Source organism: Cannabis sativa, chromosome 9 (genome assembly GCF_029168945.1).
Source record: "Cannabis sativa cultivar Pink pepper isolate KNU-18-1 chromosome 9, ASM2916894v1, whole genome shotgun sequence".
Classification (NCBI taxonomy): domain Eukaryota; kingdom Viridiplantae; phylum Streptophyta; class Magnoliopsida; order Rosales; family Cannabaceae; genus Cannabis; species Cannabis sativa.
Window position 1 is genome coordinate 4,320,117 of NC_083609.1, and position 71,932 is coordinate 4,392,048.

Here is a 71,932-nt window from a genome sequence, read left to right on the forward strand (position 1 = left end):
GAACCTTTCCTCTTTCTAACTCAGGCAGATCTGCCGGTTCTCGAGGCCGTGGCCGTGGCCGTGGACGTGGAAATCAGGGGCGTATAACATGTCAACTGTGCAGCAAGCCTGGACACTCAGCCAGCAAGTGTTATTATCGTTTCGACATCAGCTTCACACCATCTACAAACAACAACAACAATCAGAGTCAGAACCCTTCTTTCAACACCAGCAACAATCATCACAACATGAACCAGCAGGCCTTTGTTGCTAACTCAACTCAGAACCCTCGGCCAGATGACAATAACTGGTATGTGGATAGTGGAGCCACTAATCACATAACTGATAATGTCAACAACATTCAAGCTTCAACTGAATACAATGGTAAGACTCGCTTGACAGTAGGTAATGGTCAATCTCTTGCTATTTCTCATATGGGCAACTCGGTTATAAAAACCAGCAACAGATCCAAACCAGTCAAATTAAACAATATCTTGTGTGTTCCAAACATTGCTAAAAATCTGCTGAGTGTTTCAAAACTTACAAGAGATAATAATGCTTATGCAAAATTCTATGCTAACTCTTGTGTTTTGAAGGACATGGATTCGAGGAGGGTGCTTCTTCAAGGGAAACTTAACAATGGTCTTTATCAACTCACAACACCAGCATCACAATCTAAAAGTCACAGCAATCACAGCCATCAACCTACACCTAAACCACCTAATATCAGCCCTAGCGTTAAGTCTAATGAGTCTAGTTTTTTAATTTCTGTCAATGAATCAAGTTTGTGGCATCATAGGTTAGGCCATCCTTCCTTTAATGTACTCAAACATGTTTTAAATAATGAAAAAAAATCTTTACCTTCTAACTTGCATTTTTGTCAAAGCTGTCAACTTGGAAAGGCTCATCACAAGCCATATCCTGCTGCTTTAAAAGAATCCAAACAGCCTCTTGAATTGATGCATTCTGATATATGGGGTCCTTCCCCAACTATATCAAGACATGGTTATCGTTACTATATTCATTTTATAGATGACTATAGCCGATATACTTGGATTTTCCCACTCAAGACAAAAGATGAAGCCTTACACACGTTCAAAAACTTTCAATTGCAAGTTGAAAAACAACTAAACACTTCCATTAAAACCATTCAAACCGATTGGGGCGGTGAATACTGCAAGTTTGAACCATACCTTCAATCCATAGGTGTTAAGTTTACACACCCTTGTCCTTACACCCACCAACAAAATGGGAAAGCCGAAAGAAAACACCGACATATAGTCGAAACAGGACTCACTCTCTTAGCTCATTCTAGCATGCCTCAAAGGTTTTGGTGGGAAGCTTTTCAAACAGCCACATTCCTTATTAATCATCTTGTCACACCCGTTCTTCACTACAAATGTCCCATTCAAAAACTATTTGGTCTTTCTCCCAATTACAAATTTTTGAAGGTCTTTGGTTGTGCTTGCTATCCCTATCTTAGACCCTACAACACCAATAAACTTCAGTTTAGGTCCGCCAAGTGTGTGTTCATAGGTTATAGCCCAAGTCACAAAGGTTACTTGTGCCTTCATAATTTAGGTCGTGTCTATGTAGCAAGTAGCTAGTGTTTCATTTGATGAGAATGATTTTCCCTTTGCTAGTGGTTTTACCTATCCTAGTGCACACACAGATCCGCCATTTCAACCTAGTCACTACCCTCAATGGCTGCCTTATATCTCTAATGTGACTTCAGATTATGATGCAGGTGCTCGTGTGAGTAATGAAGATGTTGCCTCTGTTGTCCCAACTGAAAATCCCTCCTTGGATCCTACAGCCGATTCACCACACCAACATAACTCCTCATACCAGACCCCTTCACCAAATAAACACACACCACTCTCCCATACATCAACTTCCTCCTACTCCACCATTCCACTACAGGTGCGTCTTCCCATCTCACCTCTCACTCAGCTCACACAACCGCCTCAAATGACTACCACCACTCAACCCCATACCATTCCACCACCTATGCAACACCAACCTTCTCACCCTATGATCACTCGGGCATTGTGAAGATGGAGAGGTGTTCATGGGACAGTCTGCAATAGAAGCATTGGTCACAAATGAAGTACCTTCAACATGACAAACAATAAAACTTGGATAAGAGACTTGAGAGTCCAAAAATATGGTAAAGTGATATTTGGCAATGACTAAACTTGTCCAATTGAAGGAATTAGAAATGCCATGTTTAGAATGAATGATGGGACAATGCAAGAAACAACGTGCCAGAACTTGCACGAAAATTTGATTTGAGGTGGAAATTATTGAGTCAGCTCATTCCCTTAGCCAATTTTGCCACATGTCCATGCATTCATTTCATTTTTGGGCCCAATTAAAGTTGTTTTTCTTACATTTGACCCATTTGAAAATTGGTTTCTTCACTTGAACTTTTGCTATGTCAAAAAAACAAATTGCCACAAAAATTTTTGGGTATCTACGTTTTGGTACTTGTAATATGTTTAGAAGTATATGTACTCTATTATACAATAATAAATCAAGGGTATAAACATTATTTAAAAAGTGCAAAAAAAATTACATTTTAATTATTCAACGTCACGAAAGCTCTATTGGATAAGGTATTGTACAATTTATAAATAAATTGTTTGACGATATTGCAAGAGTGTCTAAAATAATATTTTCATTATAAAATCTCAAATATATAATTAATCTTTACATTAAATTGTAGCTAAATGATATTATGAATTTATATTGATTGATTTTTATTTATTTTAAAGATTATCTCTCTGTTTTAGTACTCTAATCATCACATTCACAAACATATGGAGATGTTTATAGGGAGATCATACTCATTTATAAATGTATTATTATTATATATAAGGGTACAATACGTTGATTTTTATTATAAAGCACTACAAACATGCATGCATGTGAAGTTGATCTTACTTTAAGAGGAGGAGTATGGAACGTGGAATATTATTTTTATGGTTATAAATTAATAATGTTATAATTAGCTAGCCAGTTAAGATGGCAGCAATACGACCATTAGCTCCATTGGGAAAGAAGCCCCTAGGCCTACGTTCGTTATCAGTTCCATAAACAATTCGAAGTATCTCAGCTGGTGTTCTTCCATACGAAAGTGAGTTAATGTTTGCAGACAACACATTTCCGGTGGAAACCCTGATTCCGCCAACCCCTAAAGATGTTGTTACGTTTATAAGCCCTTCTTCTTTTACGCCACTTCTTCACAATTCCACCCATTTTTTTTGCATTCACGCTTCCAACTATAATTATAGTCGTACTCACGCTTCCTCTTCACAATTCCACCCATTTTTTTGCATTCACATTCTTGTACAAAGAATAATAGTATTGAAAAGCTTCCTCTCCGTTACTAAATTCTGGTTCAATAAAATAAATAGTACCATCAATACCATTAGGATTTCCATTGTTTAATGAAGCTAAATATAATGGATACAAATATTCAAATTCGCGATGATCTTCTTCATTCATTTCTTTTAATCAGTATAAAGTTAACCTTTAAAGTTAATCTTTCTTAGAGAGAATAATCTCAAATTTTACCACTTCACCATTACACAATTGTTCTTGACAGCTTGAAGTGAAGATCGAGGAAGAATACAAGGAAATTTACTTGTAGAATTCCTTACTAGCTCAATATGACCAGTTTAAAGACACTATCATCACCTCGAAGGACACATTAATTCTTGAAGATATTATAAGTGCCATTTACTCGAAGGACATGTCCCTAAAACAGTGAGGAAAGGTTTCAAGAAGCAACTCAGAGGCTTAGTACTCGAGAGGAAGAGATCAACACAAGGGACATCATCCACCCAAAAGAAGAGGAAGAAGTTAGAGCGTCAAGGAAAGAGGAAGGTCTCAATCTAGGGGTCCTAGCTAGAACCATTTGTAAATGATATCACTATGATAAAATATGTCACATAAAAAAAATATTGTTATGAACTAAAGGGAAGGCCTGGAGGGCAAAGAATTGACAATCAAAACAATAAAGAACAAGAAACAACAGCCAATTATGGAGAGCATTGTGAAGATGGAGAGGTGTTCATGGGACAGTCTGCAACAGAACCATTGGTCACAAATGAAGTGCCTCATAAGAATGAGTGGATCATTGATTCAGGATCACCTTCAACATGGCAAACAATAAAACTTAGATAAGAGACCTGAGAGTCCAAAAATATGGCAAAGTGATATTTGGTAATGTCTGAGCTTGTCCAATAGATGGAATTAGAAATGCCATGTTCAGAAGGAATGATGGGACAATGTAAGAAACAACGTGCCAGAACTTGCATGAAAATTTGATCTGAGGTTGAAATTATTGAGTCAGCTCATTCTCTTAGCCAACTTTGCCACATGTTCATGCTACCATAATTGATTTCAGTGTGTTAGTTGTGGATGTAACTGTTTTATTTCTTGTTTCCCTTATTTGGTTTTTTCTGTTAATGTTAGTTAGTTGGTATTACTAGTTTTATATATTTATATTTTTAGGATCATGTTAGTTAGAGATGTGAGTTGTAATTAGAGAGATAAAGAGATACACAAAGAGATAGAGAAAGAGAATTCTCTAAGTGCAAAAAATTACATGTTACTTATTCAACGTCACGAAAGTTCTTTTGGATGAGGTACTATACAATTTATAAGTAAATTGTTTGACGATATTGCAAGAGTGTCTAAAATAATATTTTCATTATAAAATTTCAAATATATAATTAATCTTTAAATTAAATTGTAGCTAAGTGATATTATGAATTTATATTGATTGATTTTTATTTATTTTAAAGATTATCTCTCTGTTTTAGTACTCTAATCATCACATTCACAAACATATGGAGATGTTTATAGGGAGATGTTTTATAAGAGATCATACACATTTATAAATTTATTATTATTATATATAAGGGTACAATACATTGATTGTTATTATTTAAGAGGAGGAGTATATGGAACATGGAATATTATTTTTATGGTTATAAATTAATAATGTTATTATTAGCTAGGCAGATAAGATGGTAGCAATACGACCATTAGCTCCATTGGGAAAGAAGGCCCCAGGCCTACGTTCATTACCAGTTCCATAAACAATTCGAAGTATCTCAGCTGGTGTCCTTCCATACGAAAGTGAGTCAATGTTTGCAGACAACACATTTCCGGTGGAAACCCTAATTCCGCCAACCCCTAAAGATGTTGTGACGTTTATAAGCCCTTCTTCTTTCACACCACCTCGTCCAAGTGTGTTCCTTAGCTCAGAAATTCGATTTGTGAACTCGCCCACTGTTATATTATATGGCTCTACTCTTGTATCTCTACGCTGGTACAACAATGCTCTAATCACACCATCTTGCCCTGCTTTCACACCCAAAAGACCTGCCACAAGCTGCAGTACCAATATACAATTAATTAATTATTGTACAATCACAATAATATACATTACACACTAATTAAATTGCTAATTAATTAATGTACGTACTGCTTTGAAAGTAGATCCACTGAGGTTTGGGTTTGCTTCAACGTAGCCAGTGAGTACTGTATAAGGCATATAATATGATGCTATAAGAAAATTAATGCTATTTCCGTAAGGATTAAAGGGTGGTCTTATGTCTCTCCCAAATGCAATGTCTATTGTTCGTGCAAATACTGCTGAACTTATATCCAATAGTGGCCTTGGGAACCCTCTCACTGTATTTGCAATAGCTCTGCATGCATGCATATATACATATTTGTATCAATATCTATAAATAATTAGTTACAAATTAACTTTATCAATTATTAATAATTAATACAATTACGTATAGACCTGATGTTTCCAACTTGCTGATATCCGAATTGTGTAATGATATCTGCTGTGAGATTATCCAAATTGGCCCTTGTAGCACCAATGGGAGGTGGGCCACCTTTGGCCAGTTGTGGATCAACTCTGTCCAAACCATAACCCAATGATCCGTACAAGAAGAATTCAGCTGCCAAAAACTCAAGATTTAAAGAAAATTCCAAGCGATTCACATCATTATAGCTAATTGGGAGAATATCAATGGTACCAAACACTGGTACAGATTTTGAAAAGAGGAGGACTACTAATGTAAGAGCAACAATTGGAGTGTCCATTATTGATTCTCTATACTTACTTTTATATATTATTAATTAGATTATTTCTTATACAATTTGTTTGGTGATAACACTTTCTACTCTCATATATATATAATTTTTATATGCACTACGTACCTTGCATGAGGGCATGCTAACTGTACGTTTAATTGATTGATATACTTGATGAGTATATAGCTATAGCTAGGTTAGAGGGCATCTATCTATAGCTAGCTAGCTAGGGGTGGCATGGGTAAGCATTTTATTATTATTATTAGAGTCTCCTTCACTTTCTCCTTTAATTAACTTGCATTTCTTATATATACATACTATTTTTGTAATCCTCCAACGTACGTAATATATATAAACTCTAGCTCTATATGATATACCTAGCTACCTACCTAGCAATATGCACATTGGAAAATTATTAAAACTTCCATTATAAGTTTGGTTGAATAGTTACTATAAATTTCAAATGTAATCATTCCATCTATCATCAATAATAATATGGGTACCACATCAATATTACCACCCTCATATATACTTGGTAGAATGGATGATCTTCAAAAATTTTACCACTAGAAGTAGAGGTGACACTTACCTCGTTAAAATTGTGTGAAAGGTAGTATTGGAGGTTAATTAGTTCTTCAGTCACCGGTTGTAGAGGAGAACAATTAGCGTGCAAACTTACTAGGTGACAAAATAGTTTGCTCAAAACCTGCTTAACTTGTGTCAACTCAGCATGTCAGTCTTTCAACATCTTGCAATTTGTTGTCATAGATGCTTGTAACTCAACAATAGTGTCATCTAGGGAACGATTGTATAGATGTTGAGAGTTATGAGACTACCATGAATGTTTCTTTTCACAATTTCACTCATATTATAGATTATAGTCGTACTTAGGCTTCCAAATATAATCATCAGAACTATTGGACCAAACAATCCACTTTTTGGCATTCACATTCTTGTAAAAAGAATTGTATTGGAAAGCTTCCTCACAATTACTAAATTTTACTTCGATAAAATTACTAGTACCTTCAGTAGCAATAGGATTTGATTGTTTAATGAAGCAAGATATAATGAAAACAAATATTCAAATCGGCGATGATCTTCTTCATCATTTTTTTATTTAGTATATAATTCAACTATCTAATAATTAAAGGTTATATACATGAGATATTCTTAGGTCGATTGGGAAGGTTGTCAAGGTACCGCTTCGTCTTACATTTTACTAGAACTTTCGGAGATTGCTAGAAAGTGTAAAGGGTACTGTACCACAAACTTTTTAAAGTCAATCTTTCTTAGATAGAATAATCTTAATTTTTACAACTTTCACCATTGCACAATTATTCTTGACACTATATTTATTTAAAAAGGTAAATGCCAATCTAAAAAGAATAAGAGTCTAATCTTAGATCTAAAAGTTTATTAAAGAAATAATAAAGGAAAAGAAAAACTAACATACCTATAGCTAAAATAAGACTATGATAAATCTAAATAAAGAAAATAATAAATAAATAAACTATAATGAAGTTAATTTAATTGACAATGTTATAAATTTTCTTACTTGTATGATTTTTTTTTTTTTACAATAATAAAAAAAACAGACAAACCATACTAACTTCTTGTAGCGCATAATCTTCCCGGCAACGGCGCCAAAAATTAATATTGCCAATAAATTACACTGCGTTCGCGTTAATAAACGGGCTATGTCGTATCTATAGAGAGATAAATTAAAAGTAAAGATTAGATTAGTAATTATAAAATAATAGAAATGTAAATAACTTAAAAAGAATAAAGATAAGGAGATGAGAAAATTGATCAAACAAATAGCATGGTTAGGTAGAAATCTAGTTCGGCTTGTGCTTCTCACATTTTCTTAATCACTTCAAAAAATTTCATTTGTCCCGGTATGAAAATTAAGATAAAATTAAATATATCAAATTAAAATAATTTTATAATTAAAATCATAAAAATATCTAATCAAATCAATTTTATATTTATGAAATGATAACACTATGAGAGTGAGCTAGAAAATGGCATAGATTGATTCTTAGAAAAATAAAAACAAATCATCAAAAATAACAAAATTATAATTAAAACATACCAAAAATAAAAGAAATGGAAGTGTTATCGGAAGAATGTAGACAACACCAAATAATGCTAGTATTCAAAATAAATTAGAATACTCAATTATAAATATGTGAGTTTTCGCTTAGAATAGCGAGTACTCAGACTACTGGCTACTAAATGGACAAAAATGAAAGTAGAAATAGAGAGAAAATAAGAGAATTATAGTGGTTCAGACAAAGCTCGGTCTGCTTAGTCCTTTGTTGCAAAAATTTTAGCTTAGTTTATTTGATTTAGATCACTCTTTTATATAGAAAGTAAGTGTCATTTAGAATTACATAACTAATCGGTTTAGAACCGTTTTACATTAAATGAAAATATTTAATAAAAGTAAATATTTAAAGAATAAATGAAGAACTGTTTAATCTGTTCTTGTATTAAGTGTAGAAATGTATGCGACTTGATAATCCACGAGTTGCATGTTCATATTCCAACACACGAGCACCCAGGCTCTTTGATATTTTGTATTCGTAGGGTGGCCTTCGGGCCTATCACTTGAATTTATGCGTTTATTCTCAAACGCATAGTCGAACATTCTATGTTTTGACAACATAGAACATGTGAGTCCCTAACGAGGTGTCAAACACATTAGTCATTCAAACTAATCTTATGTAAAGAAGTGATCTTTATTAGTCGCAAGAGAGATATACTTGGTCATCGCATATAATCGATATACGCGACCAGTATTATTAACTTCTCTTGATCTTGCTTATTCATTTGACTATGCGAGGCATAGTATGCGACTAGATCTTGTCCCGGTCGCATCTTCTCGCAAGTTTGTACCAAGAATTACGGTCGGCTCTATGGGAGCTACCTACTAACACATCATCCTTTACATCAGGATTTGATTCCGCGTGTCAGTTTTATACGAGGTTGTACTTGTATTTCTAGTAAAACTTTGCCCTATAATAGAAAGACAGAACCTGATTAGTCTCGGCAAACTAGAGATAAGTCTCCTCAGGTTGGCTTACCAGTTTAATACTTTGTACTATCCAGTATCAATGTGTCTCAAGAATTGAAGCATTAGTTACATTTTCGCGATAAATAAAATGATCATTTTCTAAGTTGTGGAGGAAATATTGTAAATGGCTAAGTGAAAATAATTTTTTAATTTTCTCAACAATACTTTCTATCATATCAGTATGATATTTGTTGACCGAGGTTTTCGGCAACCGATTAAATAATATATAAGAAAGTTGTAGGAAGTTTAGTGCATGAGATTTTTACGTGGTTGGGGCATTAACGAGTCTTAGTCCACGAGTCTTTGTTATTAATGAGAGTATTTATTACAGAGAATGTTCTTGGTGACCTTCACTCGTATTTTCTCTCTTTGATTCCTTTTTCACCCAAAAATCCTCGACCCCTTTCTTAGTATGTTTGTGAGGTATTTATAGTGTTTTTCTGGGGTGATCTCTAGGAATGAATCACTTGTCTTTCTGTGCAGGCTTAATAGGGGCACATATTTCCAGTAGATACAAAATAGGAAATACTGTTGGGTTTTGTGCCCTAAATAAAACTCATTTCAATATAATCAGATTTACTTATTTATAAAGATCAGAAATAACATTTTATGTTGCATGGTTCACATGATTTATTTCATGATTATATGTATATAATGTATGAATTATTTTTAAGTCCTGAACATATGAATTTGTTAAAGATTATAGTGTTGTCAGCACAGTGGAATATAATCTTAAGTATATGTTCAAAATTTTATTTCCTGATTTGTCAGAACACTGGATTTAGACTGACATGGTATAATCAGCGATAGTTATTCTTACACCTTGGAAAAGTGTTATGTCCTTTCCAGGACATTGGCAAAGTTTACTAGTATCGGATGTATGGAGTATACATCGGAAGGGACCGATATTGAACTTTGATTAGATATATTAAAACTTACCGTAATATCTATTCAACTCAATATCACCTGTTGATCCTAGATCAAATGACCTTAATCCTGATATGGTTAGGTTCGATCTCAAGAGTACTATACATGTTCTTTGATTTGTTAGTTAAGCCTACTTTTGGGTCAGGGTGATACGTACATTTTGGGAACATGATAGTATAATTGAGTGGGAGCGCTACCATAAATATGGAATCTATAACTTCTATAGGAATTTAGAAGTGAAACGATGATATCCTTCGAGCTTGGCTAAACAGAGATAAATGGTGGAGATCTCATTTCACTTTGCTGAAATATCATTTATACGGAGCTAAGTGTTTTAAGGATAAAATACATTGAAGGTGTAATGGTAATTTAGTGCCTATTCAATGTAGATCATCTATTAGAGGGTCATTGATCACATTAGGGTTATAACAATGGATAACTAATGACGTATCTATATCATGGAACATATAGAGCGTTCTATATGACTTAGAGTGCAATTCCAAGTTCTAAGTGTGGATTCAACAAGGAATTAATAAGTTAGGGAATTTACTTGGTAAATTCGGTTCGACTTATTGGAAGTTCGGTTATATAGACCCATGGTCCCCGTACTAGTTGAGACCATACTGCTTGTAAGACTCAGTTAATTGATTTTAATTAATCAATTATAATTCTAAAGTTAGACTATGTCTACTTTATGAATTTTCACTAAGCAAGGGCGAAATTGTAAAGAAAAGAGATTCTAGGTTTATTTATTAATTAAGAGACTTTATATGTCTAATTAATAAATATATTAAATGGCAATATTATTTAATAATTATTTTTAAGTTATTAAATAATTAGAATTGGCATTTAAATGGTTAAATTGGAAAATTGGCATTTTTGAGAAAATGGGAATGAAAAATAACAAAATGGTAAAATTGCAAAGTGAGGCCCAATATCCCTTGTTTGGCCGCCCACTATGCACAGCAATTACCATTTATAGTTTCTATTATTTTAATGCCATACAATTCTAACCTAAACCTAGAGGGTTTTCTATAAATAGAAAGTGTTGGCTTCAGGAAACAGAGAACTTACAAACAACTTTGAACATCAGTTTCCTTCAAAAAAGGCCACACGCCACTTTCTCTCTCTCTTTTCTTCTCTATTTCGAAAATTCCTTGAGTGATGAGTAGTGCCCACACACATCAAGTGGTACCTCAATCATAGCATGTAAGACTATAGAAATTCTGCATCAAAGAAGGAGAAAAGAAGATCCAGATTCAGATCTTGATTATGCTCTGCTACAGAAAGGAATCAAGGGCTAGGAATCTGAATTAAAGGAGTCATATTATTCCGCTGCACCCAATGTAAGGTTTTCTAACTTTATATGTGTTTATTTTCATTGTTTTAGAATTCATATTAAGTTGTTAATCCAACATACATGATAGTAAATAGATCCTGGTAAAATAATTTCCAACAAATACATGACCTATGCCATAGGTATCTTAGGGGTTAGGTGGATATAATCCTTTATCCCCTCTTGATTGATGTGATTCCTCATAATGTAGTCGTCACTAGCCTTATTAATCATAGCGTAATAGCTGAAAAAGGGGGAGTTACGCCATCTGTCACATCGTTTATGGTGGTTTCAATACGTCTTCCCCCATGCGGCATTAAATGCAAGGTGATTGTTCAATAGAGTCCAATACCTCCCGGAACTGCCTTAGTATGTCCTGGCCTCCGGGGGCATAAAGATCCGCCTTATGTCTCCTCCGGGAGACACCTTCCCAGAGACATTCCTCTTTTGTCTAAGACTTAGTTGATTTCTTTAAGAGATGGTCCTCTCAGCTCCACGTGTCATCCTTATCCAGGTCCACGTATTTTGGGCAAAATCAAGGACAACAATATTATTTATTTTGATCCATAATTAGGGAAAAATTTGTAGAATGAGAAAGAGTTTCTTTCCAAATAATAGTGGTATCATTCTCTTCTATGAATAATGGGAGTACCTCATCAGTATTATTACCCTCATATGTACTTGGTGGAATGGATTCTTCAAAATTTTCACCACTAGAGATAGAGGTGACACTTACCTCGTCAAAATTGTGAAAGGTGGTATTGGAGGTTCTTCAATCACTGGGTGCAGAGGAAAACCATTAGCATGCAAACTTACCAGGTGACAAGATAATTTCGTCAAAACCTGCTTAACTTGTGTGAGCTCAATAAGTAAGTCTTTCAACATCATGCAATTTGTTGTCAAAGATGCTTGTAACTCAACAATAGTGTCAACAATAGTTGGTTTTCTAGAAATAAGGGATTCCAAACCTCTTTCTTAGTGGTGCAATAATGACTCTATCTATAGGCATCAATGCACCATGGATCTGCCTGATCTGGGCCCAATTGAAGTTGTTTTTCTTACATTTAACCCATTTGAAAATTGGTTTCATCACTCAAACTTTTGCTATGTCATAAAAAAAATTCCCACAAATTTTTTTGGGTATGTACGTTTTGATAGTTGTAATACGTTTAGCAGTATAAGTAGTACTCTATTATACAATAATAAATCAAGGGGCATAACTTTACGGTAACAATATTTTAAAAGTGTAAAAAATTCATTTTAATTATTCAACGTAACGAAAGCTCTATTGGAAGAGGTACTGTACAATTTATAAGTAAATTGTTTGACAATATTCCAAGAGTGTCTAAAATAATATTTTTATTATAAAATCTCAAATACATAATTTTAAATTAAATTGTAGCTAAATGATATTATGAATTTATATTGATTGATTTTTATTTATTTTAAAGATTATCTTTCTGTTTTAGTACTCTAATCATCACATTCACAAACATATGGAAATGTTTATAGGGAGATGTTTTATAAGAGATCATACACATTTATAAATTTATTATTATTATATATAAGGGTACAATACATTGATTGTTATTATTTAAGAGGAGGAGTATATGGAACATGGAATATTATTTTTATGGTTATAAATTAATAATGTTATTATTAGCTAGGCAGATAAGATGGTAGCAATACGACCATTAGCTCCATTGGGAAAGAAGGCCCCAGGCCTACGTTCGTTACCAGTTCCATAAACAATTCGAAGTATCTCAGCTGGCGTCCTTCCATACGAAAGTGAGTCAATGTTTGCAGACAACACATTTCCGGTGGAAACCCTAATTCCGCCAACCCCTAAAGATGTTGTGACGTTTATAAGCCCTTCTTCTTTCACACCACCTCGTCCAAGTGTGTTCCTTAGCTCAGAAATTCGATTTGTGAACTCGCCCACTGTTATATTATATGGCTCTACTCTTGTATCTCTACGCTGGTACAACAATGCTCTAATCACACCATCTTGCCCTGCTTTCACACCCAAAAGACCTGCCACAAGCTGCAGTACCAATATACAATTAATTAATTATTGTACAATCACAATAATATACATTACACACTAATTAAATTGCTAATTAATTAATGTACGTACTGCTTTGAAAGTAGATCCACTGAGGTTTGGGTTTGCTTCAACGTAGCCAGTGAGTACTGTATAAGGCATATAATATGATGCTATAAGAAAATTAATGCTATTTCTGTAAGGATTAAAGGGTGGTCTTAAGTCTCTGCCAAATGCAATGTCTATTGCTCTTGCAAATACTGCTGAACTTATATTCAATAGTGGCCTTGGGAACCCTCTCACTGTATTTGCAATAGCTCTGCATGCATGCATATATACATATTTGTATCAATATCTATAAATAATTAGTTACAAATTAACTTTATCAATTATTAATAATTAATACAATTACGTATAGACCTGATGTTTCCAACTTGTTGATATCCGAATTGTGTAATGATATCTGCTGTGAGATTATCCAAATTGGCCCTTGTAGCACCAATGGGAGGTGGGCCACCTTTGGCCAGTTGTGGATCAACTCTGTCCAAACCATAACCCAATGATCCGTACAAGAAGAATTCAGCTGCCAAAAACTCAAGATTTAAAGAAAATTCCAAGCGATTCACATCATTATAGCTAATTGGGAGAATATCAATGGTACCAAACACTGGTACAGATTTTGAAAAGAGGAGGACTACTAATGTAAGAGCAACAATTGGAGTGTCCATTATTGATTCTCTATACTTACTTTTATATATTATATTTTCTTATACAATTTGTTTGGTGATAACACTTTCTACTCTCATATATATATAATTTTTATATGCACTACGTACCTTGCATGAGGGCATGCTAACTGTACGTTTAATTGATTGATATACTTGATGAGTATATAGCTATAGCTAGGTTAGAGGGCATCTATCTATAGCTAGCTAGCTAGGGGTGGCATGGGTAAGCATTTTATTATTATTATTAGAGTCTCCTTCACTTTCTCCTTTAATTAACTTGCATTTCTTATATATACATACTATTTTTGTAATCCTCCAACGTACGTAATATATATAAACTCTAGCTCTATATGATATACCTAGCTACCTACCTAGCAATATGCACATTGGAAAATTATTAAAACTTCCATTATAAGTTTGGTTGAATAGTTACTATAAATTTCAAATGTAATCATTCTATCTATCATCAAATAGTTTTAAATCAATCAGTTATGGAATGCAAGATAAAATACTAATTTAGTCCCCTTCTTTAATCTCAATACTCATGCACCGCACATATTAAATAACCAAATGGATAATCCGTTTTACAAAATAGATCAAAATGAAAGTTGAAGCCAATTTTGGACAAATATTTTATGGGCTATTTACAAAAATATGGGAAAATGAATATATGTTTTGATATATATGACATAAAAACTTAATTATCCTAAATATGACATTTTTTTAAAAAAACTTACAAATATGGGAAAAAGTAATGAGGAATGCCATAAAAAACTTTAAATTTATGTTTCTTTTTATTTTTTTTTTCTTTTTTTAAAAAATAAAACACTAAAATAAAGAAAAAATGATCTCAACTGTAAATGTTATTTTTTTTTTTACAGAAATTACAGTTGTTTTTTTTTTTATTTAAACTACTGTTTTTTTTTGTTAAAAACTAATTATTTCATTAAAAGCAGCAGAAAAAAAAACCAGTTTCATTAACATCATCCTGAAAAAAAAAAACCAGTTTCATCAACATTGAAAGAAACTAATAATTTCATTAAAAAAATAAAAAAAAAATAGTTTCATTATGTTATTACAAATTTTTTATTTTAAGTTACCTTTTTATTATTTTGTTTCTAGGTTGGAAACTTGCACTTATATTTTGTTTTTAATATTTGTATGCATGGTGTGTTGTTTTGATTATATTTGTGATTAATATTTTTTTTTTTGTATTTTTGTGTGTGTGTATTTTTTTTTATTTGATTGTCTGATGAAACTAATTTCAGTTAACTTTATAATTAATATTTATATTTTGTTATGATTTTTTATAGCGTCAAAACTGGTTTCATAGGTCGAAACTGGTTTCACATGTTTTAACTGTTCTGTAATGGGGTTGCTCCATTTTTATGATATTATTGTATTTTTTTTAGTTTGTATAAAACCAGTTTTATTATTGTATGATATTTGAACAACAATTTTTGTTTTATTTTAAATAATCAGTTTTTGACAAACATATTATTTTATTATTTTCATAACTGGTTTTTTTTTAAGTAACTAGTTTTCATAACTGGTTTTTTTATTGTTGTTGATCATAATTGAGTTTTAAGTTTCAATTTTTTATTTGATTATTTCAAGAAACTGGTTTTTATTTGTTTGTTTTTATTTTGGTTGTTTTACAAATTGGTTTCTTACATTCCGCTGTTTTTTTTTTTTTTGTTATTCTTTTATGGTTTTTATTGCATTTTGTCTCTTTAATTTTCTTTGTTTCTTTTTTTTCTCTTTGATTTTAATTTCTGTTTCTCTTTGCTACATTCGCTACATAACGTATGTTTAAATCACACTACTACAAATTACACTATTCACGTCGGTCAACGCTACTGTTCATAGCGTTGACCGACGTGAATAGTACTGAAATAATTAGCCCGTCTCTTTAAAAATGACACTAATAATATGTAATTTGCGTCTTTTATTAAATGACGCTAAAAAATAAACAGACGAGAATAAAGCAAAAAATTTTAAAATTTACTTTTTATTTTGCGTGTTAGCGAGGTTTTAAAAATGAGGCAAAATACAATAGTGAGACATAGTAACCGACGCAAAAAAAAGTAAAATCTATAAAACCTAATCAGGTGCCTACTGTTCACGACCTCACACTCAACCATCTCTTCGAATTTTCTCTGGCGAAAGAGGCGACTCCTCCGTCCTCTTCGAAGCTCCTCCATCCTCGTTGAAATTGCGCCCTTTTGTTAAGCAAAACCAAACCCTTACCCGATTCGCTAATTTTTTGCCCTGTTTGCAAAAACAAAATTCTAATTTTAAAAGGAAGCCCTAATTCTCAGTAACCTAACTCGATCTCCCAGTCGCCAACAGTGGCATTTCTCTTCTCCTCCTCCCGTCTCCGGTGGTCTCTCTGTTGGTGGTGGTAAGTCACTAAATATATATCTGTACACACATCGAGCATACTTTTGATTTTTTCAGTGGTTCGTATTTGAATATTCTCTTCTTTCTTATCTATACGATTTATTCAACAAGAAAAAAGAATTATCGACTTTCCTTGTCTGCAATTTGTTATGAAAATTCTCTTCGGTATATTTCTTTGATAATAACTATGGACGCTTTCACTTCTTTCTTTGATTCTCAGGCCGGTTCGAGAAACTGGTGGAGTTACGACTTGCTCAAGAATCTGGGTCATATCTCTCCTCATGTCCAATCTCATCTCAAACGGGTAAGTAAACCACAAATTTTACTAAGAAAGTATTTTTTTTACATATTTGTTAATCGAATTGGATTGAATTCATATTTTTATTGAAGGAATTTGGGTAATTAGAGTATAATTGCTGAATTTAGGTTTTATGTTGATATAAAAATGTGGAAAGAGGGAAAATTGTTGATTGTGTGTGATAATCGTTGTTTGATTAGGGGATTTTGCGATTGGGGAAGTTATGGGCTCTCGATGAGTCTTTTTTTGTTTATACTATCTTGATTGTAGGGGCTTCTTCCTTCTTTTGGTAGAAAAGAAAATGGGGCAATTCTTTGTTTTGAGTCAGATTTGTTTATTTTTGTTGCAATTTTTTTATTATTGGATGATGCTAAGGAAATTCTTTTACTTTTCAACTTTTTTGTTTTCCTCTAGCTATTTTTTTTTTTTTGTCAGGAAAAAAAAAATACTAGCTGATGAATTCAAAAATACTGCTTGCAAAATTTATTGTTTATAAAAATATGGTGGAGAGAGCCTAATTGCATAAGTAAAAAATAAGAAAAAGTGAAATTTACTAGTGTAATAAATGGAAGAGTGACACTCAGACTGCGTGAGTATGAGACAAAACCATCAGAGATTGTTGATTGCAGTGACAAAACACATGTAGTAAGTTGGGGGTGGTGTTGGGTTTAGGAATTTTAAGCTTCTTTCTTAATGCAGTCATGGAGGTGAATTTTATTGAGTATTAATATTTGGATTTTCTTTTTTTTTTTTGGTTCAAGAATTTCTGTTGATTTAATATTATTGTTTTGATTTTCTATATTTGTGAAAATTATATGCGCAAGTATACGCAGTCACACAAGTAATAAAGTGATAAGTAAGATCGTCTCCACAGGGATTGCAAACAAAGTTTGATATAAAATCAACTAATTACAACTTAAAATAAAAAGAAATAATATGTAAATGGTTGAGTAATGATTCAAAATTAAAATTGACAAGAATTAAACTTGCTAAAATTAAAACTACTGCTGCTAGAAAACAAATTGGCTGCAAGATAAAAAATATAATATGGCAAAAATGGCTTGAATAACTAATTCCTTCTAGTCAGGTTTTTTTACAGTCAGTACAGCATTGGTTCAGCATTACTTCAGCATTCTGCACAGAGATAACAACAAATTCCTCTAGGCTTGTGAGAATTTTCCAACACTCACAACTTCAATTCTACCATTTAGCTTAATATATTCCTATATCAAACCAGCAAGCAGAACACTAATCAAGCATTAATTTGGTGAGTTATGCAAGGCAAATGAAATATTCCTATCCCACTTACAAAGAAAAGCCTAAGTCTAGGTTTTCACTTGCTTCATTCAAGTTGAACTACTAGATCTAGCCCTTCCGGTACAAGATCTAGCTTAGCAAATTGTTATTCATGGCCAAGAAACAACAATCAATTAAAATGAAACTCACTTGAATGAACAAAGGCAAACAAATACTAAAGTAAGCTTAAAATTTAATCAAACCCAACTTAGAAGTTCATAGTCATTCAAGCCTCAAAAGCTTAACTCATATTCAAATAAAAAGTTAAAATCCAAGCTAAAAATACTACATCCATGGCTGCTGCCCAAACTTACAATCTAAAAAAGTTTTGAATACTAAGTACAAACAACAACAACCAAGAGAAAAATAAAGAAGACTATCAAGAAAGGGTAAAAGAAAATTCAAACACTAGGCTTGGTCCCCTCTTCCTTCTTCTTCGTGTACTTGCTGCTGCAATTAAAAACTCCTCTAGAAAAAATATACAGCTGCTCCAGTACTGTTCAGTCCAAGATGATGAAGATGATAATGGTGTACTTCCCTTTTTTTTTTCTTTTTGATGTTGGGTTTTTAGGGTACCAACCTCCTCACCCAAAATAGAAGCCCAAACTTTTCCACTTTGGCCCACTAGGGTGAGACCTCTTTCTTCCATGTCAGCTAGCTGATGCAATTTGAATAATTGGACCGAAATTGCTGAGGTGGATAAGTGAAATTCGTGTTTCCACGTCACTGCCAGGATGCTGAATTCACTCAGCATTGCTTTAGCATCGCTTCAGCAATCAACCCAGTTCCAGCTTGTACTCATTTTCTTCCTTGCTTCTTTCTCTTTTACCTGTCAATTTAATTCCTCCTTTTTCAACAAAATAAGCACAGTTAATTGGAAAAACACACCCAACAATATCAATATTTACAAAACTTAAAGATTAGATTACTAAATAGAAAATAACACTAAAACTAATTAAAATTAAGCAAAATAAACACATTTTCATTACTCTCCTTACAATACTTTAGTTTAAAAGCATAAAAATTAACTCTATACCATAGAGTTATCACACCCCAAACTTAGAGTATTGCTCGTCCTCGAGTAATGAAAAACAAAAAGAACTAAACAATAAAAACAGAAAATGACAGCGACATTAACATGCTTGCAGCAGGGAAAATCTTGCTCTTTCACACTTGGTCTAGGGACAAAATTTGCTCTCAGAATTAGATGAAATGGAAGTGTAATTGGCAGTAGTGAATATGCCTTGAACTTGTGTGTGTCAACAGAATTTTGTATGCTATTTATGTCTTTAAAACTTATCAAGAGTAATTCAATCAATAAAGTGTGCAAATACTTCCCACCAACACTTTGAATTTCTATCACAACTACCCCTCGATCCTCAAGTTTAAAAGTTTGCTTCCATAAGTTGAACTAGTGTAATCCTCTCCACTAATGTAGCTTAGCTTTACAACTTAGATCAAAAGGACTTGACTAGGCTTGAATGTTAGGCTTGGGTTAGGGTATGGTATAGGATGTATTGAAACTAGCTTAACACCTAACCACTTCACTTGTCAAAAACCGAGCCTCTTCCTTAAAAAATTTTCTCTTGACCCTCTTCCCTAATTCAATACTCACGAGTACTTGATATTAAAATTGACTTCTCTTGCTATGTTTACTCTCTTTTTTTTCTTTTTTTCTTTTTTTTTTTTTTTTCATTGCTGATTTTTTTTTTTTTCATATATTAGAAAGACATTTATTACTATATTATACTTATATAATAAATAGCAAGAGAAGGTTAATTGAAAATTCACACTCATATACTTTGTGAGCTAATTCCCCCACCCCAAACTTACAACCCAACATTGTCCCCAATGTGGCTAAAAGTATAACCTTGAATTAGCTCGCCACAAGTTACACTCATCACACTCACCCCAAACTTAATGTGAAACTTGGCTCTTGACAAGTGAGTAATTAAGTTAGGACATATGTGGAAATGCAAATTAAGATTGGCGTTAGATGTAGGATTGGGTTGCACAACAATAATAGGCTAAATGGCTCAAACTCGGGTGACTAGGGAAAAATTGAATTCATAGGGAAGGTTAGAAAGGCTCAAACGTCCAAAGATGGCCTAAATCATTTCTAAGTTATAAAGCTCGCTAGGATTTCGCCTCAAGGATTACACTAGCTAATTCTAGGCGCTTAAACTCTCTCAAAGCGTTGGCTATTCTAAAAACTCAAGTATGGTGGGATAACACAAGCACACAATAGTTGAAAGCATTCCTCATAGGCTAGCATTTGGACAAAAATAACACTTAAAATTAGCATTTTCAACACACAAACCAAGGCACTCCACAAATGGAGGGAAATAGATATTTTTCATCATCGAGCGCTACCCTAAACCAAGCTGAAAATACAAGCAGTATTTTTCTCATTTGCAAGCTAAAACATAACATCACAAACATGACAAAACAACATGATTAATACACATCTAATCCACATAATATTTATTACTCACACAACTAAAGACGACAATAAAAGTAAACTAAGTAAACAATCAAACACAACCAGCAATAACAATTTAACTAAGGAGAAAAAGAAAACTCCCTCAAGATTTGAACTCTTCCCCACTAGAGTCTCTGCTTCAAAATGCTGAAGCGATGCTGATCCAATGCTGTACTGGGACCTACTGCTTCAACATACAAATTTGCTCACACCATATTGCAGCAGCCCCTTTTTTCTGTCATTCCTTGCTTTGCACCAGCAATAAAGATCACCACACTACAGCAAAATCATTAGTAAATGTAGGAAATTAAAAGTTATATATATATATGTAATTATATAAGTATGTATATACTAATTTTTTTTTCCTTTTTCTTCTTTTCCTCTTTTTTTTTTCTTTTTCTTTTTTTCTTTTTTTTTCTTTCTTTTTCAAGGGGTGGCACACCCCAAACTTAATTGTAAATACATATATATTTTTTTTTAAGGGGTGACACACCCCAAACTTATTACATAGCATATATATAACTAAATATAATCTTGTTCCTCCGCTCTTGGGTTGCCCAAATGTGATTCACTAAAGCCATGACAACCCGAGACCCTTCTTCCTCAAGCCTCTTCCAATGTGATGGAGGTCTTTGCTCGATCAACCTCACCAGTCCCAAACTTCACTCCTTGGCCTTTCACCAAAAATTTTCTTCTTGAAAGTGCATCACGTAGTTCTACCACCCCATCGGGGTACACTCTCACCACCAAGAAAGATCCATCACACCTTGAATCTAGTCGTCCATGAGTAGCCTTCATTAAAGAGTTAGCAAAAATCACTTGTTGCCCAACTTCAAACATTTGAGACCAAAATTTTCTACTAAACTTCTTTTTCTTTCTCTTCTTTTTGGGTGGTTTTTTAGGGTCAAATGATGTTTTGTCTTTGCTTTCTTGCGGCTCGTGATCCTTAGCAATTTCTTTAAGGGGAATCTTCTTTCTCACCTTCTTACTATTTTTGAATTTGGACTCCTCAACCATGTTAGGATCCATATCTCCAATTGCTAAGCATTCTGCTATTGCATCCGGAGCACGCATAGGATGAAAGACCTTGAATGTGGCTTGCTCATCTTGAGCTCTCATGGTAAGCTCTCCCTTTTCAACATCTATCAAAGTTCTTCCCGTGGCAAGAAATGGCCTCCCTAAAATGATTGGAATTTCCCTATCTTCCTCATAGTCAAGAATAATGAAATCGGCGGGAAAAATGAACTTATCCACTTGTACCAACACATCTTCAATTTTCCCTTCCGGATGAGCCATGGAACGATCCGCTAATTGCAAAGTGACGGTGGTTGGCCTTGCTTCTCCAATTCCCAACTTCCTAAAAATAGACATAGGCATGAGATTAATACTAGCTCCCAAGTCACAAAGAGCTCTTCCAACATCTCGACCCCCCTATAGAAATAGGAATTGTAAAGCTGCCCGGATCTTTCAATTTGGGTGGAATTTTACTTTTCAACATAGCACTACATCCCTCCGTCAAAGCGACCGTTTCAAACTCGCCAAGCCTCCTTTTCTTTGTCAAAATATCCTTCAAAAACTTCACATAAGTTGGCATTTGCTCCAAAGCTTCCACTAAAGGTATATTGATGTGGAGCTGCTTTAGAACATCAAGAAATCTCCGGAATTGACCATCGTCTTGTTGCTTCTTGAACCGTTGAGGAAATGGTGGCGGTGGCTTTTGCAAAGACTTTTCTGCAGTAGAATGCTGACTGGATGCTGTAACTACTGGGGGAATTTCAGCAGCTGAAGTTGTTGGTTTTTTCTTCATTTCCCCCTCTTTTTGGATTGAAGAGGGCTCTTTACTGCCTGCTGCAGCCACATTTGACTCAATTATTTTTCCACTTCTCAAGGTTACCGCTTTGCAATGTTCTTTGCAATCTCTTCTTGGGTTTTCGGTGTCACTAGGCAAAGTGCCTTGTGGTCTATTCTTCAAATCATTGGCCAATTGCCCCAATTGAACTTCAAGATTCCGAAGAGATGCTGCTTGGCTTTGAATTACAGCGTCATTCTTGGACATATAATCTCTCATTAAGCTCTCCAAAGAACTAGTTTGAGAGCCTTGAGGTTGGTGAGGTTGTTGAGGTCTTGGTTGTTGAGAAAAACCCGGTGGAAATGATTGCTTTCCTTGTGCTTGTTGTGCTCCACTTGAACTTGCCCCTTGACCTCCCCATGAAAAGTTCGGATGATGCTTCCATGCCGGATTGTAGGAGTTTGAGTATGGATTGTTGTTGCGGTTGAAGTTTTGATTACCCACATAGCAAACTGAAGCTGGATTTGAAGGGCAATTTTCAAAAGTATGCCCATCACCACAATACACACAAGAGAATTCTGCCTTTTGAATGGCAAATGGCGGATTTGTACACTTCCTCCCATATTCATATTCTTCAAAATGTTGGTCATTGAGGCCATTTGAGCGGTTAGAGCGGTCAAAGCATCTACTTCAAGAACACCCGCTACTTTTCGGCTTGTAGGAGCTCTATTAGTTGACCATTGATAGTTGTTGCTAGCTATCCTTTCTAAAATCTCAAAAGCTTCATTGTAAGACTTGGAAAGAATGGCTCCATTAGCGGAAGCATCCAACACCATCCTAGAGGCCGCATTGAGACCATTGTAAAATGTCTCAAGTTGAATACAATGAGGAATACCATGGTGTGGGCACTTCCTTAACAACTCCTTGAATCTTTCCCATGCATCACTAGTAGTCTCGTCTTCCAATTGTTGAAAAGACATGATCTCGCTTCGAAACTTTGCATTTCTTGTTGGAGGAAAGTACTTTCTCAAGAATTTTTCAGCCAAGTCATTCCAATTAGTCACCGAATCGGGAGGAAGAGTGTTAAGCCATGCTCTAGCCCGATCCCTCAAGGAAAATGGGAACAACTTCAATCTTAAAGCCTCTTCACTTACTCCTTGTAGCTTGAAAGAATCACTCACCTCCAAAAATGAGCGAATATGGAGGTGAGGATCTTCCGTTGGCGACCCACCAAATTGACCAACCGTTTGGAGCATTTGAAACATGACGGGCTTGAGCTCAAAGTGAGGTGCTTGGATTTCGGGTCTCACAATACCCGGATTTAGCTCATTGAACATAGGGGCTGCATACTCTCTTATTGCTCGGGCTCTATCATCGGCCAAAGCAATAGGATTGGCTTCATTATGAGCACCTCCAATTTCAAACCCATCGGCCATATTGCAGCGTTTTTTAGCCTTTTGTTCCTTCCTCCTTTTCTAAAAGTGCGTTCAATTTCGGGGTCAATAGGAGCAAGTTCAAGGTCTTCTTCTTGCTCGTTCATACACTAGATTACACCTGAAAAAGAAAAATTCAGCGCACCAAAATAGGATTAAAACTTTAAACCAGAAAATAAATTGCAAAATAGTTGATAATACACAATTTTAGTTTCAATCCCCGGCAACGGCGCCAAAAACTTGTTGTGAAAATTATATGCGCAAGTATACGCAGTCACACAAGTAATAAAGTGATAAGTAAGATCGTCTCCACAGGGATTGCAAACAAAGTTTGATATAAAATCAACTAATTACAACTTAAAATAAAAAGAAATAATATGTAAATGGTTGAGTAATGATTCAAAATTAAAATTGACAAGAATTAAACTTGCTAAAATTAAAACTACTGCTGCTAGAAAACAAATTGGCTGCAAGATAAAAAATATAATATGGCAAAAATGGCTTGAATAACTAATTCCTTCTAGTCAGGTTTTTTTACAGTCAGTACAGCATTGGTTCAGCATTACTTCAGCATTCTGCACAGAGATAACAACAAATTCCTCTAGGCTTGTGAGAATTTTCCAACACTCACAACTTCAATTCTACCATTTAGCTTAATATATTCCTATATCAAACCAGCAAGCAGAACACTAATCAAGCATTAATTTGGTGAGTTATGCAAGGCAAATGAAATATTCCTATCCCACTTACAAAGAAAAGCCTAAGTCTAGGTTTTCACTTGCTTCATTCAAGTTGAACTACTAGATCTAGCCCTTCCGGTACAAGATCTAGCTTAGCAAATTGTTATTCATGGCCAAGAAACAACAATCAATTAAAATGAAACTCACTTGAATGAACAAAGGCAAACAAATACTAAAGTAAGCTTAAAATTTAATCAAACCCAACTTAGAAGTTCATAGTCATTCAAGCCTCAAAAGCTTAACTCATATTCAAATAAAAAGTTAAAATCCAAGCTAAAAATACTACATCCATGGCTGCTGCCCAAACTTACAATCTAAAAAAGTTTTGAATACTAAGTACAAACAACAACAACCAAGAGAAAAATAAAGAAGACTAGCTATCAAGAAAGGGTAAAAGAAAATTCAAACACTAGGCTTGGTCCCCTCTTCCTTCTTCTTCGTGTACTTGCTGCTGCAATTAAAAACTCCTCTAGAAAAAATATACAGCTGCTCCAGTACTGTTCAGTCCAAGATGATGAAGATGATAATGGTGTACTTCCCTTTTTTTTTTTCTTTTTGATGTTGGGTTTTTAGGGTACCAACCTCCTCACCCAAAATAGAAGCCCAAACTTTTCCACTTTGGCCCACTAGGGTGAGACCTCTTTCTTCCATGTCAGCTAGCTGATGCAATTTGAATAATTGGACCGAAATTGCTGAGGTGGATAAGTGAAATTCGTGTTTCCACGTCACTGCCAGGATGCTGAATTCACTCAGCATTGCTTTAGCATCGCTTCAGCAATCAACCCAGTTCCAGCTTGTACTCATTTTCTTCCTTGCTTCTTTCTCTTTTACCTGTCAATTTAATTCCTCCTTTTTCAACAAAATAAGCACAGTTAATTGGAAAAACACACCCAACAATATCAATATTTACAAAACTTAAAGATTAGATTACTAAATAGAAAATAACACTAAAACTAATTAAAATTAAGCAAAATAAACACATTTTCATTACTCTCCTTACAATACTTTAGTTTAAAAGCATAAAAATTAACTCTATACCATAGAGTTATCAGATTAATTTACTATTCTTTATCCAATCAGGTTAGTCTTAGATTGGTTAGGTATGTTTTTTTTATTTGAAAATTCAGAACCCACCAACTCCAAGTTGAATGACTACTTATGTATAAAGGACTATCTTTCTGTTTTAGTTATCTGAAAATCATTATATTGTTGGCAGCAGTTTAGAAATGATCATTTTATGTCCACTTATTGTATGCTATTATCGATTTCTGCTCTCTGCATGTTCTTCAATTTGCTAATTTCCATTTACATATTGTTTTCTCTACAAAATAAGTGCTCATTTAAAAGAAGAATAACTTACAAGCAAAGCTTTGCTGATTCTACAGGATGAGCTGCGCGATGCTGTTCTTCTTTTTTTTGCTAAGAAACAGGATCTTCCAAATGCAATGAATGAAGCTGAGATCACTGATAAGCTTGGTCGTCATTCTCTCAGGCAGTGCCACTGGTAGCCATCTTATCTTCATTAGTTCGTTTAATTACACGATGCTTGACACTACAGAATCTAGTATTATGTTCAATTTTCCAGGTACATCCAGAGCACATGTGCAACCTCAGGAGAGGGATTGTACGAGGGTCTGGATTGGCTCTCCAACAACATTGCCAACAAGGTCAGCCTTTAATCTTATTATCAATTTGTAAAGCTCAAGCAATAATGACCATTGACCAGAATCTTATTTCACCTGCATTTTATATTTTCAAGTAAGCTCAAGCAATGATGACTAATGTTTACTGTGTACTTGTTTTTTTTTTGTGCTAGGATGAAATTATCAATCGGATGGATGTTTTGAATACCCAGGTATGCCATTCATTGTTTATTAAGATAATAAGCTTATGATTATCGTTAAGTATTTATTCAGAGAAGAGATAGTATTCATTGAATCCACAGGTATGCCATTCATTTTTTTCTCTGTGTTATGTTTTGTATATGTGAAGAGAAGAGATAGATCGACTGAAGTTGGACTATCCACGAAGAAAAGAGGAGAATTCGAAGGAAATCATTGGAAATGGCCATTAATAATGACTGCAGCTATTCTTGAAATCTCTAGATGTTCCCCGCCGATTCAAGTTAATGGCTCTTTAACTTTGACACTGCATCCTGCACTGTGTTTGACGCGCTCTTGGATTCAAGCTACACATGCTCGGTGATCTTGGGGTTGGTTTCCTACTGTTTGTAGCTGAAATTTCAGTGAGACTCAACTCAGTGTACCTAATAAGAAAATGACAAAATGATTATTTTGTATACTAACACAATTTTGGTATTATGTGATTAGTTAAAGGAGTCGATTACTAATTTTATATAAGTTTTAAAAATGTTATTATAACTTTTTTTTTTTGTATTATGTATTTACTATTATATAAAATTATTTTAAAATTTGATAATGCAGGTGGGGAAAAGAGCATGAAAATTTACAATTTTTTCTTACTTACATTTGTGCTTCATTTTATAAGTGACGCAATAAGTAAAAAAAAAAGTATTTTGACAATTGATATGACATTTTTGAATTGACGTAATAAGTTTTTTGTGATAGTTTTAATAAGCCATGAAACATTTAGCGTCATTTTTTAATCGACACATAAAATAAAATAGAAAAGTAAATATTTAGCGTCGATTTATAAATGTCGAAAATTGTTTTTTGCGTCGTTTTAAAAATGACGCTAATAAAAAACTATTTGCGACTACGGTATATACGTCGGTTTTATAAACCGACGTAAATTCTTTAAGTGACACTTAAAAACCGACGTGAATTATACTTTTTGTAGTAGTGTCAATTCTATTTTTTGAGCAAGCAAATAAAAATTAAATGCCAAAATAAAGAATAAAGTTAGAAGTTTGGTTATTAGGTATTGATATAAAATTTATATATTCAAAACTGGTTTTTAAATTTAGTATTATTTGTAAAAGTTTAGTTATTAGGCATTGTGTATTTTTCAGTATGTTATTGATGAAACTTTTTTTTTTTTGCCTCTTTTAATGAAATAATTAGTTTTTTTTTTTAATATTGATGAAATTAGTTTTTAAAGTTAGTATCGTTTTTAGATTGTAATTTTTTTTCATTATCTTGTTGATGAAACTATTTTTTAATCTTTTAATGAAATTATTAGTTATTTTCAATGTTGATAAAAGTAGTTTTTAAAGTTTGCATTCTTTTTAGATTATAATTTTTTATATTGTTTTTTTTTTCATGATGATGTTGATGAAACTGGTTTTTTTTTTTTTTGCTGTTTTTAATAAAATAATTAGTTGTTAACAAAAAAAAATAAATAAATAGTAGTTTAAATAGAAAAAAAAACAAGTTTAATTGAGAAGAAAGGGAAAGAGGCAGCTAAGAATGTGGTGGACTTCGGTTTAAGTGAGCGGTAGAAGAGAGTATAGTCGATTGGAGAGAGAGAGAGAGTAGCGTTTGGGTTGGGGAAGAGAGAATTCAGATTCCTTTATCCTTAAATATGGGATTTTAAAGAATCATTTACCTAAATATGACATCCTCAAACCCATATAAAAACCCAAAAAAGAAAAAATGCCATACAAATTGTTCAAACTTAAAACTACCATATTTATCATAAAACATTCAAAAAAGCCATACTGCATGTAATTTCCACATATTTTATTTCTCGAGCTTTTCGAAAATAGATATTAATAAATATTATTAAGGGCTAGAAAATAAAGATACAATAAGAATTTGAAATCAGTATTTTTACATGATTCAGGTATAAATCTTAGTCCACGAATCTCTTTTTATTGAGCTTTGAGCTTTGTGTAACAATATTGGAGAGTTGACAAATTTGAAGAGTTTTGTTATATGTACACAATTAAAGCTTTAAAATATATAATTTTGAGCTTTATTCACAATCCCTAATCAGCTTCTTCCTAGTCGCTAGCAATTCAAGCAAAAAAAAATAAATAAATAATGTCAACATGATATTTTTTAGATAAAAAATTCTAAAATTATGCATGTATTCAAACAAAATATTGTTTACAAGTCAATAAGAGCGCTATACAAATCACTTTGAATAAATCTAGAGTTGTGAGTGTGTGTACCAAAATTGAACTTTCTTACTGCAAAACCTTAGCACATAAAAATTTTCGAAAACTATATTAAGTAAAAGTCTCAATTCTTCACAAGTTATTGAAATATTTATATATGGCAAAAGATTTTACTCATGGTATTAAAAATTGAAAAATGAGCAGTCGAATGGATAGATTAATAGAGACTATTTTAACCCATTTTAAAGTAGACTTTTATATTTTCCTTTTATATGTATTGCAATGTATTTTCCTGGTATTGCAGGTGTAGAAATACAGTAGCTGAATTGTTATTCCTTGACATCCCCTCTCAAACGAAAAGGTGAGTTCCTCACGCCGAGTTTGTCAACAAGGAAGGCAAAACGAGAAGGAGATAGGCCTTTAGTCAAGCAGTCGGCAATTTGATCATGTGAAGGAATGTATCGAATCTCAAGTTGCTTCTGCAGTACTTTATCACGAACATAGTGCGCGTCAATTTTGATGTGTTTGGTTCGAGCACGGAAGACGGGATTCGCTGCAAGTTCAGTGGCACTGAGGTTGTCACACTATGTCACAGATGGACTTGGGAAAGGAAACTGAAGTTCATTCAGCAATGACTCAACCCATGATATTTCAACAGCTACATGAGCTAAAGCACGATATTCTGATTCAGTGCTCGACCTTGAAACAACAGCTTGCTTCTTGGATGACCATGACAAAAGAGTGTCACCCAAATAAACACAATAACCTGCAATAGACCTTTTGTCATTAGGACAGCAAGCCCAGTCGGCATCTGAAAAACCAGTGATGCTAAGTTTGTCGCTACAGCTGATGTGAAGACCTTTTGTTTCGGTACCCTGCAAGTATCGTAGCACGCGTTTTACTCCACTCCAGTGAATGTCAGTTGGAGTTTGCAAGAATTGACTCAATTTGTTCACGGCGTATGCAATGTCAGGCCGTGTGTGACATAGATACTGGAGTGCACCAACCGTACTCCTATAAAGAGTAGCATTTTCCATTGGATTCCCATCAGTGAGCGACAAAGGTTTGCCAACAATCATTGGTGTTGGACAGGTCTTTATCTTGGACATATTAACTCTGCTCAAGATATCTTCTATGTATCTAGTTTGTGTCAAGTAAAGACCTGATGCATCACGGTAAGCCTCAATACCAAGAAAGTATTGCAAAGGTCCAGTATCTTTCAAGGTGAACTTATTGTTTAGTTTAGTAATGAAATTATGCAACTTGCTTTTGTCATTTTCCGTAATAATAATGTCATCGACATAGATTAAGGCAAGTATAATTACCTTTGCATCTTTGTAGAAGAACAATGATGTGCCGGCCTTTGAATTGTGAAAATTCCAAGCTGTCAAAGTCTCTTTCAGTTTGTCAAACCAAGCTCTCGGAGCTTGTTTCAAGCCATAAATTGACTTTTTCAGCTTACAGACAAAGTTTTCCTTCCCTTTCTCTTTAAACCCTTGCGGTTGAACCATGTAAACTTCTTCCTCCAATTCACCGTTTAGAAAGGCGTTGTTGATGTCAAGTTGTCTAATTTCCCATCCACTAGATACCGCAATAGTCAAGATAATTCGCACAGTAGCAGCCTTGATAATGGGGCTGAAAGTCTCACCATAATCGATTCCAGGCCTTTGATGGAATCCCTTTGCAACAAGTCGGGCTTTGAGACGATTTACAGTACCATCAGCATTCAACTTGATTCAATACACCCATTTATTTCCAACTAAGTTGTATGCATCTGAAGGAGGTACAAGAACCCATGTCCCTTTTGATTTTAGAGCATAGAACTCCACATTCATCGCTTTAAACCAGCCTGGATGCTTTATTGCTTCAGCAACACTAACCGGTTCTGTGATGGCAGATTCAGATTGTATTTGACTCACAAATGTTCGAGGCTTGAATATCCCAGCTTTACCTCTGGTAATCATAGGGTGTGAAGGCAATGGAACATTGGGTTCAGCAGGTACACCTTAACCGATTTTCAACACCAGCAGGCTCAAAACAACCCGAAACTGTTTGGTGCAGATCATGTTCATGTTGCAGGTCATGGGCATATAGATCATTGTCTCTGTCAGGACCTGAAACAGAACTAGGGGAGTCAAAATTAGTAGCTGAAGAGTGAGCACGGGGGCTGCTAGAGGATGCTGCAGGAGTGGCTTCAGGTGATATATCAGTGGAAGAAGAGTCGACTGGTGTGGATAATGGAGTGGGGTAATGAGTGGGAAGGGTGGACCAGGAAGTAGAGTGAATTAGGACAGGTTGTGGAGTGGTATAATTGTTCAGAAAACCCATTTTGAAGGGGAATTCCAGTTCGTTAAAAACTACATCTCGAGAGATGTAGATGCGGCCAGTGGGACTAAGGCATTTATAGCCTTTGTAGGAGTCACTATAACCAAGATTGACGCATTTGATAGAGTGGAACTAGAATTTGTGGGATTGGTAAGGACGAAGGCACGGAAAACACGCTGCACCAAACGTTTTCAAAAAAGCATAATCTAGTTTTCGAGCAAATAGTATTTCGTAGGGTGATTTCTAGTGCAGCAAGGGTGTGGGAAGCCTATTGATTAAATAGACTGAGGTGTGAAAAGCATCACACTAATATTTGAGGGGCATACTTGCTTGTGCGAGCAAGGTAAGTCCCATCTCGATAATGTGACGGTGCTTGCGTTTAGCACGTCCATTTTGGGCAGAGGTGTGTGGACAGGGGTGCTGGAACTCAATGCCGTGAGTTTGCACCAGATCAATAAAAGGCTTGTATTCACCCCCAGAGTCTGATCTAAGGCTCTTTATTTTCTTGTCAAATTGGTTCTCAACTAGAGCCTTAAATTGTATGAATGCAGCAAGGGCATCGAACTTTAGTTTGAGAGGATATAGCCAGGTATAACGGCTATAATCATCCACAAAGTGGATGTAATAGTGGTGATTTATGTTAGAAGCAACGGGTGCAGGGCCCCATAGGTCAGTATGGATAAGATCCAACACGGATTTAGCACGAGAATTAGATGAACGAAAAAGGAAGAGCATGTGCTTTACCATATTGACAAGCATCAGAAAAGGTTTTCATTTCATTTTTTGACACACTTACATTAACAGACTCTAGAACATGGTTTAAAACCTTGATTGAGGGATGACCTAATCTCCTATGCCACACATCTACTTGGGAAATTAAAAGACTAGCAGCCTGAGGCTGAGTTACATTTGAGTCGACTGAAATGGTAAAGGCTGAAATAAGGTTGGACTTTTGGTGTGAATGATTTGGTGTGGTGTGAGGTGAGTCCAACTGATACAATCCATCCTTAAGCACTCTGTGAAGCAGCACCCTCTTTGTTACCTTGTCCTTCACCAAACAAAAAGTTGAGTAAAATTCAATCAGCACATTGTTATCAGTGGCAAGTTTAGATACACTAACAAGATTTTTGGCAATTTTAGGAACAAGTAGCATGTCTTTGAGCAGTAAATAGTTGCCAGATTTAGTGTTCAATTTACCATTACCAATGTGTGAGATTTGCAGCTTACTGTCATTGCCAACAACAACAGACTCTTTACCATTGTAATCTTATTTCTGAGTGAGGTTTGAAGGGTCAGATGTTATGTGGTTGCTCGCTCTGCTATCGGCAAACCAAGCATCAGATTCGAGAACTTCAGGAGTGGCAATGAATGCACTGTGATTGTTGTTGTTTTGTCCTGATTTGTTCTGGTTTTGAGAGTTGTTTGGGTCAGATCCCATGTAGATTTCGTCGAACCGATTATAGCAGATGGCAGCTGTGTGACCATACTCACAGACTTGGCAAGTAGGTCTCGAACCAGAACCAGGGCCACATCCTCTTCCTCTAAATCTGCCAGATGTTCCTCGACTGTTGGAGAAACGGACACCATTGTGAGTTCCAGAATTTTGTGACTGAAATCCTCGACCCCGACCATTGTTGTTGGTTTTAGCTGCCATATTAGCTTGTGGCAGAGAACTGGTAGTCTTGCTGTTGAGGGTAAGATTTTGGAGCCTTTCAATCTTACTGTCGAAGCTTAGCAGTAAGTCTTGGAGTTCCTGCCAGGTGGTGTTAGATCTAGCCTCAATCTGCAGAACAATAGAAAGGTATTCAGCGTCAAGTCTGGATAGAACATTTGCAATAAGGTGAGCCTCTGGATACGGATCTCCAGCCAAGGCCAACATGTCCGACCAATTCTTTTTCTGCCTCAGATACTCGCTCATCGGAGTCGACCCTTTCCTAGTTGTTTGGATCAAAGTGCGGGTGTCGTCCATCTTCGATTTTGAGTAGGCACGGTATAGGCTCTTAAGGTTTCTCCATAGATTAGCAACAGAGTGAGACCCCATAACTTATGTGGCGATTCCTTCGGTCATGGAGCTGTAAAGCCATCCCATGAGTAACTGGTCACTTATTATCCAGTTCTCATATTCAGGGTTAGTAACCTGAGTATCTCCAACCATGATGAACTCCAATGGGCACATTGGAGTACCGTTGAGATATCCATGAAGTCTATGACCTCTAACAATGGTGGAGACCATTGTCTTCCATAGTGTAAAATTGTTGCGGTCAAGTTTAAGTGAAAAGGGCTGATTTAGGGTTGGTTGGGCGAAGGCATTTGGGAGCTGAGATGCCTGGTTGGTGTTATTGCTATTATTCGAACCAGCTCCGGCAACACCAGAGTTGGCCGGTGAACTTGCAGCTGATGCTGATTGATTGTCTTGTGGAGTAGACATGGCAGAGGCCAGCAATGGCTCTGATACCAAGTTTGGATTTTAAGGAGAAGGCAAATTATGAATCTCAGCTCATTTGCTGTATGAGCCAGAGAAGTATATTTATAGCAATATTCAGAATACAAAAACAGCCGTTTGGCTGGACACCTGGCAGTGATTACATGAGCAAAGGACTAGAATATTTAGCCTAAATATTCCCCTAATGATTATACAATGACAAGGCATAACAGAATTCATACAAGACAAATTACACAATTAAAAAGGGCACAATTCTGTTACAAACATGGGACCACTGAATTGTATGGCTGCAATGTATTTTCCTGGTATTGCAGGTGTAGAAATACAGTAGGTGAATTGTTATTCCTTGACAGCCACCCCATACAATAACATAGTTCCGCCACTGGCAAGTATGATGTTATTTAGTCCTTGAATGTGGCTCAGTGTAAGAAAAATACTAATTTAATCTCTGTGTTTTATCTTTAAAATTTTCACCATTACAGATAGAGGTTACACTTACCTCGTTAAAAATGTGTGAAAGGTAGTATTGGAGGTTAATTAGTTCTTAAGTCACCGGTTATAGAGGAGAACAATTAGCATGCAAACTTACCAAGTGACAAAATAATTTGCTCAAAACTTGCATAACTTGTGTCAACTCAACATGTAAGTCATTCAACATCTTGCAATTTTTCGCCATAGATACTTATAACTTAACAATATAGTGTCATCTAGGGAACGATTGTATTAATGCTGAGAGTTATGAGAATATCAAGGAGGTTTATCTTCACAATTCCACTCATATATAATAGATTATAGTCGTACTCAGGCTTCCAAATATAATCATCAGAACTATATTGGACCAAACAATCCACTTTTTGGCATTCGCATTCCTGAAAAAAGAACAGTATTGGAAAGCTTCCTCACAATTACTGAATTCTAGTTTGATAAAATTACTAGTACCTTCAATAGCACTAAAATTTTCATTGTTTAATGAAGCAAGATATAATGGAAATACATATTCAAATCGTTCATAATTTTTTTTAATTAGTATAAAAGTCAACTATCTAATAATTAAAGGGTATATACATGAGATATTTTTAAGTAGATTGGGAAGGTTGTCAAGGTACCGCTTCGTCCCGCACTTTATTAGAACTCCCGGAGATTGCTAAAAAGTGTAAAGAGTACTCTACCACAAACTTTTTAAAGTTAATCGTTCTTAGATAGAATAATCTCAATTTTTACAACAATCACCATTGCACAATTATTCTTGACATTATATTTATTTAATAAGGTAAATGCCAATCTAAAAATAATAAGAGTCTAATCTTAGATCTAAAAGTTTATTAAAGAAATAATAAAGGAAAAGAAAAACTAACATACCTATAGCTAAAATAAGACTATGATAAATCTAAATAAAGAAAATAATAAATAAATAAACTATAATGAAGTTAATTTAATTGACAATGTTATAAATTTTCTTACTTGTATGATTTTTTTTTACAATAATAAAAAAAACAGACAAACCATACTAACTTCTTGTAGCGCATAATTTTCTCGGCAACGGCGCCCAAAATTAATATTGCCCAATAAATTACACTGCGTTCGCGTTAATAAACGGGCTATGTCATATCTATAGAGAGATAAATTAAAACTAAAGATTAGATTAGTAATTATAAAATAATAGAAATGTAAATAGCCTAAAAAGAGTAAAAATAAGGAGATGAGAAATTAAGTTGATCAGATAAATAGTATGGTAAGGTAGAAATCTAGTTCGGTTTGGGCTTCTCACATTTTCTTAATCACTTCAAAATTTATCATTTGTCCAAATATGAAAATTAACATAAAATTAAAATAATTTTATAATTAAAATAAAAAAAATAATATAATAAAATTAATTTTATATACATGAAATGAGAACACTATGAGAGTGAGCTAGAAAATAACATGAGATTGATTTTTAGAAAAATAAAAACAAATCATCAAAGTAAAATAATAAAATAATAATTAAAACATACCAAAAATAAAAGAAATGAAAGTGTTGTCGGAGGAATTTAGAAAATACCAAATAATATGAGTATTCAGATATAAATTAGAATGCTCAATTATAAATATGTGAGTATTCGCTTAGAATAGCGAGTACTTAGTCTACTGGCTACTAAATGGACAAAAATGAAAGTAGAAATAGAGAGAAAACAAGAGAATTATAGTGGTTCAGTCAGAGCTCGGTCTGCTTAGTCCTTTATTGCAATGATTTTAGCTTGGTTAATTTGATTTGGATCACTCCTTTATATAGAAAGCAAGTGTCCTTTAGGATTAACTAATCGGTTTAGAACCGTTTTTACATTAAATGACAATATTTAATCAAAGTTAATATTTAAAGAATAAATGAAGAACAATTTAATCTGTTCTTGTATTAAGGGTATTGAAATGTATGCGACTTGATAATCCCCGAGTTGCATGTTCATATTCCAACACACAAACTCGCAGGCTCTATGATATTTTGTATTCGTAGGGTGGCCTTTGGGCCTATCGCTTGAATGTCTGCATTTATTCTCAAATGCATAGTCCGACATTCTATGTGTTGACAACATAGAACATGCGAGTCCCTGACGAATTGTCGAGCACATTAGTCATTCAGACCAATCTTATGTAAAGAAGTGATATTTATTAGTCGCAAGAGAGATATACTTGGTCATCGCATATAATCAATATACACCACCAGTATTAACTTCTCTTGATCCTGATTATTTATTTGACTATGCGAGGCATAGTATGCGACTAGACCCTGTCCCGATTGCATCTTCTCGCAAGTTTGTACCAAGAAGGGTCGGCTCTATGGGAGCTACCTACTAACACATCATCTTTTCAATCAAGAATTGAGTCAGCGTGTCAGTTTTATACGAGGTTGTACTTGTATTTCTAGTAAAACTTTGCCCTATAATAGAAAGACAGAACCTGATTAGTTGGCAAACTAGAGACAAGTCTCCTCAGATCGGCTTACCAATTTAATATTTTGTACTATCCAGTATCAATGTGTCTCAAAAATTGAAGCATTAGTTATATTTTTGGGATAAAGAAAATGATCATTGTCTAAGTAGTAGAGGAAATATATTGTAAATGGCTAAGTGAAAATAAATTTCTAATTTCCTCAACAACATTTTCTATCACGTCAGTACGATATCATTTATTTTCATCCATAATTAGAGGAAGAATGGTAGAATGAAAAAGATTTTCTTTCGGAATAATGGTTGTATCATTCTCCTCTATGAATAATATGGGTACCACATTAATATTATTACCCTCATATGTACTTGGTAGAATGGATTCTTCAAAATTTTCACCACTAGAGGTAGAGGTGACACTTACCTCGTCAAAATTGTGAAATGTGGTATGGGAGGTTCTTCAACCACCGGTTAGAGGAAAGCCATTAGCATGTAAAGTTACCAGGTGACAAGATAATTTGCTCAATTCCTAATTAACTTGTGTCAGCTCAACAAGTTAGTCTTTCAACATCTTGCAATTTGTCACCAAAGATGCTTGTAACTCAACAATATTGTCATTTAGGGAACGGTTGTATATATGTTAAGAGTTATGAGAATACCAAGGATCTTCCTCTTCATAATTTCACGCATAAAATTACAGCCGTACTCACACTTCCAAATATAATTATCATATTTATTGGACCAAACATTCCATTTTTTGGCATTCGCATTCTTGTACAAATAATAATATTGGAAAGCTTTCTCCCCGTTACTGAATTCTGGTTCGATAAAATAAATAGTACGTTCAATAGCACTAGCATTTCCATTGTTGAATGAAGCTATATATAATGGATACAAATATTCAAATCGGCGTTGATCTTCTTCATTCATTTTTTTTAATTAGTATAAAGTTAACCTTTAAAGTCAATTTTTCTTAGACAGAATAATCTCAATTTTTACCACTTTCACCATTACACAATTGTTCTTTACAGCTTGGAAGTGAAGTTTGAGGAAGAAGACAAGGAAATCTACTTGTAGAATTCCTTGCCAGCTCAATAGGACCAGTTCAAAGACACTATCATCCACTCGAAGGGCACATTAATTCTTGAAGAAATTATAGGTGCCATTTACTCGAAGGAACTGTCCCTAAAACATTGAGGAAAGGTTTCAAGAAGCAACTTAGAGGCTATGTACTCGAGAGGAAGAGATCAACACAAGGGACATCATCCACCCAAAGGAAGAGGAAGAAGTCAGAACGTCAAGAAAAGAGGAAGGTCTCAATCTAGGGGTCATAAAAAAAGTAAATGATATCACTGTGACAAAATAGGTCACATCAAAAAAGATTGACATGAACTGAAGGAAAAGCCAAGAGGGCAAAGAATTGACAATCAAAACAATAAAGAACAAGAAACAACAACCAATTATGGAGAGCATTGTGAAGATGGTGAGGTGTTCATGGGAAAGTCTGCAACAGAAGCATTGGTCACAAATGAAGTGCCTTAGAAGAATGAGTGGATCATTGATTCAGGAAGTAACTTCAACATGGAAAACAATAAAACTTGGATAAGAGACCTGAGAGTCCAAAAATATGGCAAAGTGATATTTAGCAATGGCTAAATTAACTTGTCCAATTGAAGGAATTAGAAATGCCATGTTCAGAATGAATGATGGGCAATGCAAGAAACAACGTGCCAGAACTTGCAAGAAATTTGATTTGCGGCGGAAAGTATTGAGTCAGCTCATTCCCTTAGCCAACTTTGCCACATGTTCATGCCACCGTAATTGATTTCATTTTTAGTGTGTTAGCCTTGGTAGTAACTGTTTTATTTCTTTTTTTTTTCCCCTTATTTGGGTTTTTCTGTTAATGTTAGTTAGTTGGTATTACTAGCTATATATTAATATTTTGAGGATCATGTTAGGTAGAAATGTGAGTTGTAATTAAAGAGATAAAGAGACACACAGAGAGAAAGAGATTTATGTTGAGAGAGAGAGTTCTCTGAGTTGTCTTCAGAGAAGAAGATCGAGAAGCCACTGATGAGGCATGCTCTTAGTCAGTAAACACTAGATTGGTTTCATAGTAGATGAACTGAACCCAGTGATCAAAGGGTGTTCAGAAACAAGGGATTAGGCACTTCAACACATTGGTAGAGGATGTTCGAACCTCTTAAAATTGGTTGTGTTCTTCTTTATGCTTTTATGTTCTTGTACTGTTTGATTCCTTGTTCTAGTTAAATATGTGCAGTGCTGTGTTGTGTGTGTCAGTGGTGATTGGTTCGAGATTAGAGTTGGTTTTCTAGAAACCAACATCTTGAAATAGGGTTTTAAACCCCTTTCTTAGTGGTGCAACAATGACTCTATCGATAGACATCAATGCACCATGGGTCTGCCTAATCTGGGCCCAATTGAAGTTGTTTTTCTTACATTTGACCCATTTGAAAATTGGTTTCTTCACTCGAACTTTTGCTATGCCATAAAAAAAATTCCCACAAAATTTTTTGGGCATGTACGTTTTGGTAGTTGTAATACGTTTAGAAGTATATGTACTCTATTATACAATAATAAATCAAGGGGCATAACTTTACGGTAACAATATTTTAAAAGTGTAAAAAATTCATTTTAATTATTCAACGTAACGAAAGCTCTATTGGAAGAGGTGCTGTACAATTTATAAGTAAATTGTTTGACAATATTGCAAGAGTGTCTAAAATAATATTTTTATTATAAAATCTCAAATATATAATTAATCTTTAAATTAAATTGTAGCTAAATGATATTATGAATTTATATTGATTGATTTTTATTTATTTTAAAGATTATCTTTCTGTTTTAGTACTCTAATCATCACATTCACAAACATATGGAAATGTTTATAGGGAGATGTTTTATAAGAGATCATACACATTTATAAATTTATTATTATTATATATAAGGGTACAATACATTGATTGTTATTACTTAAGAGGAGGAGTATATGGAACATGGAATATTATTTTTATGGTTATAAATTAATAATGTTATTATTAGCTAGGCAGATAAGATGGTAGCAATACGACCATTAGCTCCATTGGGAAAGAAGGCCCCAGGCCTACGTTCGTTACCAGTTCCATAAACAATTCGAAGTATCTCAGCTGGCGTCCTTCCATACGAAAGTGAGTCAATGTTTGCAGACAACACATTTCCGGTGGAAACCCTAATTCCGCCAACCCCTAAAGATGTTGTGACGTTTATAAGCCCTTCTTCTTTCACACCACCTCGTCCAAGTGTGTTCCTTAGCTCAGAAATTCGATTTGTGAACTCCCCCACTGTTATATTATATGGCTCTACTCTTGTATCTCTACGCTGGTACAACAATGCTCTAATCACACCATCTTGCCCTGCTTTCACACCCAAAAGACCTGCCACAAGCTGCAGTACCAATATACAATTAAATGTTACAATCACAATAATATACATTACACACTAATTAAATTGCTAATTAATTAATGTACGTACTGCTTTGAAAGTAGATCTACTGAGGTTTGGGTTTGCTTCAACGTAGCTAGCGAGTGCTGTAGAAGGCATAGCATACGATGCTATAAGAAAATTAATGCTATTTCTGTAAGGATTAAAGGGTGGTCTTAAGTCTCTGCCAAATGCAATGTCTATTGCTCTTGCAAATACTGCTGAACTTATATTCAATAGTGGCCTTGGGAACCCTCTCACTGTATTTGCAATAGCCCTGCATGCATGCATATATACATAATTTGATCAATATATATATATAATTAGTTACAAACTTTATCAATTAATAATTAATACAATTACGTATAGACCTGATGTTTCCAACTTGCTGATATCCGAATTGTGTAATGATATCTGCTGTGAGATTATCCAAATTGGCCCTTGTAGCACCAATGGGAGGTGGGCCACCTTTGGCCAGTTGTGGATCAACTCTGTCCAAACCATAACCCAATGATCCGTACAAGAAGAATTCAGCTGCCAAAAACTCAAGATTCAAAGAAAATTCCAAGCGATTCACATCATTATAGCTAATTGGGAGAATATCAATGGTACCAAACACTGGTACAGATTTTGAAAAGAGGAGGACTACTAATGTAAGAGCAACAATTGGAGTGTCCATTATTGATTCTCTATACTTACTTTTATATATTATTAATTAGATTATTTCTTATACAATTTGTTTGGTGATAACACTTTCTACTCTCATATATATATAATTTTTATATGCACTACGTACCTTGCATGAGGGCATGCTAACTGTACGTATATAATTGATTGATATACTTGATGAGTATATAGCTATAGCTAGGTTAGAGGGCATCTATCTATAGCTAGCTAGCTAGCTAGGGGTGGCATGGGTAAGCATTTTATTATTATTAGAGTCTCCTTCACTTTCTCCTTTAATTAACTTGCATTTCTTATATATACATACTATTTTTGTAATCCTCCAACGTACGTAATATATATAAACTCTAGCTCTATATGATATACCTAGCTTCCTACCTAGCAATATGCACATTGGAAAATTATTAAAACTTCCATAATAAGTTTGGTTGAATAGTTACTATAAATTTCAAATGTAATCATTCCATCTATCATCAATAATAATTAATTATAAATCAAACAGTTATGGAATGCAAGTTTCAGTGGCGGAACTAGACAAAGACTCAAGGAGGGGCCAAACAGGAAGGTTAAGCAAATTGTATTTTTACCTATTTTTTTTTTAGAAAATACTAATAAAATTAGGCTATTTAGAAATTTTATAATCTTGAATTATTACAATAATCGTATCGTACCCCTTTAAATTTTTTCTACTAAAACATGTCAATGTAGTTGATATATTATTGTCAGTGTCACATATTTAATTTAAAATTTTAAAAAATATTTTCTTATTAACTATAAATTATAGGATAAATAATATTTCGGACCCTCTGTTTGTTAAGTGACAAAATAGGCCCTATATTTTCTAAAATGGTAAAAATAGGACCCTGAGCTCTTTTAACAATTTTATTTTTTAATATAACTAACTTTAAGATAATTTATAACACAAACAGATACAAAAAATGTAACTAGATTTGTTATAACATATTTAGATTAGATTATTATTAAGTTTTATTTTGACAAAAAATCAATTCAGGGTTCTATTTGTACATTTTTCAAAAAATATAGGGTCCATTTTATCATTTAATAAAATAGAAAGTCCAATTAGTAACTTTTTGTAAAATACAAGATTCAAAATAGTATTTACCCTAAATTATATGAATAAAAATAAATTAATCTTAAATTTTCTTATTAATTATTGATAAGAAAATAAATTTCTTAAATTTTAAATTATTGTTTATTTAAATTATAGATGTGGCACTTATGTGACAATGACACACAATTCTCATTACTATTTTATTAGCAACATTGGATAAAACTTATTAGAAGTCTTATATTTCAGCATTGTGACATAGTTCAAAGGGAATAGTAAATAAATTTAAAAGACGATTTGATAATCGTATTAATTCGAGGGACAAATTCTACACATAGCCTTTAAATTAACATAAGAAATAAAATACACCTATACAACCCTATATAATAATACACAATCTATTTATGTACATTGAGGTAAACTAAACTAATTGTATTTCTTTAATAACTAAATTTAATTTTTATAAATTATAAATATATAAAAAATGATTCCCCAAAATATTAAGGGGGCCATGGCCACAGTTTGGATTTTAAGGAGAAGGCAAATTATGAATCTCAGCTCATTTGCTGTATGAGCCAGAGCAGTATATTTATAGCAATATTCAGAATACAAAAACAGCCGCTTGGCTGGACACCTGGCTGTGATTACATGAGCAAAAGACTAGAATATTCAGCCTAAATATTCCCCTAATGATTACACAATGACAAGGCATAACCGAATTCATACAAGACAAATTACACAATTAAAAAGGGCACAATTCTGTTACAAACAGGAGACCACTGAATTGTATGGCTGCAATGTATTTTCCTGGTATTGCAGGTGTAGAAATACAGTAGCTGAATTGTTATTCCTTGACATCCCCTCTCAAACGAAAAGGTGAGTTCCTCACGCCGAGTTTGTCTACAAGGAAGGCAAAACGAGAAGGAGATAGGCCTTTAGTCAAGCAATCGGCAATTTGATCATGTGAAGGAATGTATCGAATCTCAAGTTGCTTCTGCAGTACTTTATCACGAACATAGTGCGCGTCAATTTTGATGTGTTTGGTTCGAGCACGGAAGACGGGATTCGCTGCAAGTTCAGTGGCACTGAGGTTGTCACACTATGTCACAGATGGACTTGGGAAAGGAAACTGAAGTTCATTCAGCAATGACTCAACCCATGATATTTCAGCAGCTACATGAGCTAAAGCACGATATTCTGATTCAATGCTCGACCTTGAAACAACAGCTTGGTTCTTGGATGACCATGACACAAGAGTGTCACCCAAATAAACACAATAACCTGCAATAGACCTTTTGTCATCAGGACAGCAAGCCCAGTCGGCATCTGAAAAACCAGTGATGCTAAGTCTGTCGCTACAGCTGATGTTAAGACCTTTTGTTTCGGTACCCTGCAAGTATCGTAGTACGCGTTTCACTCCACTCCAGTGAATGTCAGTTGGAGTTTGCAAGAATTGACTCAATTTGTTCACGGCGTATGCAATGTCAAGCCGTGTGTGACATAGATACTGGAGTGCACCAACCGTACTCCTATAAAGAGTAGCATTTTCCATTGGCTTCCCATCAGTGAGCGACAAAGGTTTGCCAACAATCATTGGTGTTGGACAGGTCTTTATCTTGGACATATTAACTCTGCTCAAGATATCTTCTATGTATCTAGTTTGTGTCAAGTAAAGACCTGATGCATCACGGTAAGCCTCAATACCAAGAAAGTATTGCAAAGGTCCAGTATCTGTCAAGGTGAACTTATTGTTTAGTTTAGTAATGAAATTATGCAGCTTGATTTTGTCATTTTCCGTAATAATAATGTCATCGACATAGATTAAGGCAAGTATAATTACCTTTGCATCTTTGTAGAAGAACAATGATGTGCCGGCCTTTGAATTGTGAAAATTCCAAGCTGTCAAAGTCTCTTTCAGTTTGTCAAACCAAGCTCTCAGAGCTTATTTCAAGCCATAAATTGACTTTTTCAGCTTACAGACAAAGTTTTCCTTCCCTTTCTCTTTAAAGCGTTGCAGTTGAACCATGTAAACTTCTTCCTCCAATTCACCGTTTAGAAAGGCGTTGTTGATGTCAAGTTGTCTAATTTCCCATCCACTAGATACCGCAATAGTCAAGATAATTCGCACAGTAGCAGCCTTGATAATGGGGCTAAAGGTCTCACCATAATCGATTCCAGGCCTTTGATGGAATCCCTTTGCAACAAGTCGGGCTTTGAGACGATTTACAGTACCATCAGCATTCAACTTGATTCAATACACCCATTTATTTCCAACTAAGTTGTATGCATCTGAAGGAGGTACAAGAACCCATGTCCCTTTTGATTTTAGAGCATAGAACTCCACATTCATCGCTTTAAACCAGCCTGGATGCTTTATTGCTTCAGCAACACTAACCGGTTCTGTGATGGCAGATTCAGATTGTATTTGACTCACAAATGTTCGAGGCTTGAATATCCCAGCTTTACCTCTGGTAATCATAGGGTGTGAAGGCAATGGAACATTGGGTTCAGCAGGTACACCTTAACCGATTTTCAACACCAGCAGGCTCAAAACAACCCGAAACTGTTTGGTGCAGATCATGTTCATGTTGCAGGTCATGGGCATATAGATCATTGTCTCTGTCAGGACCTGAAACAGAACTAGGGGAGTCAAAATTAGCAGCTGAAGAGTGAGCATGGGGGCTGCTAGAGGATGCTGCAGGAGTGGCTTCAGGTGATGTATCAGTGGAAGAAGAGTCGACTGGTGTGGATAATGGAGTGGGGTAATGAGTGGGAAGGGTGGACCAGGAAGTAGAGTGAATTAGGACAGGTTGTGGAGTGGTATAATTGTTCAGAAAACCCATTTTGAAGGGGAATTCCAGTTCGTTAAAAACTACATCTCGAGAGATGTAGATGCGGCCAGTGGGACTAAGGCATTTATAGCCTTTGTAGGAGTCACTATAACCAAGATTGACGCATTTGATAGAGTGGAACTAGAATTTGTGGGATTGGTAAGGACGAAGGCACGGAAAACACGCTGCACCAAACGTTTTCAAAAAAGCATAATCTAGTTTTCGAGCAAATAGTATTTCATAGGGTGATTTCTAGTGCAGCAAGGGTGTGGGAAGCCTATTGATTAAATAGACTGAGGTGTGAAAAGCATCACACTAATATTTGAGGGGCATACTTGCTTGTGCGAGCAAGGTAAGTCCCATCTCGATAATGTGACGGTGCTTGCGTTTAGCACGTCCATTTTGGGCAGAGGTGTGTGGACAGGGGTGCTGGAACTCAATGCCGTGAGTTTGCACCAGATCAATAAAAGGCTTGTATTCACCCCCAGAGTCTGATCTAAGGCTCTTTATTTTCTTGTCAAATTGGTTCTCAACTAGAGCCTTAAATTGTATGAATGCAGCAAGGGCATCGAACTTTAGTTTGAGAGGATATAGCCAGGTATAACGGCTATAATCATCCACAAAGTGGATGTAATAGTGGTGATTTATGTTAGAAGCAACGGGTGCAGGGCCCCATAGGTCAGTATGGATAAGATCCAACACGGATTTAGCACGAGAATTAGATGAACGAAAAAGGAAGAGCATGTGCTTTACCATATTGACAAGCATCACAAAAGGTTTTCATTTCATTTTTTGACACACTTACATTAACAGACTCTAGAACATGGTTTAAAACCTTGATTGAGGGATGACCTAATCTCCTATGCCACACATCTACTTGGGAAATTAAAAGACTAGCAGCCTGAGGCTGAGTTACATTTGAGTCGACTAAAATGGTAAAGGCTGAAATAAGGTTGGACTTTTGGTGTGAATGATTTGGTGTGGTGTGAGGTGAGTCCAACTGATACAATCCATCCTTAAGCACTCCGTGAAGCAAAGACACCCTCTTTGTTACCTTGTCCTTCACCAAACAAAAAGTTGAGTAAAATTCAATCAGCACATTGTTATCAGTGGCAAGTTTAGATACACTAACAAGATTTTTGGCAATTTTAGGAGCAAGTAGCATGTCTTTGAGCAGTAAATAGTTGCCAGATTTAGTGTTCAATTTACCATTACCAATGTGTGAGATTTGCAGCTTACTGCCATTGCCAACAACAACAGACTCTTTACCATTGTAATCTTATTTCTGAGTGAGGTTTGAAGGGTCAGATGTTATGTGGTTGCTTGCTCCGCTATCGGCAAACCAAGCATCAGATTCGAGAACTTCAGGAGTGGCAATGAATGCACTGTGATTGTTGTTGTTTTGTCCTGATTTGTTCTGGTTTTGAGAGTTGTTTGGGTCAGATCCCATGTAGCTTTCGTCGAACCGATTATAGCAGATGGCAGCTGTGTGACCATACTCACAGACTTGGCAAGTAGGTCTCGAACCAGAACCAGGGCCACGTCCTCTTCCTCTAAATCTGCCAGATGTTCCTCGACTGTTGGAGAAACGGACACCATTGTGAGTTCCAGAATTTTGTGACTGAAATAATCCTCGACCCCGACCATTGTTGTTGGTTTTAGCTGCCATATTAGCTTGTGGCAGAGAACTGGTAGTCTTGCTGTTGAGGGTAAGATTTTGGAGCCTTTCAATCTTACTGTCAAAGCTTAGCAGTAAGTCTTGGAGTTCTTGCCAGGTGGTGTTAGATCTAGCCTCAATCTGCAGAACAATAGAAAGGTATTCAGCATCAAGTCTGGATAGAACATTTGCAACAAGGTGAGCCTCTGGATACGGATCTCCAGCCAAGGCCAACATGTCCGACCAATTCTTTTTCTGCCTCAGATACTCGCTCATCGGAGTCGACCCTTTCCTAGTTGTTTGGATCAAAGTGCGGGTGTCGTCCATCTTTGATTTTGAGTAGGCACGATATAGGCTCTCAAGGTTTCGCCATAGATTAGCAACAGAGTAAGACCCCATAACTTATGTGGCGATTCCTTCGGTCATGGAGCTGTAAAGCCATCCCATGAGTAACTGGTCACTTATTATCCAGTTCTCATATTCAGGGTTAGTAACCTGAGTATCTCCAACCATGATGAACTCCAATGGGCACATTAGAGTACCGTTGAGATATCCATGAAGTCTATGACCTCTAACAATGGTGGAGACCATTGTCTTCCATAGTGTAAAATTGTTGCGGTCAAGTTTAAGTGAAAAGGGCTGATTTAGGGTTGGTTGGGCGAAGGCATTTGGGAGCTGAGATGCCTGGTTGGTGTTATTGCTGTTATTCGAACCAGCTCCGGCAACACCAGAGTTGGCCGGTGAACTTGCAGCTGATGCTGGTTGATTGTCTTGTGGAGTAGACATGGCAGAGGCCAGCAATGGCTCTGATACCAAGTTTGGATTTTAAGGAGAAGGCAAATTATGAATCTCAGCTCATTTGCTGTATGAGCCAGAGAAGTATATTTATAGCAATATTCAGAATACAAAAACAGCCGTTTGGTTGGACACCTGGCAGTGATTACATGAGCAAAGGACTAAAATATTTAGCCTAAATATTCCCATAATGATTATACAATGACAAGGCATAACAGAATTCATACAAGACAAATTACACAATTAAAAAGGGCACAATTCTGTTACAAACATGGGACCACTGAATTGTATGGCTGCAATGTATTTTCCTGGTATTGCAGGTGTAGAAATACAGTAGGTGAATTGTTATTCCTTGACAGCCACCCCATACAAAAACATAGTTCCGCCACTGGCAAGTATGATGTTATTTAGTCCTTGAATGTGGCTCAGTGTAAGAAAAATACTAATTTAATCTCTGTGTTTTATCTTTAAAATTTTCACCATTACAGATAGAGGTTACACTTACCTCGTTAAAAATGTGTGAAAGGTAGTATTGGAGGTTAATTAGTTCTTAAGTCACCGGTTATAGAGGAGAACAATTAGCATGCAAACTTACCAAGTGACAAAATAATTTGCTCAAAACTTGCATAACTTGTGTCAACTCAACATGTAAGTCATTCAACATCTTGCAATTTTTCGCCATAGATACTTATAACTTAACAATATAGTGTCATCTAGGGAACGATTGTATTAATGCTGAGAGTTATGAGAATATCAAGGAGGTTTATCTTCACAATTCCACTCATATATAATAGATTATAGTCGTACTCAGGCTTCCAAATATAATCATCAGAACTATATTGGACCAAACAATCCACTTTTTGGCATTCGCATTCCTGAAAAAAGAACGGTATTGGAAAGCTTCCTCACAATTACTGAATTCTAGTTTGATAAAATTACTAGTACCTTCAATAGCACTAAGATTTTCATTGTTTAATGAAGCAAGATATAATGGAAATACATATTCAAATCGTTCATAATTTTTTTTAATTAGTATAAAAGTCAACTATCTAATAATTAAAGGGTATATACATGAGATATTTTTAAGTAGATTGGGAAGGTTGTCAAGGTACCGCTTCGTCCCGCACTTTATTAGAACTCCCGGAGATTGCTAGAAAGTGTAAAGAGTACTCTACCACAAACTTTTTAAAGTTAATCGTTCTTAATCTCAATTTTTACAACTTTCACCATTGCCCAATTATTCTTGACATTATATTTATTTAAAAAGGTAAATGCCAATCTAAAAATAATAAGAGTCTAATCTTAGATCTAAAAGTTTATTAAAGAAATAATAAAGGAAAAGAAAAACTAACATACCTATAGCTAAAATAAGACTATGATAAATCTAAATAAAGAAAATAATAAATAAATAATCTATAATGAAGTTAATTTAATTGACAATGTTATAAATTTTCTTACTTGTATGATTTTTTTTTACAATAATAAAAAAAACAGACAAACCATACTAACTTCTTGTAGCGCATAATTTTCTCGGCAACGGCGCCCAAAATTAATATTGCCCAATAAATTACACTGCGTTCGCGTTAATAAACGGGCTGTGTCGTATCTATAGAGAGATAAATTAAAACTAAAGATTAGATTAGTAATTATAAAATAATAGAAATGTAAATAGCTTAAAAAGAGTAAAAATAAGGAGATGAGAAATTAAGTTGATCAGATAAATAGTATGGTAAGGTAGAAATCTAGTTCGGTTTGGGCTTCTCACATTTTCTTAATCACTTCAAAATTTATCATTTGTCCAAATATGAAAATTAACATAAAATTAAAATAATTTTATAATTAAAATAAAAAAAATAATATAATAAAATTAATTTTATATACATGAAATGAGAACACTATGAGAGTGAGCTAGAAAATAACATGAGATTGATTTTTAGAAAAATAAAAACAAATCATCAAAGTAAAATAATAAAATAATAATTAAAACATACCAAAAATAAAAGAAATGGAAGTGTTGTCGGAGGAATTTAGAAAATACCAAATAATATGAGTATTCGGATATAAATTAGAATGCTCAATTATAAATATGTGAGTATTCGCTTAGAATAGCGAGTACTTAGTCTACTGGCTACTAAATGGACAAAAATGAAAGTAGAAAGAGAGAGAAAACAAGAGAATTATAGTGGTTCAGTCAGAGCTCGGTCTGCTTAGTCCTTTATTGCAATGATTTTAGCTTGGTTAATTTGATTTGGATCACTCCTTTATATAGAAAGCAAGTGTCCTTTAGGATTAACTAATCGGTTTAGAACCGTTTTTACATTAAATGACAATATTTAATCAAAGTTAATATTTAAAGAATAAATGAAGAACAATTTAATCTGTTCTTGTATTAAGGGTATTGAAATGTATGCGACTTGATAATCCCCGAGTTGCATGTTCATATTCCAACACACAAACTCGCAGGCTCTATGATATTTTGTATTCGTAGGGTGGCCTTTGGGCCTATCGCTTGAATGTCTGCATTTATTCTCAAACGCATAGTCCGACATTCTATGTGTTGACAACATAGAACATGCGAGTCCCTGACGAATTGTCGAACACATTAGTCATTCAGACCAATCTTATGTAAAGAAGTGATATTTATTAGTCGCAAGAGAGATATACTTGGTCATCGCATATAATCAATATACACCACCAGTATTAACTTCTCTTGATCCTGATTATTTATTTGACTATGCGAGGCATAGTATGCGACTAGACCCTGTCCCGATTGCATCTTCTCGCAAGTTTGTACCAAGAAGGGTCGGCTCTATGGGAGCTACCTACTAACACATCATCTTTTCAATCAAGAATTGAGTCAGCATGTCAGTTTTATACGAGGTTGTACTTGTATTTCTAGTAAAACTTTGCCCTATAATAGAAAGACAGAACCTGATTAGTTGGCAAACTAGAGACAAGTCTCCTCAGATCGGCTTACCAATTTAATATTTTGTACTATCCAGTATCAATGTGTCTCAAAAATTGAAGCATTAGTTACATTTTTGCGATAAATAAAATGATCATTTTCTAAGTCGTGGAGGAAATATTGTAAATGGCTAAGTGAAAATAATTTTATAATTTTCTCAACAATATTTTCTATCATATCAGTATGATATTATTTATTTTCATCCATAATTAGGGGAAGAATTGTAGAATGAGAAAGAGTTACTTTTCGAATAATGGTGGTATTGTTCTCTTCTATGAATAATGTGGGTACCACATTAATATTATTACCCTCATATGTACTTGGTAGAATGGATTCTTCAAAATTTTCACCACTAGAGGTAGAGGTGACACTTACCTCGTCAAAATTGTGAAAGGTGGTATGGGAGGTTCTTCAACCACCGGTTAGAGGAAAGCCATTAGCATGTAAAGTTACCAGGTGACAAGATAATTAGCTCAATTCCTAATTAACTTGTGTCAGCTCAACAAGTTAGTCTTTCAACATCTTGCAATTTGTCACCAAAGATGCTTGTAACTCAACAATATTGTCATTTAGGGAACGGTTGTATATATGTTAAGAGTTATGAGAATACCAAGGATCTTCCTCTTCATAATTTCACGCATAAAATTACAGCCGTACTCACACTTCCAAATATAATTATCATATTTATTGGACCAAACATTCCATTTTTTGGCATTCGCATTCTTGTACAAATAATAATATTGGAAAGCTTCCTCCCCGTTACTGAATTCTGGTTCGATAAAATAAATAGTACGTTCAATAGCACTAGGATTTCCATTGTTTAATGAAGCTATATATAATGGATACAAATATTCAAATCGGCGTTGATCTTCTTCATTCATTTTTTTTAATTAGTATAAAGTTAACCTTTAAAGTCAATCTTTCTTAGACAGAATAATCTCAATTTTTACCACTTTCGCCATTACACAATTGTTCTTTACAGCTTGGAAGTGAAGTTTGAGGAAGAAGACAAGAAAATCTACTTGTAGAATTCCTTGCCAGCTCAATAGGACCAGTTCAAAGACACTATCATCCACTCGAAGGGCACATTAATTCTTGAAGAAATTATAGGTGCCATTTAATCGAAGGAACTGTCCCTAAATCATTGAGGAAAGGTTTCAAGAAGCAACTTAGAGGCTATGTACTCGAGAGGAAGAGATCAACACAAGGGACATCATCCACCCAAAGGAAGAGGAAGAAGTCAGAACGTCAAGAAAAGAGGAAGGTCTCAATCTAGGGGTCATAAAAAAAGTAAATGATATCACTGTGACAAAATAGGTCACATCAAAAAAGATTGACATGAACTGAAGGAAAAGCCAAGAGGGCAAAGAATTGACAATCAAAACAATAAAGAACAAGAAACAACAACCAATTATGGAGAGCATTGTGAAGATGGTGAGGTGTTCATGGGAAAGTCTGCAACAGAAGCATTGGTCACAAATGAAGTGCCTTAGAAGAATGAGTGGATCATTGATTCAGGAAGTAACTTCAACATGGAAAACAATAAAACTTGGATAAGAGACCCGAGAGTCCAAAAATATGGCAAAGTGATATTTAGCAATGGCTAAATTAACTTGTCCAATTGAAGGAATTAGAAATTCCATGTTCAGAATGAATGATGGGCAATGCAAGAAACAACGTGCCAGAACTTGCAAGAAATTTGATTTGCGGCGGAAAGTATTGAGTCAGCTCATTCCCTTAGCCAACTTTGCCACATGTTCATGCCACCGTAATTGATTTCATTTTTAGTGTGTTAGCCTTGGTAGTAACTGTTTTATTTCTTTTTTTTTTCCCTTATTTGGGTTTTTCTGTTAATGTTAGTTAGTTGGTATTACTAGCTATATATTAATATTTTGAGGATCATGTTAGGTAGAAATGTGAGTTGTAATCAAAGAGATAAAGAGACACACAGAGAGAAAGAGATTTATGTTGAGAGAGAGAGTTCTCTGAGCTGTCTTCAGAAAAGAAGATCGAGAAGCCACTGATGAGGCATGCTCTTAGTCAGTAAACACTAGATTGGTTTCATAGTAGATGAACTGAACCCAATGATCAAAGGGTGTTCAGAAACAAGGGATTAGGCACTTCAACACATTGGTAGAGGATGTTCGAACCTCTTAAAATTGGTTGTGTTCTTCTTTATGCTTTTATGTTCTTGTACTGTATGATTCCTTGTTCTAGTTAAATATGTGCAGTGTTGTGTTGTGTGTGTCAGTGGTGATTGGTTCGAGATTAGAGTTGGTTTTCTAGAAACCAACATCTTGAAATAGGGTCTTAAACCCCTTTCTTAGTGGTGCAACAATGACTCTATCGATAGACATCAATGCACCATGGGTCTGCCTAATCTGGGCCCAATTGAAGTTGTTTTTCTTACATTTGACCCATTTGAAAATTGGTTTCTTCACTCGAACTTTTGCTATGCCATAAAAAAAATTCCCACAAAATTTTTTGGGCATGTACGTTTTGGTAGTTGTAATACGTTTAGAAGTATATGTACTCTATTATACAATAATAAATCAAGGGGCATAACTTTACGGTAACAATATTTTAAAAGTGTAAAAAATTCATTTTAATTATTCAACGTAACGAAAGCTCCATTGGAAGAGGTGTTGTACAATTTATAAGTAAATTGTTTGACAATATTGCAAGAGTGTCTAAAATAATATTTTTATTATAAAATCTCAAATATATAATTAATCTTTAAATTAAATTGTAGCTAAATGTTATTATGAATTTATATTGATTGATTTTTATTTATTTTAAAGATTATCTCTCTGTTTTAGTACTCTAATCATCACATTCACAAACATATGGAGATGTTTATAGGGAGATGTTTTATAAGAGATCATACACATTTATAAATATATTATTATTATATATAAGGGTACAATACATTGATTGTTATTATTTAAGAGGAGGAGTATATGGAACATGGAATATTATTTTTATGGTTATAAATTAATAATGTTATTATTAGCTAGGCAGATAAGATGGTAGCAATACGACCATTAGCTCCATTGGGAAAGAAGGCCCCAGGCCTACGTTCGTTACCAGTTCCATAAACAATTCGAAGTATCTCAGCTGGCGTCCTTCCATACGAAAGTGAGTCAATGTTTGCAGATAACACATTTCCGGTGGAAACCCTAATTCCGCCAACCCCTAAAGATGTTGTAACGTTTATAAGCCCTTCTTCTTTCACACCACCTCGTCCAAGTGTGTTCCTTAGCTCAGAAATTCGATTTGTGAACTCCCCCACTGTTATATTATATGGCTCTACTCTTGTATCTCTACGCTGGTACAACAATGCTCTAATCACACCATCTTGCCCTGCTTTCACACCCAAAAGACCTGCCACAAGCTGCAGTACCAATATACAATTAATTAATTATTGTACAATCACAATAATATACATTACACACTAATTAAATTGCTAATTAATTAATGTACGTACTGCTTTGAAAGTAGATCCACTGAGGTTTGGGTTTGCTTCAACGTAGCCAGTGAGTACTGTATAAGGCATATAATATGATGCTATAAGAAAATTAATGCTATTTTCGTAAGGATTAAAGGGTGGTCTTATGTCTCTCCCAAATGCAATGTCTATGGTTCGTGCAAATACTGCTGAACTTATATCCAATAGTGGCCTTGGGAACCCTCTCACTGTATTTGCAATAGCTCTGCATGCATGCATATATACATATTTGTATCAATATCTATAAATAATTAGTTACAAATTAACTTTATCAATTATTAATAATTAATACAATTACGTATAGACCTGATGTTTCCAACTTGCTGATATCCGAATTGTGTAATGATATCTGCTGTGAGATTATCCAAATTGGCCCTTGTAGCACCAATGGGAGGTGGGCCACCTTTGGCCAGTTGTGGATCAACTCTGTCCAAACCATAACCCAATGATCCGTACAAGAAGAATTCAGCTGCCAAAAACTCAAGATTCAAAGAAAATTCCAAGCGATTCACATCATTATAGCTAATTGGGAGAATATCAATGGTACCAAACACTGGTACAGATTTTGAAAAGAGGAGGACTACTAATGTAAGAGCAACAATTGGAGTGTCCATTATTGATTCTCTGTACTTACTTTTATATATTATTAATTAGATTATTTCTTATACAATTTGTTTGGTGATAACACTTTCTACTCTCATATATATATAATTTTTATATGCACTACGTACCTTGCATGAGGGCATGCTAACTGTACGTATATAATTGATTGATATACTTGATGAGTATATAGCTATAGCTAGGTTAGAGGGCATCTATCTATAGCTAGCTAGCTAGGGGTGGCATGGGTAAGCATTTTATTATTATTATTAGAGTCTCCTTCACTTTCTCCTTTAATTAACTTGCATTTCTTATATATACATACTATTTTTGTAATCCTCCAACGTACGTAATATATATAAACTCTAGCTCTATATGATATACCTAGCTACCTACCTAGCAATATGCACATTGGAAAATTATTAAAACTTCCATTATAAGTTTGGTTGAATAGTTACTATAAATTTCAAATGTAATCATTCCATCTATCATCAAATAATTCAGTTTGATGTTTAGTCCAAGCATTTTGCTCAGTGTAAGAAAGAAAAAAGATAAAATACTAATTTAGTTCCTTGTATTTTATCTCAATACTCATGCACCGCACATATTTTATTAAATAACTAAATGGATAATCTGATTCACAAAATAGATCAAAATGAACGTTGAAGCCAATTTTGGACAAATATTTTATTTCTCGAGCTTTTCGAAAATAGATAATAAATATTATTAAGGGCTAGAAGAAACAATAAAAATTTTGAAATGAGTATTTTTACATGATTTAGGTATAAATCTTAGTCCACGATTAAATGGGTATCGTCCAACCACCCTTCGCCGGTCATCCTGCGCCTCTGCTTCAGGCGGAGAAAGCTGTACGGAATCAGAAGAAGAGTCCTAGGCGCCGGTGACGGAAGAATGGGGTATCAGATCATAATTACAGGAATTCTTGTTGAGTTTAAACAATTATTCACGCTATATTATCTCTTTACTTTCATTTTACTGTGTTGGTTTTATTGGTTTTTTAAGTTTTATAAGTTTTTAAAATTGTTTTTTAAGTAGTTTTATTTTATTTGAATACTATGTATGGATTCGAAACTTCTAATACGAGACAATTTAGCTCCAGTTTTTTTACCAATTCTCAGGTTTCCCAACAGGTGGAGACGATCGATATTATACTTATTATACAGTTCACCAATTAATTATCTTACGTTTTTTTATAATCATATTAATAAGTTTTAATTTATTTATTCTTTTTATATTTTAATTTTATTTTTGTGAAGTTTTTCTAATTTAATATTTTATATGTGGTTATTACTTATTAGGATTCCATTTAATTAATTTTTTATATGCCATGTAATTATATTACTTTCTTTATCACTCACTCATTACTTATATTATATATTATTTTTTTTCTTTTTTTAATGCGTGATTGATTTCAACTTTAATTTTTAATTTTTTATTTAATATTTATTGGAAATGATACTTATTAACTTACATTAATTGAATTTTATTTTACACACTCATTTAAGTTATTTTAATCATTCTTACCATTTATATTTACATGTAATATTTTAGTTCTTCATACTATGTTTTTCACTTAAATTTTTATTATTTTTTTTTCATAAAGTCTAATGTTATTATTTATCATATCTTTTTGTATTTATTATCCATTATTTATTTAGCACCATAATTAATTTTTTTAAATTTGTTATATATTTTTAAATATTTGTTTTTATATTAATTTTTAGTAGCTTTTATTAAATATTTTATTATTAACTTTAGATATTTTCAAATGTTAATAAATACTACTTAATCAAAATGTATTACCAATAATAATCAACAACAAATCATGCTCATATAATTTTTTGATGGTTTTAATGCTTTTTATGGTTTTACACCTTAATTTTATGGCATGTGTGCCATTTATTATGGCTTGTCGCTACTTGTTTAGGGTAGTTTTGTAGTATGGTCAATAGGTATGAGAATTGATCCATTTTATGCTCATGTTTTCTATTTAAGCGTCTTTTTCACTTTTAACATATAAGTATTTTAAGTCTTTTTAAGTCTTTATCTTCAATATAATTTGGTTTACCATCGCTTCTTCACATTACCTTTCTTCATTATATTGTGTAGTAATAAATTTTTATTTTTTGTTATTTTGTAAGTTATTTTGTGGAGGGCCTACACTTACAGAAAATTTATCAATAAGTTAAATTTTAAATATAATCTATTTGATATTGATTTTTAGCATTTTAAAATTAGGGTGCTTTTTTATTGTTACTAGCCAAAGGGTAATACCTTTGGCTAGTTTTTCTTAGAATTTTGTTAGTTTTTTAGTTATTTTGAGTTGTGATATGGGTTGTGTGTTATATTCTGAGTTTGTATATTAACTTTTATTTTAAAATTTTCATTCTAATATAACTGTGATTTTTAGTTTGGTGTTGTGATATTTTTTCAATTTCGCTAACTCTGGCAACAACTATTAATAAAGGGAAAGTATTTTTCAATGTGATGGGGTGCTAATTGAAGATGTTATAACTTTATTGTCTAAATTTCTGGGAGTAGTTTTGTCTCATGTGCTTGCGATAAATATTCTGCAGCTCATGGTTTGACAAAACATACCCTTCGGTTAGACAATGAGCTATCCTAGTTCGAGGAGGTTCCACTGTCGATTGTAATTTGTTGCATTGTTAATCATGTGTGAATTTATTTCACCACGTCAAAAAAAAAAAATAGAATAATAAATTATATTTATTATAATGTTGTAAATATTATTTGATTTATAGAGTTGTTAAATTTGATTGAAAATTATTTAGTTTATTTATTTTAAAATTTTTGGTTTTATTAAATATTTAGTTAAAATTATTCTTTATTAACAAAAAAAAAAATAAAAAATAATGACAGCTCATAATTGGCACAACATCTAGAATGATCTAATGACAACTCATGATTGGGAAATAATCTAGTATGAGGAAGACTATTTTTTAACATGCTCCCTCCAGCTTGACTTGGTTGACTGACCACTACAAGCTTGTCCTTCAGGTAGAAAAATTGATTAATTGAAATGGTTTTTGTGAAGATGTCTGCAGTTTGCTCTGATGTAATGTACCTAACCTCAATTAGTCACTATTTAATGAGGTCTCTGATGTAGTGCACGTCAACTTCAATGTGTTTTGTTTTGTTGTGAAATATAGGATTGGAAAAGAGGTTTTTAGTGCCAACATTGTCGCACTAGATAATTACAGGTAGCTGATGTTGTATGTCAAGTTCTTTAAACAGAAAGTGAAGTCAAGCAACTTTCATGGTAGTTTGCGAAAGAGCTCTATACTCTACTTCTATTGACGATATTGCAACTACCTTTTGTTTCTTCGAGCACCAGTTTATAAGGTTTCTTCCAAAATAAACACAGTAACCAGTTGTTGATTTTCTATCATCAATAGAACCAGCCCAATCGGCATCACTAAAACACTCAATGGTCAATTCTTTAGACGGTTGAACATAATGCCTTGCCCAATTGTGCCTTTCAACTATCTCAAGATCCTTTTACATACATTCCAATGATGTTGAGTGGGACTGTGCATAAATTGACTCAATTTGTTTACTGTAAAAGCAATGTTAGGGCGATTGAGTGTTAAATATTGAAGTCCTCCCAAGACACTTCGAAAGAAGGTAGGCTGATCAAAGCACTTATTGTCATTGATATTGAGTTTGTTACCTTGAGAGATAGGAGTTGGGCTTGAGTTTGGGTGTAACATATGAGTTTAATTTGGTGAGTAAATCAGTAGTATATTTTACTTGTGAGAGGTGAATTCCACAGCTGCCGCAAGTGATTTCGAAACCAAGAAAGTAATTAACGGAGCCAAGTTTTTTTAGGGAGAACACTTGTTGTAGCTGAGCAATGATACCACAAACTTTGTGGTTATTGTTGCCTGTTAAAAGGATATCATCAACGTATACCAAAAGATATAATTCAACACCTCCATTTTTGTAAAAAAATTAATGATGAATCTGAGATAGAATTTTGAAACCCAAGTGAGAATATGACTTGTTTAAGTTGATCAAACCAAGCACGCGACGCTTGTCGAAGGCCATACAATGCCTTGTGCAACTTGCACACATAGTCTGGATGTGTCTTGCTAACATAGCCGATTGGTTGTTCCATATAAACATCTTCAGAGAGGACACCATTAAGAAAGGCATTGTCAATATCGACCTGTTGAATATCCCAATTGTTTGATGTTGTCAAAGCAAGTATTAAAGGTTAGACTTTTAACGACAGGACTAAAAGTTTCAAAGAAATAGATGCCTGGTTTTTGTTGAAAACGTTTACCCACAAGACACGCTTTAAGGCGTTGAACTGTCCCATTGTGATTCAATTTGACACGAAACGCCCATCGATTATCAACAATGCTCATACCAAGTCTCCTTGGCACAAGGATCCATGTTTTGTTTTTAAGCAAAGCATAAAACTCAGTGCCCATTGCTGACTTCGAACGAGGAATTTTCAAGGCTGCACTTGCACTGTCTGGTTCTAACTCAGTTATTAAGGCCAATGGTGAGGGAGAGAAGGCATGAAAGACCTAAGGTTTATGTATACCAGCTTTGGCTCTAGTTATCATGGGATGAGAAGGTGTGTTTGGGTTGGGTGGAGTGTTAGGCGCTGCATTATGTTGCAGCTGGGAGGGTGAGGTTTGGTGTGGCTGTTTGGACAAAGATAAAGGTGAAAGTGGAAAATCTACATGTAACGGTATAGTGGAGTAGGAGTTGACAGAGGCACGAGTGGCTTGATTTGCTAGACCCGGTGAGTTGTGTTGTTGAGTGATAGGAGAATTTGAAGAAAAATCATCTTGTTGGGAGGCAGAACAAGGAGCTCCATCATCAATCATAACATCAGTGGCATGATCTGAAGTCACAGTAGACAAATAAGGCAGCCATTGAGGGTAATGGCTGGGTAGCAATGGTGGATCTGTATGAGCAGTAGGATAAGTAAAGCCACTAGCAAAAAGGAAATCAGTTTCATCAAAAGACACACTACTAGCAACATAAACATGACCAGAAGTATGAAGGCATAAATAATCCTTGTGACTTGGGCTATGCCCTATGAAAACACACTTGGCAGAACGAAATTGTAGCTTATTGGTATTATATGGCCTAAGATATGGATAGCAAGCACAACCAAAAACCTTCAAGAACTTATAGTTGGGAGAAAGACCAAAGAGCTTTTGAATAGGACATTTATAGTTTAGCACATGTGTGGCAAGATAATTAATAAGAAATGTTGCGATTTGAAAGGCTTCCCACCAAAACCTTTGAGGCATGCTAGAGTGAGCAAGAAGAGTAAGGCCAGTTTCGACTATGTGCCTATGTTTTCGCTTGACTTTGCCATTTTGTTGGTGAGTGTGAGGACAAGGATGCCTAAACTTTTCACCTATTGATTTGAGATATGGCTCAAACTTGTGGTACTCACCTCCCCCAATCTGTTTGGATAGTTTTTATGGTGGTATTCAATTGTTTTTCTACTTGGATTTGGAAGGTTGTGAAGACCGGTAAGGCCTCATCTTTTGTTTTGAGAGGAAAATTCCAGGTGTAGTGACTGAAATCATCTAAAAGTTGATGTAGTAGCGATAACTATACCTAGACATAGTTGGTGTCAGACCCCATACGTCTGAGTGGATCAGCTCAAGAGGTTGTTTTGATTCTTTTATAGCAACAGGATAAGCCTTATGATGAGCTTTTCCAAGAGGACAACTTGAAAAGAACTGCTTAAGTACATTAGAGGAAGGATGGCCTAACCTATGATGCCACAAACTTAATTCATTGAGAGAAATTAAAAAACAAGACTTAATAGACTTAAAACTAGGGCTATTGGTAAAGGATTTTGAAGCAGAAGTGAAATTGTGACTTGCAGAGCTTGCTACTGGTGTTTTGAGTTGATAGAGACCATTGTTAAGTGTCCCTTGAAGAAGAACCCTCTTAAAATCCATGTCCTTCAAAACACAAGAATCAGCATAAAATTTGGCATAGGCATTATTATCTCTAGTTAGTTGGGAAACACTTACGAGGTTTTTTGCTATTTTGGGTACACATAATATTTTGTTTAACTTGACATGTTTTGATCCACCAAAGGATTTAATGACGTAGTTACCAACATGAGAAATAGCAAGAGATTGTCCATTACCAACTACATAAGTTGAGTCTCACCCTTGTATTCAACAGGAGCTTGAATGTTATTGGCATTGTCTGTGATATGAATTGTTGCTCCACTGTCCACATACTAATTGGTATCATCAGGTCGAGGGTGCTAGCCTGAGACAGCTACAAAAGCCTGCTGGTTGTTACCATATTGCTGAGCAGTGTTGTTTTGAGGAGGATTCTAATTATTGGAAGGTATGAAGTTGGTGTCAAAACGAAAGTAGCACTTGCCAGAGCGGGATGACCAAGTTTGTTGCAAAGCTGACAAACATTTCGTCCTTAATTTCCTCGACCTCTGCCATGACCATGGACACGACAACCAGAGGACCTTCCAGAGTTAGAAGGAATAAAGGGTTTTTTGCCTCGAGCAGCAAAATTAACCGAAGGAGCGATCTGGTGCAGCAATAGAGTTGAGTTGCTCAATACGCATCTCGTGGCTTTGTAAGAGAAACTGCACTTCAGAAAGTGTAAGTTGATCTGCTCTAGATGTAAGGTTAATGACAACAGAGTCATATTCAGAACCAAGACCTCCCAGTATATAAAGTATCAAATAATCATCATTGAATGCTTGACCTACAGAGTTAAGTCCATCTGCTATGGATTTCATTTTAAGAATATAGTCATGAATGGTCATGGACCCTTTTTTGAGAGATTGAAGTTGGAACTTGAGTTGAAGTATGCGAGCATGAGATTTGAGTGGTAGAAAGATTTTCGATAAGAGACCAGAGTCCATGGGAAATACGACATCAAAGAACATGGCCTAGCATAGCCTCATAAATAGAATTTAGAAGCCAGCTTAATATAGCTTGGTCTGTGCGAATCCAGACAGCGAGTTGGGGGTTTACCTGCTGTTGTATGTCTGAAATTAACTCAGGAGGAGCATCAAGAAACTGAGGTGGACACGATCTTGTGCCAAAAAAAGAATCCATCTAGGTCATGAGCATGCACGGTTGGGACAACTTGTGAGCGCCAATAGGGGTAGTTGTCTCTATCCAGGTGAATAATAATTGGAGCTAACAGTTGAAGCAGGGGCCCAAGTAACACTAGTGCGGCTGATGTAGGCATAGGTGCTGAAGTTGGAATAGGAACATCAACAACTTGAGACCTAAGATTGTTGACTGAGGAATCACCTTTAGAAGCCATTGGCTTTGATATCAAATCAAAAAGAAAAGGATCGAAGGAAAAGAAATGCAGAGAGAAAGAGAGAAAGGGATTATTTTTTATATATCTTTTGTATTGATTTTTCTCAGTGTATAAAAAATAATTTTTATAGGGTATTTATAGTACAACAATAGGGAATAAAAATCCTAACAAGAAAATATTCCTTTGCTATCTCATTGGCTAATTCAAAAAAAGGAATCCCAAGCATTTTGGAATTTTAGAACAATCCCCTAACAACTCATAATTGACACAACATCTAGAATGATCTAATGACAACTCATGATTGGGAAATAATATGGTGTGAACAAGGCTATTTTTTATTTTTTTATTTATTTTTTTGAGAGAGTGATCTAAATCACATTATGATAATCGTCGACGCAGAGGAACTTCCAGTCAACAAGCTAATTGTTCAGCCAAAGATATACAGCGTCAGAATATGAGTCACTACAAATAAAGCGACTTATATAAGACCAAGTTATCTCAGAAATTTAGACAAAACAACTTGAGACCACCTTCAAGAGGCATCTGATGTTAACAACCGCATGGACCAAAACTACCTACAAAATAAATAGATGTATAAAGATGGATTAGCACACTATACAATAATAATGTTGTGAATTTTTAAATTAAGGATAAAATGTAATTATTATTATAACAAGAAAAAACTTATCTTCAAAGTTTTTTTATTATTAGAGCTAAGTCTTTCAAGGTAGAACTATACTAGTCAATATAACTTACATCATACATAAGATTTAAGGGATTAATCAAACTAAATAAATCAAATCCCAAATAAAATTAACTATTTTCAAAAAATGTAACAAAACTCAATTGGCGCCTAACAAATAAATGATAAGAAAATAATTAATGATATAAAATGATAGAAAGAAACTCCTTCAAAATTAATAAAATATAATTAAAAAGCAAGATTTAACATTTACTTGTGAAAATCTACAATAGCACTCTTTGAAGTTGAATCCATGCGCAAACAAGCTAACAACAAATCTACAAACTAGCCAAATAATGTAACACAACATTGCCAAATAAAATGGTATAAACTAGCCAAAAAAAGGGCACAAACTAAAAAACAAAAACTATAAACTATCCCCATAAAACCAATAATGAATAAAATATAAGATTATTTTTAAAAATACGGTAATTTATATATAAAAAAAATTATCTACCTATCTATCTATATTTATATCTATCTATTTATGTATATATATAAAGGAGAAGTATTGAGGATGATGGTAGGTGGCTCCGCAACCGTGAAGAGATTGGAGAGTTCTTTCAAAAGAATTTTGCCCAAGTATTCATCTCGATTGATCCAGTGATTGGCAATGATTTTGACTCGCTCTTCACCCCGGCTGTTACAGAAGATGAGAATCACGATTATGCAAAATCCCTTCAGCAGATGAGATAAAACAGGTGGTTTTCGCGATGCACTCGCTGAAATCTCCAAGGCCAGACGGCTTCTCTGGAATCTTCTATAGAAAGTATTGGAGGATAGTTGGAGATCAAGTTTGTGCGATGGTCCAGGAATTTTTCACCCAAAATACTGTAAGCAGTAACTTGAATCATACTTTCCTTTGCTTAATTCCGAAAACTACTAATGCTTGTAGGTTTGATCACTTTCAACCTATAAGTCTTTGTAATTTTTGCTACAAAATCATATCAAGGATTCTCACGGATAGGCTTAAAGGCATTATTGATAAACTTGTTTCTCCTACTCAATCGGCCTTCATCCCAGGCCGTTGGATAGCTGAATGTTCAATATTGGCTGAAGATGTAAAGCCCGCTTAGTTAATTTGGAAATTAGCAGTTATTTATGTTTATTTATGAAATTATTTATAGCTATTTAAATAATTTATGATTCTGTTATTTATGTTATTCAGTAGCTTGCATATTTTGCATTTCCGGTGTCCGGTATTTTGGAACTCGGCGTTTGGCTCAGTAGAAATCACAACTTAGTATGTTAGTAGTTTGGGGACGGGTTTAGACATTGGGAATGTCGGGAATGGCCGGGAATTTAGAATTTCCCAAAAATACCCCTTTAGTATGATTTTCATGATTTTATGGTGGAGGGGCAAAATGGTCTTTTTGCCCCATTAGTGTTTTGTCTTATGTGAGTGTATTATTTGAAAATAAATATTTAATTATGTGTATTGTTGGCTGAATATAAGGAAATGTTATAGCTTTTATTCATTTTTCCCAAACTTAGAAAAAATCACATTTTTCTCAAAGAAACTCTCTCAACTCTCTCTCTCTCTTTTCGGCCATTTGAGGCAGCTCCTAGGGTGATTTTTCCTCTTCAATTTCTAGTAGATTTCAGCTTGTTGTGTGTCTCTAATCAAGGTAATTCTTGTCTTGCTTTTTCTATTTAGTTTTCTTGAGATTTTTATGAAATTGGATGAAATGCATGCATGATTTTGGGATATGTTGCTGCTGTGATTTTGTTGTTGATTTATGTGGATTAAAGCATGCTAATTGAAGTTAAATTGGGCTGTGTTAAAGCATATTAGTTAGGTTGTTCAAGCTTTTAGTTTTTATGTGAAAAAGTTATGAATTTTGGAAAGAAATGGTTCATTTTTGTTTCTGTGAATTGCTGGGTGTTTTTGATTGTTTTCAGAGGCTTAGTTAAGCTTGTTTAAGTAAGTTTAGATGGTTTTGATTGCTTGCTAGCTAGGTTTGCTCAAGCTTGAGTTTGGAACTCAAAGCTTGAGCTCCAATGGTGATTTTTGTGTATGTGGTTTCTGGGTGGTTTTGATGCTTTGGATTTGTTCTAGGGATAGTTTAGAACAGGTCTGGAAAGTTTGGGACCAATTGGGGTTGAATTGGTCGAGTTATGATTATTTGATGTTGCTGCCTGCGAGGAACCGGAATTCCGGTTGTGCATCCGGAATTCCGGATGGGGGTCCTGAATTTCCCAGAACCGGAATTCCGGTTGGGCAACCGGTCTACCGGTTGGGGGATTTTTCAGAACCCTAGTTTTCCTCGTTTTTAGGTTTTTAGGGGTATTGCCATGCTTTTTATCGATAGGGAAACTTTTAGTTCCAAGTTTTAGTCCCCGGGAAGTGATTTAGTGTGTCACTTATAGCGTTGTGATTTTTATGGTTTAGGAGCCAGTAATCCGCCGCTCAGCTTCAGTTCCAGTCAGGTTGACCGGCACACCTGAAATCGGAATCCAGGTAAGATTAGTATAACAGTATGCATATGTAGATTACATGTTTAGCGTGCATGTAGGAAGCCTGCTAGATTACATTAGTCATGTATTTAGGCTTCGAACCATCCAACCCTGTCACGTCGGTACAGGCTGGAGTATGACCGACGGCGGAGTATGACCGGTTCGACCGATCAGGCTGACACTTGGTTGGTGGTTCAGTGCTATTGACCTATCCGTCGGTACAGGCTGGAGTATGACCGGCGGCGGAGTATGACCGGTTCGACCGATCAGGAGGATACTTGTCAATAGTACCGTCCCCTGAACGTTCAAAACTCAGTACCATGTTGGACATGGCAGTAGTGCTCAGTACCATGTTGGACATGGCAGTAGCGGGACTCAGTATCGTGTTGGACACGGCAGTCAGTTTTATGTATGATATTATTATGCTTTTCTTACTGAGTCTGTCGACTCACAGTTTATGTTCATGTGTAGGTAAAGGCAAGGCTGTAGCTGATGGACCGTGAGCGAGCTTATGAGATTGTACATGTCGGGGCGGTTAGGCCTGGAGCGTACGATCCTCGGGACAGCAAGGCTGAGTTTTTTTGTAAATGGTCGTTAGACGACTTTATTTTGATGTAAAAGTTAAACAGTTAAAACGTTTGTAAATGATTTTATAAATCGGGATCCCGAGACTTTTATAATATGGTTTATAAGTTTAATTAAAAAGCAAAATTTTAATTAATCACGTTTTTCCATAAACCTCGTTGATTAGCGACGAGCTGCACAGTACGTTTAAAAATCACGTAATACGCCTAAGATAGTTAGGGTGTTACAGAAGAGGTCCTTCACATCTTTAAGAATAAGAAAGGAAAACAGGGCGTGATGGCGATCAAAACAGATATGAGTAAAGCTTATGATAGGCTAGAATGGAGTTTCCTTCTAAGAGTTTTGCAAGCAAATGGTTTCTGTGCTAAGGCCTGCAATTTAATCATGAGTTGTGTTACCTCGGTGTCGTACTCCATTCTGCTCAACAGGGCTCCGTTAGCTCCCTTCAATCCTAAGCGTGGGCTAAGACAAGGCGATCCCCTCTCGCATTTCCTATTTATCTTATGCAGCGAGGTTTTGTCTAAATTAATATCCAAGGCTAAGAACAGGGGAGAGTTCTCGGGAATCAAAGTTTCTCGAAATGTTATGCCAATTTCGCACCTTTTTTATGCAGATGATGCTATTTTCTTTTGCAATGCGAACTCCCTAAATGCTAAGACCTTTGCCGAATGTATTACCACTTATGAAAAATGGTCTGGGCAATTGGTAAACAAGAGGAAGAGCGGCCTGGTTTTTTCCCCCAATACTCATTCGGAAATTAAAGTGGAGGTTAAACGGATTCTGGATATGAATTTCTTAAGCCACGAAGGAAAATATCTTCGGAATCCCTTTTTCTTTTCGGCTAGCAAGAGAAAGGATTTTCACTTTATCAAAGATAAAATCATGGCTCGGCTGGAAGGTTGGAAGGCCAAATGTCTCTCTCAAGCGGGAAGGACTACTCTTGTGGGTTCGTTTTGGCAGAGTATCCCAACTTATTTTATGTCCACGGCCAGGGTGCCTTTGACCTTGTGCAATGAACTTGACAGATCGGTGGCAAAATTTTGGTGGATTTGAAACTCGCACAAGTCTCGATACAAAGCTTTCAAAAGCTGGAATGACATTTGCCAGCCTAAGAACTGTGGAGGCCTGGGCTTAAGAAGATTTGGGGATACTAATCTAGCACTTCTTGCTAAATTGTGCTGGATGATGATGAAGGAAGAAGATAAGTTCTGGGTTAAGATTCTCCAGTCTAAATATTGCTCTCGATTAGACATTTGGAAGGTGGATAAGCAGGCTGGGGACTCGAGAGTGTGGCAAGGAATCCTTGAGGCTAGAGCTATTTGCAAAAATGGGGCGGGAATTCTGATTGGCAAGGGAGATACTGAATTATGGGATACTCCTTGGATTCCTGGACAGTCGATGGAGAAGATAAAGGAAAGTTTTCAATACTCTAGAAGACATAGATTTTGTCAAGTTTCTGATCTCTTTATGGAAGGCACTAGAAGATGGAATGAAGATATCATTAGAAGCAGCTTCAGAATTGAAATGGTGACTGCAATCTTGCAAATTAATCCTCTCTTGACGGATTCGGACATTCTCTTTCGGAAAGCTTCTAAATCGGGAACTTTCTCTGTGAAAAGCGCGTATGGTTTAAGTCAACAACTGAGGTTCAAGGAAAAAAAAAATAGGATGTGGATTGATCTCTGGAAGTCGACCCTACATCCTCGCCTGAAACTTCTTCTCTGGAAGATTTGGTCGGACATTCTGCCTACCAAAGTCCGTCTACGTATGGAGGACAAAACCTGTGTTTTTTGTGGGGTGGAGAATGAATCAGCCTTGCATTTATTTTGCTCCTGCAATGTTACCAGAGCTCTCTGGTTTCAGTGTAAGTGGGGATTTCGCACGGATTCCTTGAATTGGTCATCTGTAATGGATTTTGGGCATTGGTGGTCTAAATTATTGGATGATGAGGCTCAATCTTATATTGCATGTTTGTGTGATATTGTCTGGCGTAAAAGGAATAATATAATCTTTAGGGGGGACTGCTGTAATTTGCAGATCATGATCAAGGAAATCAGAGAGAGAGCAGCGGAGATGCTTCTCTCTATGGCCACGTTAGAGGTGATCGATTCCGAGGGAGATTTGGTCACTGAACCACTTACCTATCAGGACTTTATTAAGTATCATACTGATGCTTCTGTTATGAACTCGAAGGCGGGGTTAGGAGTGGTGGAGCTTTCGGATGAGGTTGTTGAGGATTGGTGGGTGGCTACGGATTACTCTGAGGTTTCTGGGGTGTTGGAGGGGGAACTACGGGCTATTCGCTTGGCTCTTGTTCAGGCGAGATTGAGAAATGTTACAAAGTTGCTGGTGCAATCTGATTCGAAGGCTGCGGTTTTAGCTCTCAGCTGTGGGAGTTTACCGTTCGCCTGGGGTACTTATCCTGTTTATGAATCCTGTCTATCCTTGTGTAAGTACTTTGATCATGTAATTTTCTCTTTTATTCCTCGAGATGAAAATAGGGTAGCTGATACTCTTGCGGGGTGGGCTAGAAGAACTTTGTCCTGTAACTCTGGTCATCTCAGGGATGTAGCCCCCTCTGTGGCTACAACTCTAATGTAACTCCTCTTTTGTTTTTCTAATAAAATTCTTTTTCATCAAAAAAATAAATAAAAGAGAAGTATGAGGTGGTGATGGAACGCTTTAAAATTAGCTTAAATACATCTATCTATTTTCTCCTTATTGCTCTCATTTTTTAATATTTTATTAGAGCATAAACTAATAAATCAATCTTTTATTATTTTTCTAATTCTAATAAATTTTCTATAAAATATAAAAATACTTAAATATCTAATTATTTAAAAATAAAAATTAAAACGTACATTAAACTATATATATTGATATATATATATACCTCTCTCTCCTATATATCTGTACCATTAAATCATATATATATATATTTATGTAACCATTTTCGTACACTTAATTGCTATTTATTTTTCATTCCTTCCTCATTAACTCTTCCCATAAATCCATTCAAAATAATATATATATATAGAAGGTAATATTGTTATTATTCATTTTGTTTTTCTTTTATTTTTTGTTTTGGGGTTTCAACATTAATCCATAATGTTTATTTGTTGTAGCAAAATAAGCTGAATTCATTGCCAAAAATAATTTTATGTGCATGTGTTGACTATGTTGGGAGATTTATCATTTAGTTTTCATTAACTAATTGATTTATTCAATATTTTGTTTATTGGTGGTAGATTTTAATATTTATTACATCCGAAATTAGTGTTGTATGGTTGTAAGTTTTTACATATTTCGCTGTTTATATAGTAAATTTTCTATAGACTTTTGTGAATTCTTTACAAAATTTCTAATTTTCAATTTTTTCATCTATATATTGTTTTGATTATATTTTTAATTTGTCATTCTTCTTCAAATCTGACATTGTATATTTTATAACTTCACTTTAGATTTCTAAAAAAAAAATTATTCTTCCCAATACAAGTTTTATGATATTTCTTCCATTATATATATCTATTTTTTTTTCTTTTTATTCTATTATCTAAAAAAATTAAAATATCTAACTTGAAAAATATCTATGAAACTAAACTTCTACTAACCTATTTAACTATTTTTTCAAACTAAATAATTATAATAAAATATTATTTATTGTGCCACCACATTAATTGGCATCGGATAGCTATTCCATTAAGTATTATTGAAAAGTTATTTTTTGAAATTTGAAATACAAAATACAAACTTTGATATAATTTTATTATTTAATTTTACTAAATAAAATACAACCGCACGCGAAACGTTTTCTAATATTTAATAATATAATTAAAAACTAAATGACAGTTAATTGAGAATTGAATAGATTTTTAAAACAATTTATAAAATATATAAAATAAGAATAATTTAAAAAAAAATTAAAACCTAATAAAATATAATTAAAACACATTTAAAGATATAAATATCAATGAAAGATAAAGAAAATATAATAATAGTAATAAATAATATACAAAATCCGTCAAATAAATGCTTATCAATACAAAAACACAAAAATTCCGCCTAGAGATAATTACAATTAAAATTAAATGACATACTAAAATCTAGAAAATTAGAGTAATAAAATTTTTATTATAAATGATAACTAAAATAAAAGAAATTAAAATAAAATTTTAATTAATAAATACAAAAAAATTACAAAATTTACGGCCAAAAAAACCTCACAATTTATTGTGCCACCAAATTGGCATCGGATAACTATTCCGTTAAGCTTATTATTGAAAAGTTATTTTTTGAAATTAATTCAATAAATTAATAGGTGACATTATTATCACCTTAACGTCCACCACTACAAAATATTACTAATGCATTTCCATCTATAAATATACGTATTCTTACATTAGAGTCATCATCACCAAAACTAAGGAATACAATATATATACTATTTACATGAGTATGAGAATGAGTTCACATATGGGGTCAATGGCCAGTTCAATTGTTGCTTTTATGCTAGTCCTTCTCCTCCCAAAATACCTAGCAAATAATAATATTGGGAGTGTCCTAAATTCTGATGTTGATCTCTTGGAATTCCCTTTGAATCTTGAGTTTTTAGAAACTGAGTTCTTCTTGTATGGAGCATTGGGTTATGGTTTGGACAGAGTTGCTCCACACTTGACAAAGGGTGGCCCACCTCCCGTCGGCGCTACAAAGGCCAATTTGGACAATATCACAGCAGATATCATTACACAATTTGGGTTCCAAGAAGTTGGACACTTGAGGTATTACTATTTTTTTACATATAATAGTTAGTTTTTATACTGTTTCGACTTTAAATAATATTAAAGAGTTTTATATATATGCATGCAATGCAGGGCTATTCAACATACAGTAAAAGGATTCCCAAGGCCACTATTGAATTTGAGTTCATCAGTATTTGCAGGAGTAATAAAGGATGCATTTGGGAGAGAGATAACACCTCCCTTCGATCCTTACAGAAACAGCCTTAACTTTCTTATAGCGTCATATTTAGTTCCCTATGTTGGACTCACTGGCTACGTTGGAACAAACCCTAACCTAAACAAACCTACTTCCAGGAGTGTAAGCTTCAAAAATTCATTTCATTCATGTCTATTAACTACTATTTACTACCACAAAAAAGAAAAACACATAGCACTAACAGTTTTCTTTTCTCTATCCTTCAAAATATATCACAAAAATCTTAATTATTTTACATTAATTGTTCATTCAGCTTTTGGCGGGTCTTTTGGGTGTGGAATCAGGGCAAGACGCTGTAATTAGAGCATTGTTGTATGAGCGTAAGGAGATGACAGTGGAGCCTTATAACATAACTGTGGCAGAGTTCACAGAACGAATTTCTGAGCTAAGGAACAGATTGGGACGAACTGATGTGACAGACGAAGGGCTTGTGGTACCAATAGATTTAGGCGCTGAAGGAAAAGTTTCTGGAAATGTACTCTCTGCAAATCAAGACTCGCTTTCGTATGGAAGGACACCAGCCGAGATACTTAGAATTGTGTATGGAAATGGTAATGAACGTGTGGCTGGGGGTTTCTTTCCCAAAGGAGCTAATGGTCGTATTGCTAGGTCTTATCTGGTTTCTAGCTGAAACTGTTTCTCATAAGAAAGAAACTACACTAATCAATAACACTTGTAATTTTATAAAATAAATAACCTCTCTACTTTATAGATTGATGATACATAAATCAACTACTACAATGCATGTTTTGATTGTATATGTATCTTCCAAACTTTCATTTTGAGTTGAATCATCGTATGAACTTTTATAAACAAAATGAACTGTTTCATTTAACTTACAATATATAATATTTGTATATGTTTTGTTTTCAATTATCCCACCGTAAACATGATTCATTGCGAAAAATACACAACCGTGTTCATTTGAAATTAAAGTAAAGAAAATAGATTAATTCCTATTGATGATAATGGTGATATCAATGAGTTTTATTCACAGTATATTTCTCTCAAAATTTAATTTGGTATTAGCTAGAGCATTCAGGTCCTCGCCAATGTCGACTCGACAGAGTTAGACCTCTCAAGCTGACCATAATGTTGTTACACCTACCTCGGAGACTCTCTCTTTTCACTCAAGCTTATCGAAACAACTTCTTTCTATGGAAGACTATGGTGTTTGCCATCATTTGTGTTGGAACGCTATCTTAATGGTCAAATAAAAGCTTGTCCGCAAGAATTCATCACAGTTGAGACAACTGATGAGAAAGGGAAAGTAACCTCATAACTACTTGAAAATAATCTAAAGTATGCACCATAGTCTTCATATTTGCCCCTAGTGAAAGGCTATCCTTGATTGGATTTTTTAATGTTGACTGGGCTATTTGTCCCGACGATAAAAAATCTGTTACAAGATATTGTGTTTACTTTGGCGAGTCCTTAATTTCTTAATTAGTCCTCTAAGAAACAATCTATTGTGGCTCTCGACTCGCTCAAGCATTGAGTCGAAGTATAGAGCTTTGGCTCATCTTGTTGCTGAATTAGCTTGGTTACAGGAATTATTGACTGAAATGAAGTTTAAATTACTAAGTATTCTTGTTATCTAGTGCAATAACTTAGGTGCAAGTGCATTAGCCACCAACCCTGTATACCACGCAAGGGCCAAGCACATAGAACTCGATGTTCACTTTGTTCAAGACAAGGTGTTGGAGAAGAAGCTCGAAATTCGATATGTACCTTCCCATGATCAAGTTGTTGAATGTTTAACAAAGGGACTCACACCAACCAGTTTACAATCCCTTCCCTGATCAACAAACTCAATGTTGCTGCCTCCCCATTTCATTTGG

At 34.6% G+C, this 71,932-nt stretch overlaps 6 protein-coding genes and 1 non-coding gene across 7 annotated transcripts; 3 read left to right on the plus strand and 4 right to left on the minus strand.

Annotated features, from left to right (window-relative positions):
• Positions 1 to 4,861: 4,861 nt before the first annotated feature.
• On the minus strand, positions 4,862 to 6,188 carry LOC115723057 (ferritin-like catalase Nec2). Its single transcript, XM_061103661.1, has 3 exons — positions 5,807 to 6,188; positions 5,480 to 5,705; positions 4,862 to 5,386 (listed from the first exon to the last, which is right to left on the minus strand). The coding sequence occupies exons 1-3, from the start codon at positions 6,112 to 6,114 to the stop codon at positions 5,006 to 5,008; spliced, it is 915 nt and encodes a 304-aa protein (XP_060959644.1). The 5' UTR covers positions 6,115 to 6,188; the 3' UTR covers positions 4,862 to 5,005.
• A 6,778-nt stretch (positions 6,189 to 12,966) lies between these two features.
• Positions 12,967 to 14,280, minus strand: LOC115722061 (ferritin-like catalase Nec2). The gene is made up of 3 exons (XM_061104452.1): positions 13,912 to 14,280; positions 13,585 to 13,810; positions 12,967 to 13,491 (listed from the first exon to the last, which is right to left on the minus strand). Exons 1-3 carry the CDS (start codon positions 14,217 to 14,219, stop codon positions 13,111 to 13,113), a joined length of 915 nt encoding a protein of 304 aa, XP_060960435.1. The 5' UTR covers positions 14,220 to 14,280; the 3' UTR covers positions 12,967 to 13,110.
• A 2,268-nt stretch (positions 14,281 to 16,548) lies between these two features.
• LOC115705352 (uncharacterized) lies at positions 16,549 to 27,030 on the plus strand (the record flags this gene model as incomplete). Its single annotated transcript, XM_030632676.2, has 6 exons — positions 16,549 to 16,623; positions 16,843 to 16,926; positions 26,046 to 26,164; positions 26,246 to 26,327; positions 26,477 to 26,515; positions 26,653 to 27,030. Coding segments are annotated over 6 exons (612 nt in total), but the record flags the coding sequence as incomplete, so codon positions are not given.
• Positions 23,379 to 23,485, plus strand: LOC133031616 (small nucleolar RNA R71). The gene has a single exon (XR_009684720.1). It is a non-coding gene; the product is annotated as a small nucleolar RNA R71 (small nucleolar RNA).
• Positions 27,031 to 39,290: 12,260 nt separating the features above from the next.
• Positions 39,291 to 40,632, minus strand: LOC133031116 (ferritin-like catalase Nec2). The gene is made up of 3 exons (XM_061104451.1): positions 40,243 to 40,632; positions 39,923 to 40,148; positions 39,291 to 39,835 (listed from the first exon to the last, which is right to left on the minus strand). The coding sequence occupies exons 1-3, from the start codon at positions 40,548 to 40,550 to the stop codon at positions 39,455 to 39,457; spliced, it is 915 nt and encodes a 304-aa protein (XP_060960434.1). The 5' UTR covers positions 40,551 to 40,632; the 3' UTR covers positions 39,291 to 39,454.
• A 12,109-nt stretch (positions 40,633 to 52,741) lies between these two features.
• On the minus strand, positions 52,742 to 54,055 carry LOC115723055 (ferritin-like catalase Nec2). Its single transcript, XM_030652458.2, has 3 exons — positions 53,687 to 54,055; positions 53,360 to 53,585; positions 52,742 to 53,266 (listed from the first exon to the last, which is right to left on the minus strand). Exons 1-3 carry the CDS (start codon positions 53,992 to 53,994, stop codon positions 52,886 to 52,888), a joined length of 915 nt encoding a protein of 304 aa, XP_030508318.2. The 5' UTR covers positions 53,995 to 54,055; the 3' UTR covers positions 52,742 to 52,885.
• A 15,461-nt stretch (positions 54,056 to 69,516) lies between these two features.
• On the plus strand, positions 69,517 to 70,798 carry LOC115702013 (ferritin-like catalase Nec2). Its single transcript, XM_030629474.2, has 3 exons — positions 69,517 to 69,874; positions 69,968 to 70,193; positions 70,345 to 70,798. Exons 1-3 carry the CDS (start codon positions 69,546 to 69,548, stop codon positions 70,720 to 70,722), a joined length of 933 nt encoding a protein of 310 aa, XP_030485334.2. The 5' UTR covers positions 69,517 to 69,545; the 3' UTR covers positions 70,723 to 70,798.
• Positions 70,799 to 71,932: the final 1,134 nt, after the last annotated feature.

Excerpts from the sequence above, each read along its gene's own strand:
- LOC115722061 (XM_061104452.1), bottom strand. The coding sequence starts at position 14,219 with ATGGACACTCCAATTGTTGCTCTTACATTAGTAGTCCTCCTCTTTTCA. Across the intron at positions 13,811-13,911 it reads CAACAAGTTGGAAACATCAG|AGCTATTGCAAATACAGTGA; the intron begins GTCTATACGTAA and ends GCATGCATGCAG. Across the intron at positions 13,492-13,584 it reads GTGGATCTACTTTCAAAGCA|CTTGTGGCAGGTCTTTTGGG; the intron begins GTACGTACATTA and ends TTGGTACTGCAG.
- LOC115702013 (XM_030629474.2), top strand. The coding sequence starts at position 69,546 with ATGAGTATGAGAATGAGTTCACATATGGGGTCAATGGCCAGTTCAATT. Across the intron at positions 69,875-69,967 it reads CAAGAAGTTGGACACTTGAG|GGCTATTCAACATACAGTAA; the intron begins GTATTACTATTT and ends CATGCAATGCAG. Across the intron at positions 70,194-70,344 it reads ACAAACCTACTTCCAGGAGT|CTTTTGGCGGGTCTTTTGGG; the intron begins GTAAGCTTCAAA and ends TTGTTCATTCAG.
- LOC115723055 (XM_030652458.2), bottom strand. The coding sequence starts at position 53,994 with ATGGACACTCCAATTGTTGCTCTTACATTAGTAGTCCTCCTCTTTTCA. Across the intron at positions 53,586-53,686 it reads CAGCAAGTTGGAAACATCAG|AGCTATTGCAAATACAGTGA; the intron begins GTCTATACGTAA and ends GCATGCATGCAG. Across the intron at positions 53,267-53,359 it reads GTGGATCTACTTTCAAAGCA|CTTGTGGCAGGTCTTTTGGG; the intron begins GTACGTACATTA and ends TTGGTACTGCAG.
- LOC115723057 (XM_061103661.1), bottom strand. The coding sequence starts at position 6,114 with ATGGACACTCCAATTGTTGCTCTTACATTAGTAGTCCTCCTCTTTTCA. Across the intron at positions 5,706-5,806 it reads CAGCAAGTTGGAAACATCAG|AGCTATTGCAAATACAGTGA; the intron begins GTCTATACGTAA and ends GCATGCATGCAG. Across the intron at positions 5,387-5,479 it reads GTGGATCTACTTTCAAAGCA|CTTGTGGCAGGTCTTTTGGG; the intron begins GTACGTACATTA and ends TTGGTACTGCAG.
- LOC133031116 (XM_061104451.1), bottom strand. The coding sequence starts at position 40,550 with ATGGACACTCCAATTGTTGCTCTTACATTAGTAGTCCTCCTCTTTTCA. Across the intron at positions 40,149-40,242 it reads CAGCAAGTTGGAAACATCAG|GGCTATTGCAAATACAGTGA; the intron begins GTCTATACGTAA and ends GCATGCATGCAG. Across the intron at positions 39,836-39,922 it reads GTAGATCTACTTTCAAAGCA|CTTGTGGCAGGTCTTTTGGG; the intron begins GTACGTACATTA and ends TTGGTACTGCAG.